Source organism: Octopus sinensis, linkage group LG5, assembly GCF_006345805.1.
Source record: "Octopus sinensis linkage group LG5, ASM634580v1, whole genome shotgun sequence".
NCBI classification, from domain to species: Eukaryota; Metazoa; Mollusca; class Cephalopoda; order Octopoda; family Octopodidae; genus Octopus; species Octopus sinensis.
The window spans coordinates 10,123,586-10,195,674 of record NC_043001.1 but is presented as its reverse complement, the minus strand read 5'-3'; positions in this window follow the sequence as shown (position 1 = coordinate 10,195,674).

Genomic DNA, 72,089 nt, shown 5'->3' with positions numbered 1-72,089 from the left:
TGCCCATAGGAGCTTCTTTATGACTTATAACTGAATCTGTAATAAAATTAGAGAAGAAATTTCAAGCGGAAACAAAACCTGAATCATTCAAGAGGCTTCAAAGTGAATTTAGTGAAGACTAAATTTATTAAAAAGTGAGAAACATTAAGCCCTGCTCCATCCAGGGAAATGCCATTGCTCAATATAGCAAGTTTAAATGGTAGATGCAGATTAAATGGGATCACACTCCAAGGAGGCTGGCATCCAAGCAGAGACATGTTTTCTATATTGCAATAAGTGAAAACATCTATTATAAAAATAATGCCTTAAAATTCTTGCAGAAAGCGAAGTAAAAGAAAAAATAAGTAATAACATTCCTGGGCGTAAAAAAAAAACAAACCGCAAGTAAACAATGAAAACACAAGGAGTTCTGTAATGTTTCTATTGCAAATGGTAAATGCCATAGGTCCTATATTTAGAAAGATAAAATGCTAGTGACTATTCACTCTTCTCAGTCACAGATAAAATGTGTACCCACTAATATTCAATTAAAAAAAAAATTATACTAATTTTCAGGAACCAGTTGAACTAACAGAAATAAATGTTCTCTATAAAAGAGATTGGAGCAGACAGATCTGAATTATTTTTCTCCAAGTAAAATCAAAATACATGTTCATTAAAGAGATACTTGATAAATGTATGATTTGCCTCTCAGACACACACCCACACACACGAAAAACAAAAACAAACAAAAAAGTTTCAGCTTTTATTACTTTACACTTCGTACATTTCTTGAGGTTGTTAACATATAATATATGGCAGTCAATTATATTTGATCAGCCATGTGTGATATTTTATTTAATCTTCAGGGGAAAAAAAATATAACTTATAAGGAGGTACAGATATATCTGTAAAGGCCTTTGTTTTGTTTACAAAGGATAACAAAAAAATTTCTCAAAACTAATTTTTATAAAATAATTACTGCCATTGCAATATTAATAGTTAGCTATTCAAAAAAATTTAATCTGGTTTTATTTTTGGTGACCTTTGATGAAATACTTTATTCTATATGTAATGAATTATATTATATATTAACATACATACGTATATGTATGTACAACTGCAATACAGATTCAATTAAAATGGAATACTCTAAAACTTGCTCAAATATACTGGTCAGTTAAAAGTCACAAGAGACAGAAAAGGGGAATAACTTCTTGATGAGGTATTCATCAATACTAAAACAAGTTAACCCTTTCATTACTGTATTTATTTTGAGATGGTCTGTGTTTCTTTCAATTACTTTTAAATATAGCAAAGAATTTAGCAAAATAACTTAGTTATCACTAAGCTAGTGTTAGGAACATAAATTGTGACTAAGGTTTGGTGGAAGATTTTAATTCAAAACTTATGTAAACAAGACATTTGTACTAAAGAGCCAGAGCCGGTTTCAGCCGGGTTGGTAACGAAAGGGTTAAATTGTTCCCCGAGTGAGCAAATCATGGAAACCCTTTGCAGGTGCCCAATGAGCTAGAAAGAGCAGTAGCCCTCAAAATACACTTGACTACAGAACACATTTAATGATATGTAAAAAGACAAGGCAATCATGTCTAGAATACCTTTCAACACAGGTTTGAGATCCTGACCATAGGCAATACAAACATTATCAACATAATCTTATAGGTTTGATCTTGTCACACATTCCACCCTATAACTATTCATCTCCATATGAAATGTTCTTTATTTCTCGAAAATTCACTTTTGATGAAACACAATAATGCTCACTTTATTCTGAATGAAGAGAAGAATAGAACACTAAGACACCTGACAATTTTTGCATCACCTAAAGAAACATGCTTTCTGTATTTTTTAGAGAGAGAGAGAGAAGGTAGAAAATCATTTCTGTTATACTTTTATCCACTGAAGGAGTACAATTTTAGCAAAGAGATAAGAATTCACAATCTTTAAACTTGGCTAATAAGAAGACTTGTTTTGTTCTTTTATTGCTGTGCTTTGTCATATATTTCTTAATAACCACACCAGTTACATATTATATCCCAAAGCTAAAGAATTTTGAGCTTTATTGTACCATTTTGAAATATTTTACATATTTTCAGAAATCCCAATGAGGATTCGTGTTGCAAGGAACAATATCTCAATATTAAGAATTAACAGGCATTTTTTCCCTCTCCTATTTCTGTCATCTATATAGCCATAGCTCTTTTCTCTGATCAATTGTTTTCTAAAAGTTTTATTAAGTTATATTACAAATCTATTGCTGTACTTTTATGTTTTCATGGTGTAAATAATTTCTACCATAAATGAAAAGAAACAATATTTAATATGACATGTTTGAACTGATAATTGATTTCCTGTCTGTATATGATAAATCGTCTAAATGTATTTCAAGATAGTAATGAAAAATGAGAGAGACAAAAAATTAAGAATGCTGGTAAGCTATTATGGAATAGGACTGTGTATTCATAATCTATTTTCTTGTTTACTAGATATCATTTATAAATATATAAACTTATTTTATACTTATATTTACATTTATAAAGTATTATTGCTTTCCTTATAACCGACAAGTCATTTTCGATATATACAAGTTTGATATATGTGATATGGGAATTCATTTACATGTCAGAATCTACTACTTCCAAGAATTAGATTTATGCAAGAAAAATCCACATTTACGAAATTTATTATGTGTGAAGGCAAAAGTTGTTATATGCGTCATGTATGGTAGTGATAATGGCAACGATAATTATTCCAGTTTAAGAGAATGCTAGACTGAGAAAGTATGTACAGCACATTGTTTATACCAAATTGCAGAAGGTCAATTGAAATCAAATATAATCCTGTTCTTGTACAAATGGAAGGTTTTTGATGATGATTTTGGTTGGGCAATTTATTTTGTAACTTAAATGTATTTTAATATCTGCCTAGAATGCATGAAATAAGTCATTATTTATTTCCCATTGTGCAAGTTTTTTTTTTTCCTGTTTTACATTCTCTTCAGTTCATTTTCTACTCTTCATGACTTAATTCAAAAAGTCTACCTTCATAAAAAAGAATTCCACTAAGAAACCAAATAAAAATAAGTCACAGCCTCGCCTGACCCCCATGCCGGTGGCACGTAAAAGCACCATCCGTTCATGGCCGTTTGCCAGCTCCGTCTGGCACCTGTGCAGGTGACACGTAAAAAGCACCCACTACACTCACGGAGTGGTTGGCGTTAGGAAGGGCATCCAGCCATAGAAACACTGCCAGATCAGACTGGGCCTGATGCAGCCTTCCGGCTTCACAGACCCCAGTTGAACCGTCCAACCCATGCTAGCATGGAAAGCGGACGCTAAATGATGATGATGATGATCTTAACCTTATTTTTTCATTTCTAAACAGTCTGGTCAGCTAAGGACAATGAGAGAAATTATCAGTCTAATATTTATTCTAAATATAAGAAATTGAAATATAATTGGAACTGAAATAAATAGACCAACATGGAATTACAAAGGGAAACTGAAGAAACACCTTATATTCAATTATATATTAACTAGGACTGTATTATTCCATAGAAAGATTCTGTCTTGTTAATTTTTATTCACCTTTCACTGCAAATTTCAATAGTTGTCCACAATAAATCTATTAACAGAATTATCTAACACTTCTTAGGATTACCAAAAAGTTAACCATTTATTGAAAAGTTAATTTTTTGGAGAAGTCTCTCAGGAAATGTTATCTAGTCACTTCCATTCTAACTTTATCAATTCTGTCTGCTGACCAATGTGTGATTGATAAATTTAAGAGATTGAAGCAGAGATTCCCCTGACTCGTGATAAACAGCTGCCTCTGTAAATTCTACCAACTTTGAAACTCTACAATATATTCCATTATCAATATGGTCAGCCAGTAATAAGTTTCACTTGTGATGTTCATGATTTTAAAGGAACCCTATATTGGTTCAAATTTTGTATCATAAATGAAAATGTGGCCTTATATATAAAATTAATTTTCAAAAAATATTTTTACCCCCAAGAGAAGAACACTTAAGATATTTTAAATACTTCTTGATGTATTTGCGTAATGCATATTTGTAACTCACAAATTCCAAATTTAATGGAATAGCATGCTTTACTGTTACCTAAAAAATATTTCACACCATTAGAATACATTATTGGGGAGGGAAATAATCAGATCAACTTGACCGATTGCCTTTATTTACAAATGAATTTATGCCATTGTAATTATCATTGCTATCTTGTCTCTTTAAAAACAAAAATAAACTACCTGAAATTCTTTCGTTCATAGACTTTTAACATTGGTGAAATTATGAATTCAGCTCTGAACAAGATTATTTCTTTAAGCCAATGCTTCAAAAACCGTAGGTTTACACACACAGACACATACATGTCTACATAAACAGTAGGTTTACACACACAGAGACACACACACGTCAGAATAATACTTCACACTAGTGCAGTGGATGACTTTAATACATGAATGGAAATACCCAAAAATTTTCAGCAACTCTTAAATTATACTTTTGTTTACAATTTATGTGCATAGATATTATTATTTACTTACATTTCAAAGTCTATTTTAATAACAGTTGTTCTTATTGCTATCGACAGTGTCTTTGTGATTGAAGTTAACAAAACAGATCGTCATAATTCTTACATTTAATTATTTTTTTAAAGTTTATACTTAACTTGGAAACAGTAACTACAAAGCTGTACATAAGCATGTCACTCCCTACTCTGGAGCCCCTTTCTTTCCAGTACCCATACAAAATTTTCCATTACTCTCCAGTTAGCGGTACTACTTGCTTTGAGAAGTAAAGGGTTTAATCCTTTGGCATTTAAACTAGCCACATCTGGCCCAAATATTCCACCTGTTTTATGCTTAAACTGGCCAGCTCTGGCCTCTCACATCTATCCTACAATGTCATTCTCAAAATATACAATCCTATCACTGAAATCTCAAAGCAACAAGATAATGCATAATTAATTCAAAACAATGTGGATGAATAAGTATTACATTTGACACAGTAGTCCAAATGCTAAGGGGTTAAGTGGAGAAACTACAGAGATATTCATCACAGCAATTGAGTATGCTTCTCAGACTCTATATATCAATGTCAAATTGTGAGGAGAGGATTTCTTTGCAATCACATAAGTTTTATGTTTGTTTCTATAGCTTATACAAAGCAAAGTGATTATAGTAATTTGAAAAGAAATGCATCATAGTCAACCATGCGTTGTTATGATATAAATTTATGGAAACAAATATTTTGCTTACTTGAAGCAGATAAACAATAGCAAAGAGTCAACACCTCTGCATGTATGAGTCAGACAAATTCATATTCCATGTAGTAGTTTCATTTATGGTACTACTCAGAAAAGTTTCAATATTAGGTAGTGTTCTTGCTTAAGTTTACTGTAATATTCTAATATAATATTTCCATGCCGGTGGCACATAAAAAGCACCAACCGATCGTGACCGTTGCCAGCCTCACCTGGCACATAAAAAGCACCCACTACACTCATAGAGTGATTGGCATTAGGAAGGGCATTCAGCTGTAGAAACATCGCCAGATTGGACAGGAGCCTGGTGTAGCCTCCTGGCTTCCCAGACCCCGGTCGAACCGTCCAACCCATGCTAGCATGGAAAACGGAGGTTAAACGATGATGATGATGACTGCCGACTTCTAGATGAAAACTCCTTCCTTCTATAGCATTTTCGAACATGTTACTGTGGCATATATTTCTCAAAAGGATTTTTTCATCACACAATCGGCAGAGCATTTCAGTCTAGTGCCACAACAGAGATTATGCTTTCTTCACATATTACGTACATTTTGTTGCTTGTGGAGGCGCAATGGCCCAGTGGTTAGGGCAGTGGACTCGCGGTCATAGGATCACGGTTTCGATTCCCAGACCGGGCGTTGCGAGTGTTTATTGAGCGAAAACACCTAAAGCTCCACGAGGCTCCGGCAGGGGGTGGTGGTGATCCCTGCTGTACTCTTTCACCACAACTTTCTCTCACTCTTACTTCCTGTTTCTGTTGTGCCTGTATTTCAAGGGGCCGGCCTTGTCACTCTCTGTGTCATGCTGAATATCCCCGAGAACTACGTTAAGGGTACATGTGTCTGTGGAGTGCTCAGCCACATACATGTTAATTTCACGAGCAGGCTGTTCCGTTGATTCGGATCAACCGGAACCCTTGTCGTCGTAACCGACAGAGTGCTTCCACATTTCGTTGCTATATTGCATAAACTATTGGGACATTCAATCAAGGACTGTTTTACATACGTGTGTGTCTCTCATTTATATACTATCAGTTATTGTTTGTAGCAAACATCTGAGTAAACCAGATTTGCTAGAGTTTAACAATTGAGACTCCCTAGTGCTGCATATAAGTATGTGTATTTGTGGTGAATGTTGATATCCCATAGTTTCACTCAAATGAAATGGTGAATGTTTACACTCCTTAGGACAGGGGGCTCTTTGCTTTCAAAGACCCATGGAACAAAAATTCTTTCACTTCAAAAACAGGTGAGGGATAGCAACAAGGAGAGCATCCAACTGTAAAATTCCTCCTCAAATATGCCCAATGTCCAACACCTGTTACCATGGGAAAGCAGATATTAACCCTTTCATTACTGTATTTATTCTGTGATGCTTTGTGTCTCTTTCAATTTACTTTAAATATAACAAAGAATTTAGTAAAATAACTTTGTTATCCTTAAGCTAGTGTTAGGAACATATAGTGTGACTAAGGTTTGTTGGAAGATTTTAATTCAGAACTTATGGAAACAAGACATTTGTACTACAGGGCCAGAGGCGGTTTCAGCTGGGTTGGTAACAAAAGGGTTAAGAATTGTTACTCAATTATATATTTTAACCCTTTTATCACCATATTTCTGTTGAGATGTTCTATGTTTCTTTGAATTAATTTTAGATACAACAAAGAATTTAGTAAAATAATTTAGTTGTCATTAAGCTGGTATTAGTAACATAAATAGTGACTAAGGTTTGGTGGAACTTTTGAAAACAAGACATTTGTACTACAGAGCCGGATTGGTATCGAAAGGGTAAAAAAAAAAAACGAACTTACATGAACTTTTTAGAGTTCCACAGCTATTCAGTTAATTGGAAGAAACCCTTTCAAAATATCAAGTATTTTGCAACATAAATTGGTGTACTTACAGATAAATAATTCCTGCACATTAGGGACAAGAGTGAATTGATTTGGAAGAAACTTTGTTCAGTAATTTTCTGTTTTAAATTATTTTTGCAACACAATTTAGTAAAACATAGCAAAACATGATTGAAAATAATTTGAAAGCTATATCAATAGCTGAATGACTTTAATAAGGGAGTAATATTTTATATTATTATTATAGACATTCTGTCATTTATAAATGTGAATGTACTTAAAATGTGTAAAATCACATGTATTTCCTTCTTTTTGTAAATAAAACAATTATTAAACATTCACTCATTTTTATTTAATATACATCATATTAATATAATTGCTCTGAAAACAATACAAACTCAATACAAGATTTAAGGCATCTATCTCATCAATCTTGTATTATCCCTGTTCAAATTTGTTGGGTTTGAGATTTAAAATGTGACATTTCTGTTTGCATTTTATGACATATTTCCCTGATGGATAGTTATCAAGGAAGTATTATAAAAGAGTTTAAACTCTACTTAAAAATTGGAGAAAGAAACAAATTAAATTAAACCTTTGGTTTTTGCCTACCAACACCACATTGTACTTTTGTATTATGACAAAATGAAAATATAATCATTTGAAACAGTGTTAACTCGAATTATAAATTTCATAAATATATGGCATCTAGATTTATATTCTATCTTTTAAGATTCTATTCAAAATGAGCTGATAAAACACAGAAGATAAAAGTTCTGTTTCCTTAAAACAAGGAGAAATTCTATTACTACTACTACTACTAAAGTCGATTTATTCAAGCTTGTTTAATCAATAATTCCTTGAATGATGATGAAACATCAAAGTTTGCCTAGTTTGCATTACTATTGGTATTGAACCATAGAAGTTGCCATCCAAAACTCAAATTGCTACCCTAAAAAAAAATCATTATTAATCTGTCAAATACCGGAGATCAAATATTTTTCTAAGCTGACATGTGTTGCTATGGTAAAATGGGTGAAATCCTTTCAGATCAAGATTGGGAAATCTCAAAGAAAACATATAAGATTTTTTTTCCCTCTAATTACATAGGAAGATCTTTGATTACTGTAAGTCATTTGTGTAGTTTTTATCAGTAATTAATTTTAATCAGTTATTTGTTACATGCCAAAATAATATTCACATTCCAAGTCCTTTTTTCATCTATCTGAGTTCCATCCTAAAACAAAGATGTGAAGATTGAAGAAAAAGGAAAAAAAAAAGCTTCAGCGCACGAGAGAGGTAAAAAAACCAGGCAAAAGGATTAATTGAGATATTGCATTATCAGAATGGGTCATATCAGTTCTCTACAGATTGTACTAAAGAAGGGGTCTATGGACACTACTAGCTAAAGAGGGTGATAATTAGGCGCATCGAAGATAGTTGTGACCTATGAACCAGTAGAAGTTCTTAAAAACAATCTAAAAATGTACATGCGTAAAGTAGTTAGAATATATAGAATACAAGGCCTGGAAATGTGATATTGATAGATAACAGAAAAGCAGAGATGTGTAAGAAGCAATTTATCAAAATTCAGTGTTGATACAAAACTGAGAGTGACAAGAAGACATGGAAAATAGAATATATAGGATGGAACACATATAAACTGAAAAATGATTAAACGTAGATCAATACTGAAGTAGCAGAAAGATATATGGCAGAGATATATACTCTCAATGTAGATCCATATTACCAAACAGCATTGATTTTACTGCCTAGAAGGGCAACCGACCAGTAGAATGGAAGAGAAAAACAGCAAAAGAATTGTTGCAAGTGGTTCTTAAAAGCAAGATTAAAGTATAATGACAACCACCGCAAGCTTTTACTCTCACACAAGCACACCCATTCTTCACACACTCAGGCCATATTTTGTGAAGGGTGTGTGATTAAGAATGAAAGTATGGTTGAACACAGAAATGCATTTACTTGCAGGAATATATACAAATACATGTAATATATATCCGCACAGAAATACGTGGATTAAAAATACAGACATTTCAAAATTAGTAGTCTCAACACACAGTCTTATATACTAATTACTCACTTCCTGTTTGCATTTCTCTAAATTTCTTGTAATGTAATAGCTACCATAGAATTTAGGGAGACGTAATTTCAAGTTGATATATACAAAAGATGCATGGTAAGATGGAGCAATTAGTGAAAATAATCAAAGTAGACTTCATATTATTGTCAGAGCTCTGAAAAAAAAATAAAGGGTTTAGCCTTTGGCATTTCAGTTCTATTGACATGAGGCTTTTGGAAAAAGACTGCAACGTAGATAAAGAAAAACAGAGAGAAACTAAAATGCAACAGACTGATATGATGTACAAAGTGGTATCAAAGAGTTCCTGGAATAGTTCCATAGTGCACCAACATATGGCAGCACAAGGTTGTGTGTGCAGTGGCAGCTCACACTGGCCTTCATTTTATAAGGGTGAAGTTACCCAAGAACATGTACAGAGAGAATGTGAAAGCAATTTCGATCGACAAAGAAGAATATAGCAGGTTGAAAGAAAAATGGAATTTTGAACTGCCAGGATTCGTGGTGTAGTTCAATGAACTGCCACCAGTAATTGAACTAAGCGAAATACAGCCATATATAAGGTATTAAAAAAAAAAGAGGAAATTGTGGTTTAAGAAAGCAAGGAATAAAAGGAAAAAAGAAGAGTAAAACAAAACGATGCTAATAGGAAAAAAACACTGAAAATGATTATAAACGAGAAGTAAGAACGTTCAAATGGTACTGCATGTGTGTGGGGTACATGCAGCCATTTCATCACCATCAACTTCATTGTACATTTCAACATTTTTCATTCATTTTATGTTTTTGTCCCCACTGAGATGTTCTGTCTGTCTTTGTGTTGTCCCCTCTGTGTTATGGCTGTAGTGCCAAATAAAGAGATTACAGTGACCTTCATGAGTCAGTGTGTTGAGCGACATCAGAGTGTTTACTTCACAAGTTGTGAAATTTGTGTTTTTGTGATCACGTGTATGCTGTAGTCTGTGATTGTCATGCACAGGAAGTTGCAACAAAGAACCAATGTGAAATTTTGCATTAAACTTGGGAAGTCTGCTACAGAGACATTTTGAACATGCTTCAGCAAGCTTACAGCACCAAGGCAATGGATTGTACATAGTGACACAGGTGCTTGAAAAGAGAAGGAACATCCCTGGAAGATGATGAGCAATCTGGAAGACCTGCTACAAGCATCATCCCCAGAAATGTGATATTGTGCATCTGGAATTCGTCCCCCAGGACCAGACCATCAATCAAAAGTTCTATGGTGACATTTTGAAGTGTTTGAGGTAGGATGTTCAGTGAAAGCAACCGGATCTGTGTAGAATGAAGAACTGGATTCTTCACTGAGCTCTCGTCACTCATGAGCTACTTGCCGAAAACAACATGATAACCCTTCCGTACCCACCCTATTCCCCAGATTCCTGCAGACTTCCATCTCTTCTCCAAGATGAAAATGCAGCTCAAACGTGGCTGTTTTAACACCACTGTTGAGATCCAGAGCAAATTGCAAAAGCTCTTCACCTCACGGAAAACAACCTCCAGGCCAGGGTCTGAAAGTGGCAGGAATACTGGGACCAGTGTATTGCTGTGCAAGGTAATTACTTCGAAGGAGATGATGTTAAAATTTAGGTAAATAAGTTATTTTTTATTAAACGTAACAAGCCCAAGAATCTTTTGACACTACCTTGTACAGTGTATAACAGTAAAAAGAAAAAGTGAGAGATGCAGCAAATTAATCTAGAATGTTCAGTACCTGTGAAAGATTACAAATTTTGAAGCCATAGCTAAACCTCAAAATGAAATCCAATATATTAAAGTAGATATATTCTTATCAAGGTAAAATGAAAGTTCAGAACTGACACCTGAAGCTGCGATGCTGGCAACAGAATTTGAAAGTGCAAGATTCCATTTCTTTTGCAAATGAAAAGTGAGGTCAAATAAGTTTATTATAAGCTTCCATGTGACTGAAAGCTTCCATGTGACTGAAAGCTTCCATGTGACTGAAAGCAGACAAGGTTATCAAATGAATCTATTAAACTGAGAAGAAAAGAATAAGGTCCATAAAATAATTAGTAAGATATTTAAAGAATTAACATATCCTAATTAGTAACAATAAGAAATGGAGCTACTTGAAAAATATAGAACAAGAGGAAGCAAAAAGCTCACTGAGGGAATAGAATTCTTTTTATCCATTCAAAATTATAGAACAGAAATATTCCTCTCTCTTTACTTGTTTCAGTCATTTGACTGCGGCCATGCTGGAGCACCACCTTTAGTCGAGCAAATCGACCCCGGGACTTATTCTTTGTAAGCCCAGTACTTATTCTATCGGTCTCTTTTGCCGAACCACTAAGTGACGGGGATGTAAACACACCAGCATCGGTTGTCAAGCAATGCTAGGGGGACAAACACAGACACACAAACACATATATATATATATACATATATACGACAGGCTTCTTTCAGTTTCCGTCTACCAAATCCACTCACAAGGCATTGGTAGGCCCGGGGCTATAGCAAAAGACACTTGCCCAAGATGCCATGCAGTGGGACTGAACCCGGAACCATGTGGTTGGTTAGCAAGCTACTTACCACACAGCCACTCCTGCGCCTGTATTCGAAACAAAACAAAAGCTGAAGCACTAAGGAAACTCCTATTCCAAAATGAAATAATGATGTTCCGATTATTGTTGCAATCAAACTCTGGGCTCTGAGACTTCCATCCACACTGGCATCACTCTATGTATGATGTACACATTTCCGCACACCAATCTGTACTAGATTACATGCTCAATTAAACTGATATGATAAAACAGATCAATTCAATTTTATGAAACAGACAATGAAACCTGTTCTGGTTCCTGGTCCTAACCAGCTCCTATCACACTGTCAGACCCATGCCAGCAAGGAAAATGGATATTAAATGTTAATGATCATGATAATGATTTCATATTTCCTTTCATACTTCAATTACATGCAATAGTATTTTTCAAATCAAAAATGTAAAGATAATATGTTTTGGCAAAATGAAAATAAGAGATATAATACAATAACAGGAAAATGTTGTTATGATATTAAACAGAAATTATTACTAATTACAATAGTTTAATTAAGTGTTTTATAAAAATGTTCCCAAATTAATTAACACTGTAAAAATGTAAACAAGGAAATTGCTATGAAGACGAATGCACCATCAAGAAAAACTAACATGAAGGAGTGGATTAAGCAAGGCTGATCCTTAGAATTGAATCAAATATTAGAAAATAAAGCTAAAAAAAATATCATGATTTTATCTTTTATCTTATACTCGTTTCAATCATGAGACTGAATGGTCATGCTGGAGCACTGCTTTGAAAGGTGTAGTCAAACAAATGAATTCTGATTCATTTTTTTACCTTTTGAAGTCTTGTACGTTATCTATCTCTTTTGCCAGACTGTTTGTTACGTTACATACAAGGAGATGAAGCGGAGATGAAGGAAACATAAACACACACACACATCCTTGGCCTCCATACAGTTTCCTATTTCTTTATTACCCACAAGGGGCTAAACACAGACAGGAGAAACAAGGACAGACAAAGGGATTAAGACCATTAGATTGACCCCTGTGCATAACTGGTACTTAATTTATCGACCCTGAAAGGATGAAAGGCAAAGTCGACCTTGGCAGAATTTGAACTCAGAACGTAACGACAGACAAAATACCACTAAGCATTTCGCCCGGCGTGCTAATGTTTCTGCCAGCTCGCCACCTCCATACAGTTCCCATGTACCAAATTCACTGACAAGGCATTGGTTGGCTAGGAGATGTAGTACAAGACACTTTCCCAAGGTGCATCGTAGTGGAACTGAACCTTAAACCACATGATACCAAAGTGGGTTCCTTAACCACACAGGCATTCCTGAATATACTAAAAGATAGAAATGCCAAAACTGAACTAGAAGCACATGAGTCTGTTGTTGCAATTAAACATTTGAGAATTGTGCAAAACAATGGGATTGCTAACCGAATCAAAGAAGACATGCCTTAACATAGGAATAAAAGAGGTGTGAAAATGGTGCATCTGTTCAACATAATACACATCTCTGTGGTCAGAGAACCTGGTTCAAGGAAATATAAATTGAGGGAAAATTTAATGAATTTAAAGAAGGAATTCATCTTTATACTCTTCAAACAGTAAAAGATTGCAAGCAAAAATACAGAGGTGTAAAGAAACATGTTGTATGTATATATATATATATATATATATATATATATATATATATATAATCATCATCATTATCATCATTTAACGTCCGTTTTCCATGCTAGCATGGGTTGGACGGTTCAACTGGGGTCTGGGAAGCCATGGAGGCTGCACCAGGCCCAGTCTGATCTGGCAGTGTTTCTACAGCTGGATGCCCTTCCTGACGCCAACCACTCCGAGAGTGTAGTGGGTGCTTTTTATGTGCCACCTGCACAGGTGCCAGACAAGGCTGGCAAACGACCACGATCGGATGGTGCTTTTTACGTGCCACCGGCATGGGCGTGCCACCGATATGTATATATATATATATATATATAATATATATATGTATGTATAAATAAATACAGTGGTGTAAAGAAACATGTTGTATGTGTATATATATATATATTTATTTCCTAGCTGACACTAATAGAAAATTGTATCTTGTCCAAGTGGTAAAAATATCAGGGACAATAACATTTATTCTAAGAGATGTTACTTCTAACCTGGTATATCACGTACTTGTGAAAAAACATATGTGCAAAAGCTTGTGAATAACATGTTTTTCTAAACTTGCTATTCTTTTAGTATGAATGTTTCGATACATTTTTATACACACACACACACATGCTCACACAGGCTCACATATATTGTGGGTATCTGGAAAATATATGCATGTATGATATATAAATTGCTTTATGTATGTATGCATGTGACTTTATGCAATCTTAAAGTAGGATTGTTAAATTCACAAATGTATGGTGTTGCAGGTCAACTAAAAAAAGTGTCACCTACAAAGACTAGCTGCAGATGGCAGAATATTCTGTTTCCAGATAGAAATGTGTAAAACAGTTTCTTTGAGTAGCAATATTTATAAAAGAAAATATTATTTAGACATCGGTATAAGAAAGTAGAGTATTATGTTCTTCTAACAGCAATGCCTACAGATTAAAAGTTGGTTAGCATATGAGTGTGTGTAAGATCAGCTGTTCATTGGGCACCAGCTTAAGTGGAAAGGATTTGTAACAGGATGAGAGGTCCCCGCACTGGATGGGTGCAGCTCGCATCCTTTACATCAAAAATATTAATCAAAGGAAAGAGTCAAGACTTCCGATCATCTTCAACAGTATAAATATTTTATTTTTTGATTCGCAATATATATACATTCTTCCTTCAGGGCGAATCGGCAGCCTAGGAGCATATCGCAGTAGTCAAGTGGAGTGAACCACATCCTGTCCATTCAAGCATAGCGGAGATATGCCACGAAGTAGCAGCTTGAGAGAGATGATAAAACATGACTGTCCTGTTCAGCTGCCAGCGTTTGATAGAACGATACGAGGGAATTTCGCTGATGCTAGTTTTCTGTGCATGCGCATGAGGGAACTTATGGCAGGCCTCCTGGAAGAATCCAACTCAGCGCATGCATGCTGGAGAATTCCAAGATGGTGTCACTACAGATTTTTACTTATTAGGAATGCATAAATATAGAACACTAATTGTTGATTGGTTGCTAAAAATTAATTCAATGGATTTATTTGTTAAATCCAGCTCAGTGCCTGAGATTGTGTTGTAGCCAAGTTATTATCTGATAAAAGTCATTACATCTGAATATAAAATAGGATTTCAAAAAAGATATGTCAACGTATCAGAACAGTTCGAGAATGGGCAACACGAAAGCTTAAAATTAGAAATCCTGACAGTTGAAGATAATAAAGCCCCCACTATAGGGTCTATTAGAATAGATATCTACCTATTTCTTTACTACCCACATGGGGGCTAAACACGGAGGGGACAAACAAGGACAGACAAATGGATTAAGTCGATTATATCAACCCCAGTGCATAACTGGTACTTATTTGATCGACCCCGAAAGGATGAAAGGCAAAGTCGACCTCAGCGGAATCTGAACTCAGAACGTAATGGCAGACAAAATACCTATTTCTTTACTACCCACAAGGGGTAAACACAGAGAGGACAAACAAGGACAGACAAACGGATTAAGTCGATTATATCAACCCCAGTGCATAACTGGTACTTATTTGATCGACCCCGAAAGGATGAAAGGCAAAGTCGACCTCAGCGGAATCTGAACTCAGAACGTAATGGCAGACGAAATACCTATTTCTTTACTACCTACAATGGGCTAAACACAGAAGGGACAAACAAGGACAGACAGATGGATTAAGTTGATTATATCGACCCCAGTGCATAACTGGTACTTGATTATATCGACCCCGAAAGGAGGAAAGGCAAAGTCGACCTCGGCGGAATTTGAAATCAGAATGTAACGGCAGACGAAATACCGCTAAGCATTTCGCCCGCCATGCTAACGTTTCTGCCAGCTCGCCACCTTAAGAATAGATATCCACCATCAAGGAAAGTAAGCTAATGTTATCTTACAAATGTATAATTATAATTAGTATTGTATTGTTTCTAACACAAATACAGTATTTCCCTCCTTGTCCTGCCTTCTATAAATACGCCGAACAAGAAGACACTTTCATGATACAGCTCGTCCATATCTTCTCTAGGTAAAAGTTCTATATTAGCAACAGTATTAGCAAAAGATAAAATGGTGCTGCTGTTCTTCACACCGTTTCTTTTGTTCCCTGCCATTCAAATTTAGATTTCCAACATTTTCTTGCTTGTGTTTATCTATTGTTCAAATATAAGTGTTGTACTTGAAAATGTCTGTGTTTAATTGTATGTTGTATATTTTTTTTAAATTTCTTCTTTTTTTTTTTTACTTTTGCAATCGATTTCAAAGTCTGTTTTCATTTTTGAAAATATTGGAGGAGTTGTTGTTTATGCTGCCGAGGCTACTGCTGCAACTTTTGATTTAATCCCCCCCCCCTGCAACTTTTGAGATTACTTTAAATCATGGAAAACAATACTAGTGGCTGCCATAGAAAAAGTTTTACATGGTTCAAAATAATGCTTCAACAAATTTTCTATTTCTTCAGCCCTGGGGTAATGGGATGGACAGCCAAATGTCCCAAAAAACAAAGTAAGAAGTCCTTCCTCATAAATCATGCACTTTAGGGAAAAAAATTTCTAAATTGCATTCTAAACAAGTCTCTCCAAGGCAAATTGCACATAATAATAATAATAATAATAATAATGATGATGATGATGATAATAATATGAGCTTCTCTGTCCTAGGTGTACGGAAAACACTCGGCAAGAAACGGAAGAAAATTTGAAGAAAGAAGGAAAAATAATAATAGTAATAATAATAATAATGATAGTAATAATGATAATAATCATCATCATCATCATCATCGTTTAGCGTCCGTTTTCCATGCTAGCATGGGTTGGACGGTTCTACTGGAGTCTGTGAAGCCAGAAGGCTTCATCAGGCCCAGTCAAATCTGGCAGTGTTTCTACGGCTGGATGCCCTTCCTAACGCCAACCACTCCGTGAGTGTAGTGGGTGCTTTTTACGTGCCACCCGCACGTAATGATAATAATAATGTAAGACATAACAAAAACTGATTTCAATTGCCAGAGGAGAGAAGAAAGAAGTTGTGGTGACTGTATTGGAACAGGAGAAAAGGAGAAAACAGGAGCAAGAAAGAAACATTTGGGGAAAAGGGCTGTATGGCCAGCTTCACAGACAAATGCAGGATGTCACAGCACAGATGGGTCCTGATTGTGGCTGAAGAATAGGGACTCTTAATGGGTGCTCTAACTAGTCATTGCTGACAAATGTCATTAAGAGAAAAACAGGTACAACTGCAAAGTGCTGAGTGAATAATGAGAAGGAATATAAAGGCAGGCATGAATCTATAGTCAAGGGATATATTACTGGGATATATTACAGAAAAGAGCATTTGAAGTAAGAAGAAAGTGGTACCAACATCAACCAGAGAGTGTGAGAGAGAATGATCAGTTTAAGGTCTGATGGGATTTTAGTACACAGACTGATCACAAACTTAAGCAAGGTGACCAGGTATTATCATTCTGGTCAAGGAGAAAAAGATGAGTGCCTCATCATAGATGAGACTATATCAGTGGATATTAATGTGAAGACAATGGAAAGTTTCAATAAAGTAATCCCAGTGTTATAGGTGCCCTAGTACCATCACCAACTGACCTGGCAGTTTCCTTACTGAGATTGGTGTAACCATAAGAATTGCAAGCTGGCAGAATTATTGGTATGCTGGATGAAATTCTTAGTGGTATTTCACTTGTCACTCCAATCTGAGCTCAAATTCCACTGAGTTTGACTTTGCCTTTCATCCTTTCGGGGTCGATAAAATAAGTACCAGTTTAACATTGGGGTTGATGTAATCAACTCATCCCCACCACTAAAATGGCTGCCCTTGTTGCAAAATTTGAAACCATTATTAATCTGCTGTGGTGGGAACAGCAAGGATTGTAAGAAAGCTCTTTAACATCTAAGGAAACTAGTTGTGACTTAGTATCAAGGACATTGATTTTGAATGCAATACATGCATACCATGAATAATATTGGTTTTTAGTTTAGAGACAAGGTCAACAAGTGTGAGTAGTGAGCATTAGTCGATACCATCACCCAGTACTTGGATTTTTAATTTATATTATCCGTTCTGAAAGAAAGGAAAGAAGAATCGGTCTTGGCAAGATTTAAACTCAGACTATAGAGAACAGAGAAGAAATGCTACAAAGCATTCTTTTTTTTTTCCAGCCTGTGGATCACCTTTCATATTTCTGATTTAAGCAAAAGGGAAACGAGTCCATCACTTGACTGGTGTTTCATTTTACTGACCTTAAAAGGATGAAAGACAAGTTTGACTTTTGGACGACTACAAACCACAGTGTCACCGAGTAAACTAGTCTGTCCAATGCAAATGGTAAAATAATAACCATTTCTGACATAAACACAAAGAAAGAAACTTGTGGAAAGAGATTAATAGACAACATCGACCTTACTTCTAGACTAGTAGACATTATCTTCTCAACTTTGTCGATGGAAAGAAGATGACCCGGGTGAGATTTAATCAGAGAATGCAAAGTGAAATACTGTAAGGTATTTTCTCCATAACTTTACTGATCTTCCTACTCACAACTAATAACACAAACGACAACCATAGATCAAAATACTAATCGAATGAAGAATTATAATCTATCATTACTTATTAGCATTTTTGATGGGATATACTTTTCAATATTGACATAAAAGATTTCATACTTGAATATCTACTAAAATATCAATCCACCCACCTCACACACACACTTCTTCAATCAACTTATAACTTTCTGCTATATTTAAGTTAAAGAGCAAGGCTGTGCTATTCTGTAGACTTTCCAATATCAGCATAAATTTATATTCATTTTCTTTTTTCCACACAGCCATAGTTTGTCACACATCGCCCTCTGCATTGTTCACACACATAAACAACAAAGAAAAATCAAGCAGTTTTGTAAATGTGTGAATTTACTGTATATTGTGTCACTGGTTCTAAAAATAAGTTGCCCCATGCAATTTCTAATTCAAAGTTAACACTCTGCTAGACAAGTACTGTGCAATGAAGCTGACAGTTTACATTTCTCTCATACATTTCATGTTTGGACATGGCTTCAGTGTCTAAGTGACTTTCACTTTACACTTCATGTGATCGATGCCAGGCCCACCTGACTGGCTCTTGTGTTGGTGGCACGTAAAAAGCCCCTACTACACTCTTGGAGTGGCTGGTGTTAGGAAGGGCATCCAGCTGTAGAAACATTGCCAGATCAGATTGGAGCCTGGTGCAGCCACTGCCCCTCTAGACCTCAGTCAAACCATCGAACCCATGCCAGAATGGAAAACGGATGCTAAAAAACGATGATCATCATCATGACGGTATACTGGCTGCATTTTACCAACTGACAATAGAGAGGTTGTGATATACAGCAAGGACTACAAGGTGCCCTCTATCCACTGTTAAAATTTAAAGTTACCACTCCCTTAAACAAATGGCTTGCAATGTCTTGGTCATACAGTTCATTTTTTGTGTGGTTTATATAGCTAGATGTCCTTCCTATCACAAATTACTTAACATAATATACTGGCACCATGTAAAAAATATTCAGTTCATTCTGTAAGGTGGTTCCTGTTAGAAAGGGGCATCCAGCCGTAAAATAAACTCTGCCAAAATAGTCTTCTGCCTAGCCAGCCTGTCAGACCATCCACCCCATGCCAGCATGGAAAATGGATGTTAAATGATGATGATATCTTTTATACAATTAAGGTGTATACAATTAAGGACCCCAGCTATGAAATAGATGGAATTCTAGTGAATGCCCTTCAGATGTTACCCTAAAATAATGTTATATTATGGATCCTACAAAGAGGAATATTTCAATATTTTTATATACATTTCTTTATTAATTCTTCAAGTTTATGATTTAAAGTAAATGGAACAAGTAAAAATGCAAATTATAAGAAATTATAAAAAATCTTAAATCATATCTAAAAACATAAAGGTGGCTATTAAAACTATAGTTATTCATAATGTTATATGAGGAAAAATGAGGTAGCAAATTAGCTGGGGTAATGCATTGGATAGAGGAGACGCTGCATCCCGCTGTGTGTCAGGAGATAACAGGAGATATAATGCAGCGAATCTACTTTGTAAGTGAAGGTCGCTTAATCACCAAAACTATGTCCAAACTTGGAATGTACAAGTGAAATGTAGACTGTCAACTTCATTGCACAGTACTTGTCTAGCAGAGTATATTGCTTTTCATAAAGTACCAATCCTCTATTGAGATTGATTCTTCCTTTGTTTCTCTGTCACCCATTCTGGAAGAAATTGACTATGGTCAGGTATGGAGGGGGATGGGCACCACCAGGTCTATAAATGGAAAATATATGCTACAATGAATCCCCTACAGCTACATTTGAGGCTCAGTGGACAAGACAGTAGGAAAACATGTAGTTTGGCTGCTAGAAAATATTTTGTTCCAGTTCACATTTAACCATTTTGTCAACACACTACAACAGAAACACACACTATGTTTTGCTTATGCATACGTGTTTTTCTTAACCCTTTCATTACTGTATTTATTTTGAGATACTCTGTGTTTCTTTCAATTATTTTAGATTATGAAAATAACTTAGTTATCATTCAGCTAGTGTTAGGAACATAAATTGTGACTAAGGTTTGGTGGAAGATTTTAATTCAAACCTTATGAAAACAAGACATTTGTACTCAGATCCAGAGCTGGTTTCAGCCAGGTTGGTAACGAAAGGGTCAAGTTTGAAAATAATCAAGAATTTAGAAGGATAAGCTGGTATGTTAAACCAAACCAGAAATTATTATATCAAACTATGGATGGAAGGCTTGAATTGAAATATGAGCATATTGTATCATAGAACCAGATTATATGAGCAGGTTGATATCGAAAACATATAATCAATAATTATATAATTAAGATCCTATCAATTATAGAAGTCATAGAATCCCAGTAATACAGGTCCTGCAAACGATTTTGTCCCTGTTGTAACAGCTTATAAATATTCTTTTACAAATAATTCTGGTAAAGATTTAACTCCCAACAAAAGATAATAAATATGAAAGGTATTGAACACACATTACATTCATCACAAGAATATACTGTGTTGCTTTTCCAGTTGCAATGTGGGAATTATAGAACAAAAACAATTATTTCCTTTCGACGATTTCTATGAAAATGAAATTGCAAATGAAAAGAGTTAGGATATTTCAATAAAACAAATTCTAAACAAAAGGAAGTGGATTTATTTTCATAATAATATCATATAAAATCAGTAATGAGCAGGGTCAACCATTATTCTCTTTCATTTTTCTTTTCTCGTATTTCAATCATCAGCCTGTGACCAGGCTGAGGCACTGCATTGAAGACGTTAGTTGAAAGAATTTGACCACAGACCAGTACTTATTTTATTCAGTTATGTTTGGCAAAACTGTTAAGTTATAGGAACGTAAACAAACCAGTACTGGTTATCAAACAGTGGGAGATAAACACAAAAGATAAACACACAAACAGCATAAACAACCAACATGTACACAATTTCTGCCAAACAAATCCACCACAGGGCATTGTTTAGTCCGGGGTTACTGTAGAAGACACTTGTCTATGCAGAGGGGCTGTACCCACAAATCAAGTGATTGTGAAACAAACTTACTAACCAATTAGCAATACTTCACATTATAAACTTTCAAGTTTAAAACTAAGTTGTTTCTCTTTAGGCCAAAAGCACTGTCCATTTCCAAGACTGTAAGAAAATCTATGAATTTCAAGCAGATAGACGGAGGTATTTCCATATTAATAGCTACGCAATACCTACAAAATCAAATGCAAAGTTGATACAATACAGCTTAGAATTTCAGATTCTAGTTTGCATGTTATCTTTTGAGACAAAGGAATTAATTAATGTTAATATCCTTTGTAGAAGTAAACAAACTTCTCTAAATTGTAATCAAAAGCTGGGAAGAGATGTGCTCATTAAATTTAAACGTAAATTCTTAAATTCTGTTTATGAGTATATGGGGAAATCCTTTCAGAGATTATATCTACAATATTTATGATACATACACATGATACTCTTGAGAGTTTTAAAGTATATTATCTTACCAACCTAATTTATATAAAGCAATAGAAAAAATGTGAACAGTATTCCTTTGAAAGGAAATGGAGTAGACAAATTTGATTCAGCGGCAGGATGTTAACAGCTATAGAGAAATAAGGGATTCTACTCATGGTTAATGGTGAAACCTTGAAATATTCATAAGAGATACATTTTTAAAAATCTAATTTCTCTTTTTCTTCCTCTATTGAAATGTGTGTGTTTATGCATATGTATGAGTGTACAGAGGGAATAGATGTATTATTTAGTCCACAACCTAGGTAATAAATAACAATTACTTGATCTTTCATAATCAAACATATTTATCAATGCCTACTTTCTCGTATCTATTCCAGACAGTTAGGTTAAACAGAATAACATAGCAGTGTTGTGACTAGAACCACAATGAAACACCAGTGATGAACTGTAATTTATTACAGAAATTGATAATTAAATGCACTAATATTCAATCTCTGTATGTATATATAAGCAGAAAATCATACTTGATAGCTGAGAGGAAGCACAAATTTGACATTTTTAACCTGAAAAGGAAAACATGCAAATCCCATCCACAATATTCCTTCAACTTGAGTAAACGAAAGATAACCACAATGTAGTAAGTAATTCTGTTAGAAATTCAAAAATTACCTCAAATCACACACCCTACTAGTTTCAATGAGGATATATTAGATAACATACTCCTAAATACCACAAAGTAGATGTAATAGTCAAAATCATTAACAATAGGCGTAGGAGTGGCTGTGTGGTAAGTAGCTTGCTTATGAACCACATGGTTCCGGGTTCAGTCCCACCGCATGGTACCTTGAGCAAGTGTCTTCTACTATAGCCTTGTGCTATAGTAGAGGATTTGGTGAGAGGATTTGGTAGATGGAAACTGAAAGAAGCCCGTTGTATATATGTATGTGTGTGTATATGTTTGTGTCTGTGTTTGTTACCCCAACATTGCTTGACAACCGATGCTGCTGTGTTTCCATCCCCATAACTTAGCAAAAGGGACTGATAGAATAAGTACTAGGCTTACAAAGAATAAGTCCCGGGGTCGATTTGCTTGACTAAAGATGGTGCTCCACCATGGCCACAGTTAAATGACTGAAACAAGTAAAAGAATAAAAGAATGGTTTGATTATGTTTTTGATCATAGGGCTGCTTGATCAGAATTCAGCCAGAATCAAACATCAGTCGTGTTTGAATGTCCAATACATTCCATAAAATGTTTACTAGAATTTGGGGTCAAGAACAGGAATTCATAAGTTATATACTACAAGGTGAATGTCTACATTTGTTATATGCATGCATCAGCTCTGCCAACCTGTACTGTTACACCCTGATGGTTACCTGTTGCTCTTGTAGGTTGGAAAAAGGGTTTGTTAAATTATTGTGACCTTGTCTCACACAGGCACAAAACACTAAAGATTACAAGAGATATTTTCAGTTGAAATGTCTCAAGAATTATAAAACTGTTTGAAAACATCTCAGAAGAATTAAAAAAAAAAATTTTTTTATCGTTACAAAATATGTCACCATACTAAATTTATTTTAATTAACAAAGCAAAAATATTTGTAGTTCTGTAGTTCTGTTTAACTGTTCTGCATGCATTACAATATTAGTTACTTTTTGTTGACTAAAATTAGGTTGTCCTCAGCACCAGCTAATCTACGATATTTTGGAATGATTTAAGCCATAGCAAGAGAGAAAATGTAAACAGTGATACCAAATGTAAAAGCGTATATATGCACACACATATATGCACAGAGTAAAGTAAACTGGTACATCAGACAATACAGAATTAATGTTTTGTGTGTGTGTGTGTATAGATATATGTTTCCTTATTAGCCACACAGGGCTGCATGCCATGAGGGAGATAAATTGAATATTAATTTAATTAATATCAATTTAAAACCAGTAGCACAGCATATTAAAAATCTGAAAAATCAGAAAAAATTTCAATACGTGTATATATTTAGAGCTAAAACCACAAAGTGGATAACCATATTCTTGATTTTTATATAATTTTCATCTGTCTTGCCTGCCTATGTTTTGGTGTTCGATAAATTTTCTCTGGAGAACATTCTTTCTTTGTTGTAAGATCATATGTGATCTTCTTCTAGCATATGGTTATCCACCTAGTTGTTTTAGCCCTAAATACACACACACACACACACACACATATATATATATATACATATATATATATATATATATATATATATATATATACACAAAGAGAATATACATATATATACATATATATATATATACACATACAGAATATATATATATATACAGACAGAGTCCAGACATGCATCAAATGTCTTTATATATTTGATTGTGTAACGTAACACAACAAAAATGTATTTGAATATGAATGAGACTAGAGATGCATTAGCAATACAGTATACATTGATAGGCTAATTAACTTTTAAAATAGTATTATATCTTAGATATAAAAATCAATAGTTATTTTAACTATAAGTCAATTGTGAAACAAGTATAGGTTGAAAATTCTAAACTGATTTCAATGTTATCTAGCTAAGAGAGAATGTTTTAAACAGAGAATATTGAACTACATATTGTACATCGGCAATCAATAAAAGCAAACAAAAGAAAACTAGACAATATATGTGATAATTCTTGTTTTCATAATTTAGATGGAAAACAGAAGTATTTTTGGCCAAAAATGCAGTGTAAAACATTAAATGCTTGATAATTTCAAAGAAGAATAGAATAAAAATTCTTTCTTTAATGAAAGGTATATGGGAATTTGTTATATCTGAACTAATGGTACTTAATATGATTTTCAATATATCCAAAGTGTTTCATTGCCTTGCCGAATATAACTACAAGTTTGAAGAATCAATACAATATTTCAGCATTGCACAAGTTGGTTAAAAATGTCTTGTGGTGGGCATAATACTTTCTACATTATTTAGATTAGTAAATGTAAATGAAATCTGCTTTCTTGAGGAATTTTTTTCTCTCTCTTTCTCTTATTTAATCAGGGCAGTGTGCAAACATTCTGAGTAATTTGAAAATTTAACAATCACTATGCCAGTGTTAGAATCTTTTAAAAATATTACCAGCTCTTTCAAATAAAATATTAGCATATATATGTATATATATATATATTTTTTTTCATTCCTCATTTTATTTCTCTTTAATCTTTATATTCCATGCACAAGCTGGAGATGCATTATAAATAATATTGCATAGACATAAATTATGTTAAAAGGTTTTATTGCTGAATAACCTTGAGGAATCATTTACCAGCTTTGCCTGCAAAAAAAAAAAAAAAAAGAAAAAGAAAAAGAAGAAAAAAAGCTGAATATATTACAAATCTTTAATCTTATATCTGAGAAATCAACCTGCAGATGGGGGAAGTTAATGTCACTAAGTCAAAATACACTAAATAAACAAAAATAATGATTAATATAATTTCATAACTTACATATGAATTTATACAAAACCATCAAATTTACTTCTAATATGACACAGGTGGAGGATCACTCAAACTATAACTCTACGCTATATACTAATTGGTTTAACACAAACTTATTGAAAATTGATGCAGTCGTTTGTGATAATACAAGAAAACATGTCACCTTTAATGTAGCACTACTTTAGTATTTGCAATCAAGTTAGAGAGCAAATTTTATTTCTATAAACTGCATGATGATAATGATGATATTTTCAATAAATAGATTCATAATCTTTCAATAATCCAAAGAACATATGCAAATCCAAGTCTTAGTTTCAAATTACAATCTTTTAGCAGCGTAGAAAGCATTAATGCTGATTAAAAACTATCTAACAAGCTGATTATATGTACTTGCAAATATTATTTGCATCTAAAAAGCAGGCATATGATCATGCTTCTCAACCAGAACTGCTGAGCAAAAAAACAAGTTCAGGTTTTTTTTTCACTTGTATAGTTTATATAAAACATATATAATCCATATTCCAGATAAATTTGCCTTGAGTGCATTCTTGCCTATCTGACTGTAGACATATCATCCACAAACAGCTTCAACACTTTGTAGTTAGATAGGCTAATTTCCTATATAAAGTGACCTTGCAAGCATCCTGTAATGGGAGATGCAGAAATCTACTAACGTGATATAACATTTGCACAGATGCACAGATGCGGAGTCGGTTAATAAAAGAAATGTTTACATCAAAACGAAAATATATCAAAACATCACACTTTCGTTGCTCATGAAAAACATAAATTACATAATTATCTACAATACTCCACACCTATCTCTCATGATCCAGTCTATGATGTCAAATTTGCTTACATCAAGAAAAAGGAAGAACAATCTTAAAAGCAACCAAAAGGGTTGTTGCTTCCAACATCATTTGATTAAATACGATATGCCAGATTAATCTACACTACAATACTATTCATGTAATACAAATCTCCTACAACACACAAGCTCGTTTTCAGGACCTTGCCACCCATCAACTTCTCCCACCTGTTAGAAACACAATTACTCACTCAGATTATTTGCTCCATCACTAAGCTATAAACCCTGGCAGAAACGGTGAGCTGGCAGAAATGTTAGCGCGCAGGGCGAAACGCTTAGCGGTATTTCGTCTGTCGTTACGTTCTGAGTTCATATTCCGCCGAGGTCGACTTTGCCTTTCATCTTTCGGGGTCGATAAATAAAGTACCTGTTGCGTACTGGGGTCGATGTAATCGACTTAATCCCTTTGTCTGTCCTTGTTTGTTCCCTCTATGTTTAGCCCCTTGTGGGTAGTAAAGAAATATATATCCCCCATCTCTTCTGCTATGGCAATCTTCTCTGTTCACACGAACTTAAAATTGTATTTGTCCCATCCATCTCTTCTTTTGTCATCCATACTTAAAAACTTTAAACAATACATTTCTCTTTTTGCTAGATTCTAGCAAAAACTGTCCGATGAACGGCAACGGGAAACTCAGAGTAACAGGTTTTGTTGAATTTTCTGCTGCTTTAAATAAAGCATATTACTCTACCACTGGTATTTGAGTACTCTTTTTTCCACCTTGTTTCACATTTATGTGTTTACTCCGGTATATATATATATATATATATATATATATATATATGTACATGGTCTAATCGATAAGTATCTGGACTGTTGCCATAGTAACAACTCTAAAGCTTGCAGGGTGAAGCCAGTTGGCAAAAATTGACCTTGAACTCAGCTGTGCATGCGCACTAAGTTTTAACATTCTAACTCATTTCCACTGTTTACAGCAATGCTCGGAAGGAAGGTGTGTAGCATGTGATTGTTGCATTGACCATGACAGAGAAATTTGTCATGCTCAGAGGCCTACACAAAGCTACAGAGGAGTGTATGAGCGGTTCTGATGTTTCCAAGATGCCCCAAAAAATGTTGATATTGACGAACATTCTGGGAGACCCGCAACCAGCAGAACTGAGAAAAACATCGCAGATGTACATGCAGCTGTGAGGGGGAATTGCTGAATCACCATCCATGAGTTATCACAGGAGGATATGTCCCCGTCACTTAGCAGTTCGGCAAAAAGAGACCGATAGAATAAGTACTGGGCTTACAAATAAAATAAGTCCTGGGGTCGAGTTGCTCGACTAAAGGCAGTGCTCCAGCATGGCCGCAGTCAAATGACTGAAACAAGTAAAAGAGTATTAGCTAATATGTATTTTTTACATTCCTTATTTTACTTCTGTTTAACTTTTCTGTCCATGCAAAAACCAGAAATCAATTATGAAGAAAATTAATTCGCATAAATTATGTTAAGAGGGTTTTATCGGTATAATCTTGAGGATTTATTTCACTGCTTCACTGAATATTGCTAAGGGATGTAAATTTTGAAGAGAATCTGCTGCATTTCAAAGTCAGTCAAGCTACAAATCATAGACTGTCATTAGTTGTGTCATGAACTGGTGTTGACCCATCATCATCATCATCATTTAGCGTCCGCTTTCCATGCTAGCATGGGTTGGACGGGTCAACTGGGGTCTGTGAAGCTGGAAGGCTTCGTCAGGCCCAGTCAGATCTGGCAGTGTTTCTACATCTGGATGCCCTTCCTAACGCCAACCACTCCGCGAGTGTAGTGGGTGTTTTTTACGTGCCACCTGCACAGGTGCCAGACAGAGCTGGCAAACGGCCACGAATGGATGGTGCTTTTACGTGTCACCGGCACGGGGCCAGGCGATGCTGGCAACGGACACGAACGGATGGTGCTTTTACGTGCCACCGACACGGGGCCAGACAGAGCTGGCAAACGGACACGAACCCAGCTGTTCAAAAAAGTGCAATGATGCTTCATTTTATAAAAGAAACTGTGATATATAAACAAATTTATTAATACAAGCCAAAAAGTATACTATAGGTGCAGGAATGGCTGTGTGGTAAGTAGCTTGTTTACAAACTGCATGGTTCTGGGTTCAGTCCCACTGTGTGGTACCTTTGGCAAGTGTCTTCTACTATAGCCTCGGGCCACCCAAAGTGAGTGGATTTGGTACATGGAAACTGAAAGAAGCATGATGTGTGTGTATCTACCCCCCCCCCATCGTTTGACAACCAATGCTGGTGTGATTATGTTCCCGTAACTTAGTGGTTCGGCAAAAGAGACCGATACAATAAGTACTAGGCTTACAAAGTATAAGTCCTGGGGTCGATTTGTTTCACTAAAGGCACTGCTCCAGCATGGTCACAGTCAAATGACTGAAACAAATAAAAGAGTAAAAGAATATTGGTAAATTATCATCATTGTTTAACAACCATCTTCCATGCATGACTGGGTAGAACGGTTCAAAGGAGCTGACCAGGTAGAAGAACTACCCAATGCTAAGGTAATGATTCCAATAAATGTAGCAAATATTAGTATAATTGCAACAATCCATGGTGCATTTTGCTATTTCCGCTCCTCAAACATAAGCTTTATAGTGTTTAATTTCATAAATCTTGTTTAAAAAGTCATTCCAGAAATTCTAATCTTCATATAATGAAAAATATAATCATTAACATTCCATTATTATTCAACTTTTCAGTTAAATATTATCATCATCATCATCGTTTAACGTCCGTTTTCTGCGCTAGCATGGGTTGGACGGTTCGACCGGAGTCTGGGAAGCCAGGGCTGCACCAGGCTCCAGTCTGATCTGGCAGTGTTTCTACAGCTGGATGCCCTTCCTAATGCCAACCACTCCGCGAGTGTAGTGGGTGCTTTTTACGTGCCACCTGCACAGGTGCCAGGGAGGGTCTGGCATTGGCCACGATCGGCTGGTGCTTTTAACGTGCCACCGGCACGGAAGCCAGCCAAGGTGGCGCTGGCATTGGCCACGTTCGGATGGTGCTTTTTATGTGCCACCGACACAGGTATCACGACTACTATTTTCATTGATATTTGTTTCGATGTTCGTGTACATGCACTTGACTCAACAGGTCTCCTATTTCAATAAATAATTTATCAATATACTGCATATCTATTTATTCTTTTATTTCAGTAATTTCACTGTGGCTATGCTGGAGCACTGCCTTTACACAAGCAAACTAACCCCAGGACTTATGCTTTGTAAGCCTAGTACTTATTCTATCGGTCTCTCTTCCCAAATCGCTAAGTGACGGGGACATAAACACATAGCTGTCAAGTGATGTTGGGGAGACAAACACAGACACACAATCATACACACACATACATATATATATATATATATATATATATATATATATATATATGATAGGCTTCTTTCAGTTTCCATCTACCAAATCCATTCACAAGGCTTTGGTCGACCTGATGCTATAGTACAAGACACTTGTTCAAGGTGCCATGCAGTGGGACTGAACATGGAACCATGTGACTGGTAAACAAGCTACTGCACCTATCTGAACTAAATATTTTAATTCAAGAAATACAGAGGTGAATTCAGTAAAAGGTCAAATGCATAATTTTGCTACAAGATCAGCTCCGTGTGTGTGTGTGTGTGTGTGTGTGCATGTGTGTGTTGTGCGCATAAACGATGCTATATTAAAATAACAAAATATCCACTGCAGCTACATCACCAGCTATTTAAAACAAGTTGCCTGAATTATATAAGCAAGCATTTAAGAAAGATTCACATAAATCTCTAGGGTACAATATCAGCAACAAAACCTCTGATAAATTGATATCAGTAATATGAAAAGTGGCAAGAAAATATGTGAACTGGGAATAAAAATGAAGTAAAATTTCTTATACGTGGTGAAAATCTCTAAGTGTGGGTATGCTGAAAAGAGATTGCTATGAACTACAAAATGGTAGGAATATGAAGAGTACATAAATTATTAATTTGTTTCATTTCTTAGTTGTAATCTTGAATAAAATTTAAATAAATCTCCAGAAGCAAATTACTTCAGTAAAAATTTGTAGTCAGGTAAATACTTATCACTAAAAGTAACATTAAAAACTGTATTGACAAGTTCAAGTATATCTCCATAGGTCAGAAAAAAAAAAAAAAAATAAAAATAAAAAAAAAAAACTGATGAAGTATGAATAAAAATATAACAGTAAAAAGAAACTCCAACAATAATATTAAACAAAATACATAAAGGATAAAGTATTTCCAATAAGGATATCATTATATACACACACACACGTGCATGTGTGTGTGTGCGTGAGAAAGATTGATGTGGTTGGTTATTTTAAAAATACAACTGTCTTTTTAAATGAAAGAACCAACGTAAGTTTACATTTTTTTCAAAAAGAACTTAAAATTTGTTCATACCTTGTTTTTATTTTGAAAATATTAAAAATAAAGCTTATTTAAATTTATGAAATTAACATATAAAGCATAATGCATTATTTGAAATAAAACTATAGGTGCAGGAGTGGCTGTGTAGTAAGTAGCTTGCTAACCAACCACATGGTTCCGCGTTCAGTCCCACTGCGTGGCATCTAGGGCAAGTGTCTTCTGCTATAGCCCCGGGCTGACCAGAGCCTTGTGAATGGATTTGGTACACGGAAACTGGAAGAAGCCCATTGTATATATGTATATATATGTATATATGTGTGTGTGCGTGTATGTTTGTCCCCCCTAGCATTGCTTGACAACCAATGCTGGTGTATTTATGTCCCTGTCACTTAGCGGTTCGGCAAAAAGAGACCGATAGAATAAGTACTGGGCTTACAAAGAATAAGTCCCGGGGTCGAGTTGCTCGATTAAAGGCAGTGCTCCAGCATGGCCGCAGTCAAATGACTGAAACAAGTAAAAGAGTATAATTAATCTTATGAGGAGGTGGCTCAGCAGGCTGCAATGAAAAATACCTTTCTACAAGAGTAGCAATCAAAATCGCATCCTTTAAAAACTCCATGCTTCTTGAAATTTGCCAACACTACACCTGATATCACCACCTCCGTATCCACGCACACATGTCTATCGTGACTCATACACTGTTCACTTTCCTGACTTTTGTACATAATTCTATATACTGTACATGCACCTTTGATGAGTTGTAGTACACCTGAGCACTCATCATCATCATCATTGTTTGGACAATTTGACTGAGGACTGGCGAACCAGATGGCTGCACCAGGCTCCAATCTGATTTGGCAGAGTTTCTACAGCTGAATGCCCTTCCTAATGCCAACTACTCTGAGAGTGTAGTGGGTGCCTTTATGTGCCACTGGCACGAGGGCCAGTCAAGCGGGACTGGCAATGGCCACACTCAAATGGTGTTTTTTACATGCCACTTGCACAGTAGCCAGTCCAGAGGCACTGGCAATGACCTCGCTCAAATGTTTTTCATGTGTTACTGGCACAAGTGCCAGTAAGGCGAAGCTGGTAATGATCGTGCTCAAATGGTGCCTTTTATGTGCCACCAGCACAGAAGCCAGTCAGCTGCTCTGGCAGCGATCACATTCAATAATTTCATTATTATTATTTTAAAATGGTTAACAACAAATAAAACCTTTATTCTTGCAAAAGACAGAGTGCACAGTCTGAAAAAATTACAATTTGTCTACTGTATTAGCTGATTATCAGGAAGGACATTGCATGTAAAAATTCAACTAATTAACCAAATATGCAGTTTAGCACAATGACAACTTTGAGTATAAAACATAAAATAAACAAAAAAAACTATCAGACGACCTTATCATAATAGCGCTGAAATGTGTATTACAACGTATTGTCCAGATAGATACATTTACAAACTGCTCCAAACAAAAGATAACTTCAGACTGAAATTAAGTAACTTCATGATATCAAATTGTATTCACAAAAAACAATTTGTATGTAATGAATTTCATAATGTATTCTATGATATATGGTGGTAAAAACAATTGCTTCTGATGTCACTGTCATTTCTGTAAGTACTTCCATAAAATATTACATCCTTGAAATCTACAGGAAAAAATTCCAAACCTACATTTTTTTCTTATTTTCCTTATTTCTCTACACTTTGAAAGGACATTAGCAGAATTCCAATAATAAACAAAAAAAAAAACAGTATTTAAATTGTGCTGATAGCAGTCCTTGGCAATCATAAGCTAATTTATAAGCTGACCATGTCTTTAGCAGCCAATGATATTTTTCTCAATCATGACAATAAAGATACAATCAATGAGGTCTGACTCCTCTTTTGTATTCAGTAGTGTATTAAGTATAAACAACCTCAATGGTGTCACGCAATAACCTAATGAAGCCTTCTCATAGTTCGCACCACACTAAATTAACCAAACAAATGACATTAGGATACTACTGTGATCATACACCAAAGATATCTGAACAGAATATATTTCTTGTACATTTAGCACAACATTTACTCTTACATATAGAAACTAGAGATTTATTCCAATTTCTGAAAAATTTGGAACTTGTGGAGTTAATATCTTGGGAATAAGTGTGAGTGTATATACATAAGCATGCATACGTTATGAGTATATTTACATAACTGTTTCTAATTTAGGCAGAAGGTCAGTAAATTTGAGAGGAGTGGTTTAGATGCCATTGTTTGAAAAGTTCTTGTATCGAATCCAAGCAAGTTTGGGAAAGAAAACAGAAAAATGATGATATAAGTTAAGTTAAGTTACGTTAATTTTTTGGTTCAAAAAGCAAAAGCAAGGCCATGTAGGAGGACATGGAGTTATGTACAGGGAGGGTGTTCATGCATATATTTGGTCATCCTATAAATAATACTTCCTTTATTCTTCAGGATTAAGATAAACATTTTCTTTCATATAAAATAAACTCCTTCATTTTCTACAATGCGTATATATGTGTGTATGTGTATTTGTATGTCTGTGTTTGTCCCCCCAACATCACTTGAAAACCGATGCTGGTGTGTTTACGTCCCCGTAACTTAGCAGTTCAGCAAAAGAGACTGATAGAATAAGTACTAGGCTTACAAAGATTAAGTCCTGGGGGCGATTTGCTCGACAAAAGGTGGCGCTCCAGCATGGCTACAGTCAAATGACTGAAACAAGTAAAAGAGTATGTGAATGTGGAAAGAGTACAAAATTTGTGGTTCAATATTTGAAGTAGGTGAGGCTTGTAGTATATTATGTGCCCATTATGGCTTGTAGAAGATTATGTGCCCATTATGGCTTGTAGTAGATTATGTGCCCATGAAGTCACCTGTTGTAGTGTTTTCAGTAACCTGAGTGAGCAACTACACAGATTATGAATCTGTGTATTTCTGTATACACAAGTACAGATGTATTTTATTTTAAATTATCTGCAAATTGTTTTACCCTCATCAATTTCACATTCATAAACTGATCCTGATATACACAACCTATGTATCATCATCATCATCATCATCATCGTTTAACGTCCGTTTTCTGTGCTAGCACGGGTTGGACGGTTCGACCGGGGTCTGGGAAGCCAGGGGCTGCACCAGGCTCCAGTCTGATCTGGCAGTGTTTCTACAGCTGGATGCCCGTCCTAACGCCAACCACTCCGCGAGTGTAGTGGGTGCTTTTTACGTGCCACTGCACAGGTGCCAGTGGGGTCTGGCATCGGCCATGATCGGTTGGTGCTTTTAACGTGCCACTGGCATGGAAGCCAGCCAAGGTGGCGCTGGCATCTGCCATATATATATATATTCATTATCATCATCATCGTTTAATATCCACCTTCCACGCTAGCATGAAGCTGGCCTCAAGTAATTTTATTCAAATGTTTTTGAGAATAAAATACCAACTATATCATCCAGTCTGAGAACAAATGTATTCTCAGAGACAATATTATCAGCAACAAAAACTTCATAGAGTTTTACCATAGAGCTCTCTTTTAACTCTGGCTGAGAATGAGAGCCCTATAAAGAATAACTGAAATCAATTAAATCTGCTAATCTGCAATTCTCTTCAAATAGGAATGTGATAATATGTGTGAGTACATTTGGAAACATATGTTTAAATTTAGGGTAGATTATCCTACTTGAGCAAAACTTTGTCTTAGTGATGTTTCAATTTTCCAAGAAATTTCAAACATGATAATCTCCTAGCTATGGATCAAATGAGGAGCATCAATAATAGTCATTGAGAATAGCATGATCTGAAGATCTTTACTAACGTACCATTGATTTATTACAACAATATTCGATTCATATTCGAATGGACGTCATAAATATTAACCCATCTAAAAATAACTGCACACTGCTTTAGATTGTTTAACTGTAATGATCTGACATATAATTGAAGACTGCAGCAGCATGTATTAGACACTAAATCAAATACAGTGGCACATTTCTCTAATTATTTTCATAAGTGTCTACAGATTTTCAAAAAGGAGGAAAAACAAAGTAAACGATTCAAACAAGCAAAGTGACACTAAACAAACCCCATACACTATATAGAAGAAACACTAAAACAAAATTTAAAAAATAAGAATAAATTCTACAGCAAGGGATAACTGATATGTAGTGTATACACAGAATTCTCCTTCCTGGTGCTAAGAGCACCATACGAGCATGATCGTTGCCACAGCGGCTAACTGGCTTCTGTGCCGGTGGCATGTAAAAGGCACCATTTGAGCGTGATCGTTACCAGCATCGCCCGACTAGCACCTGTGCTGGTGGCATGTGTAAAAAGATTTGAGCGAGGTCATGCCAGTACCACCTGACTGGACCCGTGCCGGTGGCATGTAAAAAGTACCAACTACACTCTCGGAGTGGTTAGCGTTAGGAAGGGCATCCAGCTGTAGAAACTCTGCCAGATCAAGATTGGAGCCTGGTGCAGCCATCTGGTTCGCCAGCCCTCAGTCAAACCGTCCAACCTATGCTAGCATGGAAAGCAGACGTTAAACGATGATGATGATGATGAATTCACACAACAGACATACAAATACAATCATAATAAAATAACAACCTACACAACACAACCAACATTCAAGAATAGAACATAACAGCACTTGTGAAGCACAATAAAATAAAACCATATTACATATGAAGGAGTTCCATAACACCCAAAACAAAAGCAAACGTATCGAGTAGAAACTAACTCAATTCTACACCCACGAAAGGCAGCGCTGCATTCACTGCTGGAACATGAAAGTTCACCTGGTAATGCAGCAGAAACTTGCAACTACATCTTTATAAAATAAATAAGCTGCCAGACTTTTGCCTGCTTCTACATTCTCACATGCTCTTATTTATTTTACATTGTATTTACGTCCATGTATATAATTTAATAATATTTCAAAGACTGATTTCTTAGAATTTATATTAAATTTTTTGAATGTCTTCAAGGAAGAAAAATTACTTTATGAATAAGAAAATTAGTAAAACAAATATCTATCCATATATTTCTATTGATAGATATTTTTCAACAATCATGTTTTCTTACACCAAAATACAAACAATTTTTATTTTTCTTACTCAACAAAGTATGCGTTAAAAATGCTACACAGTCAAAAAACTAGCAACAGTTTCACTTTGAACATGAAAATATACATCCAGTAGTGTAAGTTTTGAAAGCAATCTTCAAAATATAATACAGGGTTATCACAAAGAATGTTATCTGCAAAGCATTTGAAGTAGGTTGTGGACAAATTAAGTAGATAGCTGAACTATAATTTCAATTTATTCTGGTTAGAACTATTGTTGAGGTGTTCTAACTAAACCTAACACTAACAATCTCTCGCTCTCAAACAAGACCCACAGACACAAGGAAAATTGTTCTATCTTTGACCTGAAAAGCTCTTCTGTTTTCCTCTCCCTCCACCTCACCATTCTTCCAATGTTTTTTTCCTTTAACTCCCTCAGTCAAGATGGATCAAGTTATATCATCATCATCATAATCATCATTTAACGTCCATTTTCCATGCTTCATGGGTTGGACGGTTCAACTAGGCCCCAATCTGATTGGCAGTGTTTCTACAGTTGGATGCCCTTCCTAATAATGCCAGCCACCCCAAGAGTGTAGTGGGGGCTTTTTACGTACCACATTCACAGGGGCCAGAGGAGCTGGCATCGACCACGACCGGATGATGCTTTTTACATGCCACCAGCACAGAAGCCAGTCAAAGTGGCACTGGCATCGGCCACGTTTGGATTGTGCTTTTTACGTGCTACTGGCACGGGGTCACAACTACAATTTCCACTTGATTTGATTATGATATTGAGGTACTTGACTCAATAGGTCTCCTCAATCCAAGGTACTTTTGAGTGGGCTGGATATATGAACGACAAAATATTCTGTCCTTCAAGATAAAAGGGATCATAAATCTACAGAACTATCATTTAAAACAGACTCAAATCGTTGCTTCATGAGGCAACGCATAGATGTTTTTGAAAAGCTATCCACTTAGCTAAATGTCTAAATAGCTGAGAAGAGGCACTATTATATCATAAATTGTTATGTTAAGACAAAGAAAACAAGTGATCACGTACTCAGGGTTGATGATTGTAAGACTGCAGATTTCATTTCTGGACAAAGAAGCAAGTTGTGTCTTGAGTGAAGCATTTTATGCTACTGCAGTCTAGTCACCTGAAAATTAGTATCAGCCAACTGCTGATGCAATTCTCCCACCCTCCAACTATCATTTCCTTGACTCTCTACTGGCCCAAGAGGATGGCCATGCCTGCTAGTAACCAAAGAGACTCCTAAAACAACAAGCAACAACATAATGAAAACTCCCAGATCCTATGCACTTCTACATCTAAGCACACTTCAGCTATGGTATCATTATTGCTAAACTCATAACATTTGCTAAACAATCCTGCCTTCTTCAAGGTACCTCTTGTAACTAGTAATATTACTGAAATTTGGAATCAAACCCATTTGGAATCTACAAAGATTGATGGTTTCCATTTCATTGTCCATCCAGGGATATTTATATTATGCATCCTACTACTTGTGAGGCATCTAGTTTGCTACACTTCAACTAGTACAGTTCTGTATTTAAGAGATGGGGAATTATGTACATTATTTACCTTATTTACATTTGACAGATATTTGTCCTCATCTTCGAAATTTGCCCAAAACACCTGATGAAGGCTGGAGGGTATATCAGCCAAAAGGTTGTGTTAACAACAAACAAGATGGGGACAAATATCCGTCAAATGTAAATAAGGTAAATGATGTACTTCAAATAGTATTTATAACTTGACTGATGCAGGGATTGACCTCATACCTACTAGCTAACGAAATTACTACAATATTCGTCACTTCCCCATTGTCTAGAATAACTGAAGCTTACATTTACTATTCCCATTGCATGGTGTAGAGAATATAAAGGTGTTTTGTTAAGTATAATAGATTAGTTAGCTAGTGGGTATGATGTGAATCGGTGAGTCAGCCAAGCCAGATACACACTGGTTGGAGAGCAAAGCAAACTAGTCACATCACACATGTTGTAGAATAAGGAGAATATCCTTGGAATGGACAACGAAATGAGAACAATTTATTCCAAAGAATTAAATAAACAGCTTGGTTCTAAATTCCAAGAACATTACTGCATTTGGCCACAAGACAGTAGCTATAACAACCAAGATAAGGATACTAGTTCAAATACGTCCATAATAAGATAATTGTATCGTATGATGCTACCCACAAACTTCAGTCTCAATTATGTCATCTAGGTGAATATAAATCAATTGACAGACCAGACAGACTCTCATGTCACCACAAATCTTCAAAGTGATCGCATTATTTCCTTTCTGTGTTGTATCCATGTTAGCTTTGTGCTGCATTTAGTTGTGCTATAGAAACACCATTGCTAGTTACAGTTAAATGCTCAACTAAGAGAAGATCAATTGGAGAAAGACTTTAATCTAATTGAAAAGACATCCGGTAAGAAAAAAACCAAAAAAAAACAGAATATCACTCAATACATATATATACATCTAGAATATTCTGCAATTTTGAAGGGATCGTTAAAAATTGGACGATGGAGGTCTGTTTACTGATGGAAGATTCATTAAACAATTTGCATATAATGCAACTTTCTCCCACCAAACTGAAGCTCCAATCAATACTGTACACTTGCAAGAGTTAAGCAACACCCATTCATTTAACTGTGAGAAGTGGATTATTTCAGGAAAGAGAAGTGGCTGTATTTTGATGCTTTAGAGTATGATCATAAGTTCAAGAATCTACCTGGATATCCTGAAGTAATCTACACACATGGTTTCACTCTTTTCCTAAAGAATAGTGCACCATGCAATTCTACAAAATGCTCCCAGAGGCTAAGAGCTAGTGGTTTTAATTTAGTGGTTAAAAGGCAACAATCATCTCCTGAGCTGAACCCTATGGAAAATGGCATCATACGAAAAAGATTATAGCTTATATAAGGCTTTTATTACTTTTGGATTTAAAAGAGAAGGTATTAAGTCTGGGCATAGAAAATAAGACTTTTGCAAGCATTTAACTGGAGACAGACGAAATACCTATTTCTTTACTACCCACAAGGGGCTAAACACAGAGGGGACAAGCAAGGACAGACAAACAGATTAATTTGATTATATCAACCCCAGTGCATAACTGGTACTTATTTAATCAACCCCGAAAGGATGAAAGGCAAAGTCGACCTTGGCAGAATTTGAACTCAGAATATAATGGCAGACGAAATATGGCTATGCATTTCCCCCGGCGTGCTAACGTGTCTGCCAGCTCTCCGCCTTAGACAAAAGAATACCATATCAAGTATTGAGAAGTATAACATTGAATCTACATTATCAAATGCATCATTAAAACCTTACTTTTACTAGTGAATAAGACTTGACTGAGACTGTATTTTGTATTCTTAAGCTTGTTTTTATGAATGCGAGTGTGTATATGCACACACTGACACACATAAATGCTTGTCTGTCAAGGAAGCTATATGTAATACATGTGCTCCATACTACTAAACCATATTCAACCATTTTTACTATAGAATTGTCTTTAGGAATTCTTCTTTCTGATGTAGCTTTGCACCACATTTCCCACTTTCTGAAAACCCCTTTTTCAGCATTTTCTCCTTGTCCTCCATCTTCATTTGCAAGTTTGTGACCAAAGTGCCCAAACACTTCTTTACTCTCAAACAACAAGGGTCTTCAATGTAAGATTCTACACTCCCCACTCATAAAACTAATAAATTTTTTCTACAAACTGCCCCTCTGATAATTTGTTATTGATGAAGATCCTTACAAGTTACCTCAAATTCTAAATTTTACTCTAAACTAACCAAGGGATACCAGTTATTACCTTGTGCTATAGACTAATCTGATTCACCATCGATGGCAGCACAATAACCACATGAACCAATAAAACAAACCACATTATGGTCACTCATCTTGCTACAATAGCAGTTATGTTGCCCTCAAATCACAATGCATAATCTTAGGGAAAGGTCAATTTAGATTATCTACTTCTACTAAAAGCTGGGAAGTCACAGCTTCAATGTCTTACAATATAATTAAATAGGGCTGTCCTGAAGCTAAACTACAATACCAAACAAGTTTTTTTTTTGGTTTGTTTTTTTTAACCTATGAAAATTAAACTGGTTTGTGGATCAGCAGGTAAAAAATATGCCATTCTCATATCTGATGAAGAATAACATGTAATCTTTAAGTCCTTAGAAATTATTTTTTAGTTAATGAACTAAGGTTTTTTTTTTTTCACTTCATACCAGCTTAGCTGTAATGTACAATGCTACTCTTCCAATAACACAATGAGAATTGACTATGTTGTTCACATATGTTTAGAGTCAAATCAGTTATATCTTTGTTAGGTTTATATATAAGATGGAACCAAACATTAACACAACTGCAATGGTGAGACAGAATTTGATAATAGGTTTATAACTAAACTAAACAAGCAAAGTTTTGGCTTCACCCATTAGTATTCTACGGAAGAGAGTGGAACACAGCTGTTTAATACTCCTGTATTGAATAACAAGTTACTTTCTTTATTGAGTTATCTTGACAATTTCAACTCATGAAGCCTCAAATTATCATGCATAATCAATCTAACGATGAACTCTTCAAGCTTCAAGTCTGTCATATAATTAAAAGTACCCGAAAACGATTAATTTCAATTAACCCAAGGATTTGAAGCAATCCTTGATGTGATTCCAATGGTGTATTCCAATTAACATGTCCTTGTACACTGAAGGAGTTTCGTTTACAAAACAATGATCTAAGTTTTGAAATTATGTCATTCATTTACTCTTCATTTCTTGTTTATGTGCAGCAAAATGCTTCTGGACTAAATAACAGGACTTGTAAATTATACTCTATAAACAGAGCTCTTTACAGGTACAAATATCTCCATACCATCACCATTTAACATCCGTTTTCCATGCTGGCATGGGTTGGAGAGTTTCACAGGAGCTTTGGGATGGTTTCTCTGGTAGAATGACCTTAACACCAACCACTTTACAGTGAATTAGGTGTTTTTTTTTTACCCTGCACCAGCACCAGTGAGGTCACCATGAAACTTGCAACTGAGAGTGGGGAGGCATACTATTGAGGGAGGTGGCTTTGTGCCAGGAGATGAGAGGTCGTCTCTTTAGTTCTATATTCAAGAGATGAGGAGTCATGTACATTATTTACATTTAACAGATATTTGTCCTCATCTTGTTTGTTGTTAACACAATGTTGTGACTGATTTACTTTCCAGCCTTCATCAGGTGTTTTGGGAAATTTTGAACTTGGGTTCTCATTCCTAAGGTATTTTTTGATATTGTTATTGCCCACAGGTATATGGTGTAGTGGTTACGAGTGCAGGCTACTAACCAAGATTCCAAGTTTGATTCCAGGCAGTGACCTGAATAATAGTAATAACATCGAAAAATACCTTAGGAATGAGAACCCAGGTTTGAAATTTCACCAAGACACCTGATGAAGGCTAGAGGGTATATCAGCTGAAACATTGTGTTAACAACAAACAAGATGAGGACAAATATCCATCGAATGTAAATAAAATTTTCTCTTGTAGTAGAAGTGATACATGGCCACCTCAGCTGGAAAAGGAGGGAAGGAGAGAAAATGGTGAAAACAATTGACAGTGAAGAGCAACATCATGAATTTCTCTGCTGCCATAATATGAAGATGAACAAGGAATAAGGTAGAGAGACAAATCCTGACTAATTTCCATGAAGGTTTTTGGGTAATATGAACAGGATGTTCTGAAGAATTCACTGTGTTTCTTTGTTAGATACACAATAAACAAAGAGAATCCAGATTGCTTAAGACATGGTAAAAGCAGAACTAGTGTTACATGAGAGCAGAAAATAAATTTTCAAAAATAAAAAAATAATAATAAATAAGATACAAATGACTTCTAACAAGTTAGTAAAATTTAATATATTCACTCAATTACATCACTATGCATTTTCAGTTCTTCATTTGTATGCAATTAGCTTAAACTACCAGCAATTTTAATTCAAATTCTGGTATAATTAATGTACCCTTTTCTTCTAAAGTTATAATAATGTTGATAAGACTAATGATATCACTGTCTAACACGTGATGTTTAAGTCATCAGAACTTAAATTTTTCTTGCAGGTTGCATTGAGATTGCAATGTGAACTTTGATGTGTTGCAATGCTCTTATGTTTATACCCTAGTTTGTATTGTAGCAATTTCAATAACAAGGATAAAAAATGATGTTACACATATAAAGGACACCAAATAAGTCCTACAAAATACTTCTTGGAGGTTACTCGAAAAGAAAACAGGCTCGGCACACAGATAAAGCTAAATTAAACTTCTTAAAATTGAGAAAACTTATGTAATGTATGTTTTGAGGAATTATGGTCATACATATCATTTTTAACAAGACACTGAAATAAGTTCATCCGTCGATATGTTATAGATTAAAGGACAAATACATACTCCCATCAAGAACAACACTGTTGAAGGAGCAGATAATGAAGAGGAAAATACACCAGAAATATATAGAAAAGCTGATGCTAACATACATTGAACTCAGAACAGGAAAACACCCAAACGGTTTTACTGCCTATGCTACTGTTCTACTGCCCTTACCATCTTAGCCATTATATATGGAAAACTTTTAGAAGAATAGCAAGGAAATTACAACTGAATGTCTTTCACAGGACATTCTGATATCTAAATATCTGAAAAGGATTTTCTGGTGAGTTATATTGCAAATTTTTAAATGTGAAATTCAATCAAGACTTTATATTGAATTCCAGCTCCTGTTTTCCTGCATCCAAAATGGATATTGTCATTGTTTTCTTCCATTGAATAATAATGCTGAAATATAATATTGGTAATACCTTAATGCCTAACAACAGTTTGAATTCAAACAATTTGACAAATGCCAGCTTATATCTTAGTTTGTAGTCTACACTTTAATAAAAGAAGAATGTACAGACAATATTAAGGCTACACTTGATATTCAGTTGTTTAAATTATATAAAAAAATGCACAAATCACATGAGTATCTTACGTTATACAGAAGGGCAAAACTTTGCAAGAACTAAGTAATATACATAGAACTATAAAATAATTCTAAAAGCAGGATAAATATTAAATTGTGAATTTTAAAACAATAAGTAACTAAATCAATATGAAAATAAATAAATGAATGCATAAAATAAATATATAAAGTTATGTCAGGAGCTAAATTACATTTCAGATATTTCTGAGGGTAAAATTACATTTGGAAATGCCTTGGTTAGCTAATCAATTGTTATTGGATAGCATTTTTGCTAAGTAAAACAAATCTGAATATACTAGTTTGGACAGATTCCAAAGGAAATACCAAATGTAGACTACCATTCAGGGTAAATTTCAATAACTTCTGAAAGACATCTTAAATAGCAACAGTGAAGCAGCATTTAACCTCATACAGACGAGAGATAAAAATTAAATGTGTCAAATTCAAGTAGTTGAGATTAATTTGCTATTCTTTTCAATCTCATCTTCTAAATTATCAACCACTTCTAAATGAAATATATATCAACAGAAAAACATGAACTACAAGATTATATCATAAGATGGATGGCATATTTGATTATCTATTTTTCTAAGAATCCCATACTGCTGCACATAATGTTTATATCCCCAACAAAGAAAAAAAAAGTATTGGTTTATAAAATTGTTGATGAAAATTTATCATCATCATCATCATTTAATGTCCGCTTTCCATGCTAGCATGGGTTGGACGAATGACTAAGGGCTGGCAAACCAGATGATGTCTGCACCGGGCTTCAATCTTGATCTGGCAGAGTTTCTACAGTTGGATGCCTTTCCTAACGCCAACCACTCCGAGAGTATAGCGGGTGCTTTTTACATGCCACTGGCACGGGGCCAGTCAGGCGGTACAGGCATAGGTGCCAGTAAGGTGATATGCGGGAAAAAAAAGGTGGCAGGGAGGTATTGTCGCCATGTTTATTTTAAAACATAAATGTGACTGGCATTACAAAGTTGCAATGGAAAGAAGAATGGTGAATATTTTGATGAAAGAATTACATGTATAAAGAGAAGATGGCAAGTGTTGAAGATACACTTAAAAAAGTAACAAAAAACAAAGTGGAACTGGACAAAACAATTTTGATAGAACAAAGGACAACAAATGGGTAAAGAAGAGCTATGGTGGATGTGACACAAAAGGAGAAAGAAGGACAACACAGAAAAATACAACAAGGCAATTAAGAGAGGTACAAGAATGGCAACAGACAGGAAGAAACATGAAGAACGTTGTCCAACAATGAACTGTTGTATCCTATGAGATGGAAAGCAAATTGGTAAAAGCTAAAAAAATTAATCAAAGTCTTATTAATAACAATAAAGTATATTTCACATTCTATAATATATATGTTAATGAATATTATCCTGTTTAATTTCGGAAAATTAAAAACAAATGTCTAATCATTGTGAATGACTTTATATATCAAACAAGTAAGTAATCTAAATTTCGCTTTCATAAGGAATTAATAAAAAGAAAAAATCTGATTGATGCTTTGGAATTAATCAGTAAACTTTCTCTCTTGGTTCATCTTACCAGTCCAATTCATGCTCAAAACAAATCAGAGTACAGATAATTCACCATTTGATAAGGTAGAGAAACTTTCTATTAAATTTTAGTATTGATCTCCTATAAAATCACATAAGCTATCGAAGCACATATGGTTCTATGCTAAATTTAGACATTAAACCTAGCTAGCTGTCCACTAACAATGACAGGCTTCCCAGAGTTGAAGTTCCATACAATGACTTATTTACATTGCATTAGTTATTCAAACCTAAATAGCAACTAATGCTTTTAAACCTTCAATTTCCAAATGAAAATGCCAAATTTTCAGAAACAGAATTCAAAGTAATAGAACATTTAATTGACAATTATGATAGAAGAAGCTGAAGATTTTATAATTACAATACTCCAATCTAAATAATAAATTAATATCCTTCTACAGCTATAAATTTAAATATCATTTACTACTAAACTGGTTGCGTCCCTGAGCACTGGTGGTGCTTTCATTAGGATTCATTCAGTGATTATGTTTCAGAGTCCTTTCTAAATGCAAATTTATAATAAGTGCTTAAAGTACAACACAACAACCTCAAAAAAATGTCTTGCTTTTATAACTAAGAAAGTAGCAGAGAAATGGCATAATTAACTTATTAACTTAAACAATCTAAGATAAATTATCAAGCAAATCACTAAAGAATATGAAATCTGTAAGAACACCAGATTCAAATGAAATACAAGATGTGTAAATTACCGTTCCCTGATAGCCTTCACTACCAACAAGAGCCGGTCACACACACATAAATATACATATCTTTCTTTTACTTGTTTCAGCCATTTCACTACAGCCATGCTAGAGCAACACCTTTAGCCAAGCAAATGGACTCCAGGACTTATTCTTTTGTAAGCCTAGTACTTATTCTATTGGTTCCTTTTGCCGAACTGCTAAGTTATGGGGATGTAAACACACCAGCATCGGTTGTCAAGCAATGTTAGGGGGACAAACACATACACGCACACACACACACACATCATATAGAGGGCATTACTATACATAAATGCCACACTCTAAGAGGGACTCTTAAAGTCAAAACTACCAAAATAAATAAACACATCGTACCGAATGCAAGGGAATGCAACTCTCGAAGCAAGCCATTTAAAAACAGAATTACAATTTTTTCTCTTATGAGACTTTTTCACGCTAACTATTTGATAAATTCTTATAAAGATTTTATCCTATTTTTAAATTATATATATATATACACATAAATATGATGGGCTTCTTTCAGTTTCCATCTACCAAATCCACTCACAAGGCTTTGGTTGGCCCAAGGCTATAATAGAAGATACCTGGGACCATGTAGTTGGTAAGAAATCTACTTACCACATAGCCACCCCATAACTCATCATTCTATTGTTGTGCCAAACTGCAGGTACAAGAAAGCCACCATTCATCAATCCAATTACAATTAATTTTACTGTTTTAACACCTGGCTTTATTTAAATGGAGGTCTTCTTTTCCAAGTTTTATTGATTAGATTCTTTAGGGGTTTTTCTTTTTTTTTTCCGGCTACTTAGGTAAGAATTGGAAGTAACTAAGTATTTTTTTTTCAGAAAACTTTACTATTATTTAAATATCTAAATTACTGAGATGGTTAGATTCATTTTAACATGATGTAAAAAAAAAATGTCAAAATAAAATTTGCTTTAAACATAAAATTTTACTAAATATTATAAATGAAAAATTACTTTACTAAATGTTAATAAATAATAATGTTAACTTTTTTTAAAGAAAACTATTCTTAAATATTTGCATCTTTAAAAATATGTAGCTGTGTGGTAAGTAACTTGCTTACAAACCACATGGTTCCGGGTTAAGTCCCACTGTATGGCACCTTTGGCAAGTGTCTTTCACAATAGCCTCGGGCCGACCAAAGCATTGTGAGTGGATTTGGTAGATGGAAACTGAAAGAAGCCCATCGTGTATATATATATGTATGTGTGTGTGTGTGTATATGTTTGTCTGTCTGTGTTTGTCCCCACCACTAGCATCGCTTGACAACTGATGTTGATGTGTTTATGTCCCCGTAACTTAGCGGTTCGGCAAAAGAAACCGATAGAATAAGTACTAGGCTTACAAAAAATAAGTCCTGGGGTTGATTTGCTTGACTAAAGGCGGTGCTCTAGCATGGCCACAGTCAAATGACTGAAACAAGTAAAAGAGTAAAAGACCGAGATACATTTCCAAACTATCAGGAGACATACAAATAAAAAAATATTTCTATGTAAGAAAAATAATAACACCTCTTTCCCTCTGGTGATTCTCTCACTTAAAAAAAGATATCAACAGAAAAATTATGAGAATGTACAATGAAGTTGAGTGAAAAATAGGTTTGAGATTGGTCACCAAAAATAGTCAATTAGTTATATTTCAGACGATTATAGATAATTATCTTACTAATATCAAATCTGAAATGTGTGGAGGCACAAGATAATTGCCTATTCTTATAAGGGAGTACTTTTCCACCAAAAACAGTGAAGCTATGAGTCATGTTTCACTATCACCCCTCCCTCCGTACCTATATTCTATATTAATTAAACAACAAAACGAAATTATGTTACTGAAAGCAAAACATACATACACACAAACACAATATGAGAATACAGCTCTACAAAGACAACTAAATGTTCTCTCCATTTTAGCAGCACTCTCTCCACACCAAGTAGCATATAATGCAACTGGTCAAGTGCTCCCCACATAAATACATAGCAACTGGGCATGTTTTCTAAAGGGACAATCACACTTATATAAACCCAAGACCCGGCAAGCCAAATGAGACCATAACCTCATGGCCTATGCCAGGAGCATAACCAGCCTGCTTATGCGTACCTTTTCCTTCTTAGGTCACTAAACTCTGCTTGCGAAGACCTGTTAAGGCAAGTGAAATCAAAATTAAATTCGATGACTGGCATCTGTGCTAGTGGGGTGCAAAAAGCACCATACAAGTGTGATCATTTGACAGAGCGGCTAACCGGCTTCTGTGCCAGTGGAACATAAAAGGGCGCCATTCGAGTGTGATCGTTACCAGCATCGCTTTACTGGCACCTGAGCTAGTGGCATGTGTAAAAAGATTTGAGCAAAGTCATTTCCAGTGCTGCCCGACTGGCCCTCGTGCCGGTGGCATGTAAGAAGCACCCACTACACACTTGGAGTGGTTGGCGTTAGGAAGGGCATCCAGCTGTAGAAACTCTGCCAGATCAAGATTGGAACCTGGAGCAGCCATCTGGTTCGCCAGCCCTCAGTCAAAATCGTCCAACCCATGCTAGCATGGAAAGCGGACGTCAAACAATGATGATGACAACCTGAGAGGACAATGGGAAAACAAAGCAACTGGGGTAGCAATATGTGAGAAGAGGGAGCAACACTGTACGTTTGTATGTAGGTGTAACAGTTAGTCTCATTTGATCCAAGCTAACTTTGGGAAAAAGTGGATGTTTAGCATATACACACAAAAGCAAAACAGTTGACTTATAATGCAAACACATTTATTACTACATAACTTCATCTAACTGTCTAAGCACAGATCAAAGAATTTCGTCCAAAATCTTTCCTCGCCTACCTTTGCTCCAGGTATTCTACATCAGTACATCACCAGATAGTAATAAACCTGACAGTTGTTGCAATCTCATTTTACCTTATCACAGCAATCAAGTGTTTTTAAATACTTTTGAACGACTCTGACTGGAAGCCATTTAAAATAACCAGTAGTTCCCAACTTTTAATTTTCTTTCACATATTTTAGCAGCTTATTTCCATTCCACTAATGTCCTCAGTTCTATGAGCATACGGAGTCGAGCTGAAATATTTCTGTTGTGCATTATATTTTCTGTTTTCTAAATGATACTTACACATAGCGACCATTTCAACAAGTTCTGATATCTGTATCTCTTGGATATGGCCTCCGTGCCAGTGGCATGTAAAAAGTACCAACCGATCGTGGCTGTTGCCAGCCTCACCTGGCACCTGTGCTGGTAGCACGTAAAAAAGCACCCACTACACTCATGGAGTGGTTGGCATTAGGAAGGGCATCCAGCTGTAGAAACACTGCCAGATCAGACTGGGCCTGGTGCAGCCTCCTGGCTTCCCAGACCCCAGTTGAACCGTCCAACCCATGCTAGCATGGAAAGCGGACGTTAAACAATAATGATGATGATGAGTACCTCTCCAGTAGTCAAACATTTTGATATTATACTCCTCATTCATATTTCATGTGGCAACATGTATATACTTTGTATAAAGCAATTAAATTCACCTCATGTTCTACTCAAGTATTCTTTATTGTCTACAGTTTACTAATATTACAAAATACTGTGATATCATCAATGGAAGCTTTAACTGTTTACTGTTACCAAAATTAATTCTGTTATCTTTGTAAGAAAGCTAAAGTGTGTTTAGAAAACCTTTAGCAAATATATTCCACATCAAATCAAAACAAATCAAAATAGATGAACATCAATGGAATTTGTATCTTTGTGGTACCAGTGCCGGTGGCACACAAGAGAAAACCATCCGAAAGTGGCCGTAGCCAGTACCGCATCGACTGGCCTCCGTGCTGTGGGCACATGACAAACACCATCCGATCGTGGCCGTTCGCCAGCCTCATCTAGCACCTGTGTCGGTGGCACATAAAAACACCATCCGAAGACCCGGCAAGACTAGTCAGGCCATAACCCATGGCCCCTACCTGGGACGTAGTCAGTCCACCTGTGCATACCTTCCTTCTTGTGACACTTGTGAAGACCTGTTGAGGCAAGTGAAAATCAAATCAAAACAAATCAAAATAGATGAACATCAATGGAATCTGTATCTTTGTGGTACCAGTGCCGGTGGCACACACTTTGTGGTACCAGTGCCGGTGGCACACAAGAGAACCATCCGAACGTGGCCGTAGCCAGTTCCGCATCGACCGGCCTCCGTGCTGTGGGCACGTAACAAACACCATCCGATCATGGCCGTTCGCCAGCCTCATCTGGCACCTGTGTCGGTGGCACATAAAAACACCTTCCGAAGACCCGGCAAGACTAGTCAGTCCACCTGTGCATACCTTCCTTCTTGTGACACTTGTGAAGACCGGTTGAGGCAAGTGAAAATCAAATCAAATCAAAATAGACAAAATAGTTGAACATCAATGGAATTTGTACCTTGTGGTACCAGTGCCTGTGGCACACAAGAAATCCATCAGTGCCGTAGTCAGTGCGGTGGGCACATGACAAACACCATCCGATCGTGGCCGTTCGCCAGCCTCATCTAGCACCTGTGTCGGTGGCACATAAAAACACCATCCGAAGACCCGGCAAGACTAGTCAGGCCATAACCCATGGCCCCTACCTGGGACGTAGTCAGTCCACCTGTGCATACCTTCCTTCTTGTGACACTTGTGAAGACCTGTTGAGGCAAGTGAAAATCAAAAAAATCAAAAAAATCAAAATAGATGAACATCAATGGAATTTGTATCTTTGTGGTACCAGTGCCGGTGGCACGTGGCACATGAGAAAACCATCCGAACGTGGCCGTAGCCAGTACCGCATCGACTGGCCTCCGTGCTGTGGGCACGTAACAAGCACCATCCGATCGTGGCCGTTTGCCAGCCTCATCTGGCACCTGTGTCGGTGGCACATAAAAACACCATCCGAGCGTGGCCGTCTGCCAGCCTCGTCTGGCACCTGTGTCGGTGGCACATAAAAAACACCATCCGAGCGTGGCCGTTTGCCAGCCTCGTCTGGCACCTGTGTCGGTGGCACATAAAATCACCCACTACACTCTCGGAGTGGTTGGCGTTAGGAAGGGCATCCAGCTGTAGAAACACTGCCAGATCTGACTGGACTGGTGCAGCTTTCGGGCTCCCCAGACCCCAGTTGAACCGTCCAACCCATGCTAGCATGGAAAGCGGACGTTAAATGATGATGATGATGATGATGATGATGATCAACAATGGTCTTTCTGTGACCAATTTGGCTATATATATCCCAAGAATTAACCTTTTAATATTAGTACTGGTAATTTCGACTTTTCACTATCTCTCACACTGACTCATTAATTAAAACTAGGATGTGTGAGATAAAAATATGGATATTCATATATATGTAAACATTATCAGATAGTATAAGGGGGTAGGATAAACGAACCAGGTAGGTAAGTTAGTAATTAGATTCATTACTGAATGTGTTAATAATCTTGGCTTTCTTGTTCTAACAATACAATTACATCAAATACGTTAACGCCCACTTTTAAGGCAAGTTGTATTATGTTTCCTCTCATGAAATATGACTCAAAAGTTCGTTTTGTAATACTTTCAAATTTAATTCTTACAAAAGAACACTTTGTGAAATTGTCTTTTACTTTGAAGTGAGAGAGTTTCTATGTTTACTGCTTTTAAAATGATGTTAAATTAAATCCACCTCTAACGAACATTCTTTGCCACTTGATGAGCAGAGATCGTTATACTGTTATATTTATTCATGTATAATATACACTCCCAGCCATTCATATGTCCTCAAACAAATGAGTGTGCATTAAACACGAGAACTTGAGGTTACCCACTTTTCTAGATATCATTATGTGGCCATTCCGAAAAGGTGTAAGTGACAGATTTTATAATAGTCAACTAATGTGTAATGAAGAATTTGAATCATTAAGATGTTACATTTCCAATGGTAGTGATAATACATTAAATGTTTATTATATTTTCTATGCACAAATATAAAAATCCTAACTGTGCTCATAGCATTGTATTGCTCAAGGTTGTTTACTATTTTACCAGCACTGAAATGATTTAAAAGTGAATTGTAAAACTAAAACAGAAACAGCAAAATTAGGAAAGCTATTTATATATAATAACTATATTTATATACAGTTTCAGTTTATACAATGCACCTCAATTTATGCTACATACACTGCCGCAAGAAAATTTTATCAGGTTTCAATAACCCCAGCATAATAGGGAATAACAGGGAAAGGTTAAGTTTGATAACATAAAGGACATCCACTCACAGAAAATCTGCCTCAGCCTATTCCATCTGACCCATGCGAGCATGGGAAAGTGGACGTTAAAACAATGATATTGATGTTTAGGCCTCATAAAGGAAATAAACACAGAAGTTTATTCCTATATTCTTTTTTTCCACTTAGTATATAGGATCCAGTTTTTTTCTACCATAAAAAAATTAAAATCACAATTTGTTTTCTGCTATTTACATATAATTACAGGTTTTCTTTATAATGCAATGAACAAAAATTAAAACTGTTTAATTCAATTTGTTACTTACAAAACACTAATCCAGTTAATTTGGCTATATTAGAAGAAAATATTACAAATATACTGCATTAGAATGAAATACATTGCAGAGATTTGAATCTTCAGAATAATGAATTCTTTCTTCATTGAATACAATAAAGCTTCTATAATTAATATTATTATATATGGCAGCATCCATTAGTTTTGTGAGACTAAGAATCTGCAACTAGAAAGTCTTGTTCCAATCTTGTAGCAGAACAGTGCATCAGTGCATACTGTAACAGATTGCCATGTGAGGAACAATTCTGGCTGCAGTGACTGCACTTGAAGGCAGCCTGCCAGTCTTGCTCGGGTGCCATTCCTCTGTTGATTTTGCTTTGCTTGATAACCAAACCACAAATTTTCTTCTCGTCTTTTCAACTCTTTAGCATTCAAGTTAATCTGTCAAATGCAATTTATTCGTGTTTGTTTTGAATTATTCATACAATATTTAGTACCTTCAAGATTTCAATGATGTGACTCTAGTTTTAGTATGGCATTGTAGGGTAAGGTCAGTGAGGCCAGATCTGGCCGGTTTGAGCATAAAACAGGTAGAATATTTGGGCCAGGTCTGGCTGGTTTAAGTGTAAAATGTTTAAACCCATGTCAAGTTTTAATCTACGGCAGCTGCAATCATCAGAAACAACCTCCTGCTTTCCAACATCCATGTAAAGAAACTTTTCATTTTTTAAATGACAGTGTTGTTCTTGTGTTCACTTTCCAGAGGTGTCATGTAGCAAGATTTTGGGATTCTCCCACCTGACAAGTGATGTACATGACCTAGCCAGTGGAGGCAACATTTGTGCAGTAGGGTGAGGAGGCTGGATTATGCAGATGTAAGGCAGGAGCTCACTGTTGGTGACTAAGTCAGTCCACTTGATGTTCATGATCCATTCTGGGCTGCATAGGTGAAAAGCATTGAAGGACAAATTGCATTTATCCAGAATAGATGTTCCAAGTCTTACTCTCATAGAGCAGTGTACTGAGAATACAAGTTATGTAGACTGCAACCATGGTATGCAGTATTAACTTACTGTTCTCCCAAATTCTTGTCAGCCTTAGCCAGTGTTGAAGCTGCATTTCCAATATGTCATGTCAGACTCCAAAGAGAAATTGCTCTGATGGTGGAACTGGAAATTCATTAACTGCCTATATTTCATAGATGTTGATGGTAATGATGGGGGACGCTCAACATCTTGCCCCAGCAACACTTTAGTCTTCTTCAGACAGATGGTAATGCTGAAATCTCAACAGTCTCTTTGAGAATGTCCATGAAGCTTTGCAGTTGCTCTTCCAAGAATACCACATCATCTACAAAGGCCATGTCCCCAATGATTATTTTGCATATTTCGGGTTTTGCCCTTAAGAGATACAAACTGAACAATTTACTTATTTGATTGTATGTGAAGATAAACACCATCAATTGATGCTGCAAAGGTGTGCTTCAGCATGACAGCAAAGATGATGTCAAACAGAGTTGGGGTAGGCACAGTCCACTTTCACTCAACTGCAAATCATGAAGGGGTTAAAGTAGGGGCCATCAAACTGAGTGACACTTTTCATGTCTATGGGGAATGACTGCACCATCTTACATAACCTCAAAGAATATTCTATCTTGTCAAGGATTTTGAACAGGCCATCGTTAGACATAGCATCAAAGGCCTTCTTCATAAGTTAGTGGAAAAGATGTAGAGTGTTTGCTATTGACCTCTTCAGTTTTGTTTGTTGTCAAAGACAGAAAATCATGTTAATATAGTAGTGCATTAAAATGTCACAGGATCTGAGTCTTCTGTATAATGAATACTTTTTCACTGAATATAAAATTTCTCCAGCTATAAATCCTATTATAATTAGTATCATCATAAGGTCTAAAACTGGCTAGAGAATACAAGCCACCAAGAAGTTGTGAGCATTTTACAAGTAGGTTGAGCTTAATCAATATCTGCAATGTTTCTAAGTATTAGCTTATACACTTCTTCCACAAGTCTTTTTTTTTTTCGCATAATTATCTTAATGATTTTTCTTCCAACATAAATATTCAAATATGACAATTGGAACAATCTCACGATCCATTCTTCCTTTCACATATCACAAAGGCCAGTTATTGGTACTTTTTCAGCTCCTAAAGCTGTTATTTCACATTGGCATTTCTCTAAGAAGAATAGGCATTACTTATAATCTATATTCATTTACAAGAAATATTTTCCAAACACAAATATTAGATATCATCTTTATTATGAGATTCAGAGTCATCTACACTCTTATCTATGGTAGAAACAAAGATAGATTGGAATAAATCTTTACTGGAATTTTCTCTTTTCTGAGTCACAACTTAGATACGCCTTGCATCATAAAATGATGATCAGATAAGTACTGAATGTACCACGGGCATATGGTGTAGTGGTTAAGTGTGCGGGCTACTAACCTCAAGATTCCGAGTTTGATTCCAAGCAGTGACCTGAATAACGATGATAATAATAATAACAATAATAATAAGTACTGAATCAATTTGGTCAACTGTGCCAAGTCCCCTACAGCATTTCTGGCCCAGGAAAATTTGTAAATTATCTGTTACAATATTCTTATTATTTCGTTTACAGTAGTGATTTCCATCAATCATTAATTTGCAATAATTGAGCTGACATAATAACCATTGATTAAACTAAATCCTCTTTGTATCCAGAATAGCAAACTTATATGTAATTTGTTCATATTGTTCACAAATAAAATAAAAAAAAAAAGAAAATTGCTTAAGTTGACAGAATATGAAATTCAGGTAAACATTTACTTAGAATTCATCTTCAAACTAGGTACTGCTGTACGTTATTTACATTCGACGGTTATTTCTCCTCATTTTTGTTGTTAACACAATGTTTCAGCTGATATACCCTCCAGCCTTTATCAGGTGTCTTGGGGAAATTTCAAACCTGGGTTCTCATTCCTAAGGTATTTTTCAATGTTGTCGTTATTATTATTATTATTATTATTATAATTATGCCCATGGGCATATGGCATCGTGGTTAAAAGTGCGGGATACTAACCCCAAGATTCTGAGTTCGATTCCAAGCAGTGACCTGAATAATAATCATAATAACATTGAAAAATACCTTAGGGATGAGAAACCAGGTTCAAAATTTCCCCAAGACACCTGATGAAGGCTGGAGGGTATATCAGCTGAAACGTTGTGTTAACAACAAACAAGAGGAGGAGAAATATCTGGCAAATGTAAATAATGTACATAATTCCTCATCTCTTAAATATAGAACTGTATTAGGTATTGCTGTTTTAGGTACCCTATCTTTTGATAGGTGGATAGAAATTACAAAACTCCAAATTCAGTAGCTACTGTTTAATGATCGATGGTTTTCATTTTCTATGTTCAGGAAGCAGATAAAACAAACTGAGTAACTATCTTATTTTTACTCACACAATAATAGATATAAAGGTAAATTTTCTACTTACACCAATTAAAAGAAATGCCAAATTGCAGGGAGATATTTCTCACAGATAATACCGATTCTCAGTCTTGCAATTATATTGCTTCTGACCAGAAGAAATTTCACCAATAGAAGTATGTTGGCTTCCTTTTAACCAATTGGTTATATGATGAGTAGTTTATGGGTACAAAGTTAAAATTAAGTGTTTCTAAACTTTTCTAATCAGCAAACAATTGAATGTGTTTAAATTTAACTACCCACAAAGAATATGACTTCAGGAAAATGTACCCTAGACAGTACCCTAGACAGCAAATATATGCTTTGCTACTATTGTTACTACTTGTAAGAATAAGAAAAGGGTACCATTTTAATAAGGAGAGTAGGTGATTTTATTAACCCATTATTCTGTCATAATTAAATCTTTTTCATCCACATTGTTTTGAACTAATCATGCATTATCTTGTAGCTATGAGATTTTGAAGAGGTAGCTGTTAATTTTTAAAACGATATTGTAGGGTTGGTGTGAGAGACCAGATCTGGCCAGTTTGAACATAAAACAGGCAGAATACTTTTGGGCGGATATGGCTGGCTTAAATGCTGAAGGGTTAAGCCAAATAATTGGATGACCCTAAGTTAACAACTGCAGAAGATTGCTCGACAAAGTCAATCCAGGTTGGATTTGAACATAGAATGCAAAAGGATTTAAATAAATCCTGCATGTTGTTCAATTCTATCAGCCACAGCCTAAGTAAGAATGAGAAATATCAATAAAACAGGATATCTTGACACAACCAATGAATATATAATGAATATACTAATCACATTTCTTATATTTTCGTCATATTGAGAAAAAAATTCATTTACATATCTTTCTGTAAGAGATCATACCTAATTCCATTTTACACTTGGGTATAATGGTGAAATATAGGCATTAAGCTGAAGCCATACATTGAGAAGAATTAAATTCAACACAGTAAGCTAACAAATACTTTATCAATTTTAGGGTGCTGCTTCTTATGGTTGTATATCAGAGTGACAAGAAACACTTTTTTACTGGAACTCATAAACAATAATTTGTGACACAAATTTTGTGACACTTGATAAGTAAGAGGCTTAAAGTGTATTAAGGAATTTGATTAACTCTACCAAATGCCAATGTTTTTCATCGATAAAGAGTTTTAAATGGTTTTGCTCAATGTCATGAAAGTTTCAGAATCAGTAAGGGGAAAAAAATATTAAGGATTTTTTGAAGGGTTTAGGGATAGCAAAAAAAAAAGGAAAAAAGAACATGCAAAAACACAGAAAAAAAAATATATATAAAAAAAGAAGAAATTATATTGGCTATCATTTCATGAACAAGCAGAATTTAATGTCAGAAAATAATCCATTAACACTGTCAAGTTTATCATTCCAGCAGAAAATTCAATATGATTCTGCCTTCAATTTCTGTAATACAGCCAAGAAATATATATCATCATAATCTACATCTGTTTTCCTATGCTGGAATAGATTGGATGAAACCTAAGTGAGACAAGTCTCAGTGGTTGGACGCACTTCCTGTGGCCAACCCTAATTTGTTTTCCAAGGTAACTCCACTGGTCATCTACTGGAAAAAGGAAACAATGTTACAGTCTTTCACTTAGTGCTAACATCTATGTATACACACATGCACACACACACACACACTCGCATCACAGGCTTCCTTGCAGTTTTCATCTACTTATTTTATTAACAAGTGATGGTAGACCTTAGATATAGTTGACAGCACATGCCCATGTCTGTATTCCCTTTTGAGTATTGTATATTTATGACTACATTCATGTAGGATTATTTTAAGGTAACCAATGTGATTTGAGAAAGATTTTGTTATTTTTTCATGCAGATCAAACAAACATATTGATGATAACTCTCATTGCTACAAGAGTCTTGCTTATTTATTTGCTCCATAGCTCGAGGATTTGTTTTCTATTGAATAATAGTAATGAAAGATTATTAAATTGCAAAGAAAAATAGTAGAGAAGCCATGTTGTTATTAAGACATATTTCTATTAAAGTTACACTTATGCAAGGTTGTTAACCATCTTGTCTTAGTGAACTTGGTAACCCATTCAGCTGTGACCTAATTCAAATGTTCCATGAGATTTGGATACAAAAAAACAGTCAAATGAATGTGAAAGTGAAAATAGAAGGATGTCTCTTCTGCAGGTAATTACATACATGTCTGAAATATTCAGGTAAATAGATGCAACCAATCAAAAACCAAGATTCACTACAAACCATTCAAAGTGAAATGGTTCTATTAGATGATAGCGCTATCAATCAAAAATCAGTAAACAAAGTCGCTTGTAACCTCATCAGAAATATAACATTTGCCATATTGCTGAGAGCAAAACAATTGAAATTTATACAGCTACATACATATACAAACATACATGTACCTCAAAAGCTGAACGCAGCTGTCTTCTATATATTGGCAGCTAACATATGTACAAAGAGAATATGAAATCCATTCTCCCTCCACACCGTACTCCAAGACTGATTCAACCAACATTTCACAATAAACTGAAATGCAGAGCAATCAGTCATATTTTTACAATGCTGTAAGATGTATGCTTTTAAAGTGATCATGCCATTTAGTATTTTGACTTGCTTTAAGATTACTGAACAAAATCTGTAACAAAGTGAATTTAAAAGAATCAAACATAAATAGAAATGGCAAGACATGTATTTTTACTATTAAGAATAAATACTTCACCAAGCTAGGTTCATGGTTCATGATAATCTAGCAAAATAAGAACATCTAGGAAAGATTTATTCTGACAAAATTAAGTGAGCTACTTAGTATAGCTTTCGAATATTTCCAGAGATCTGTCTAAATTCTCCCCCCACTTCCTTCTAATTATTTTCTATTGAAAAAAATAAATCAAGAATTACTATAAAAAAAACAAAAAAACGAAAATTGTGAAAGAAGAAATTTAAATCCAGACAAAATATATCTACAATGAAAAAATAAAAAAACGAACTTTAATATCAAAGCAAGTGAAGATTATGGTACGTTGTCTTAACATAAAACATAGAACAGGGTGGAGTAGAATGTGAGGGTCAATTAAGATAGGAAATAAACCAGTGGCATTGATCTATATTCAGTTGAGCAATCAAGTAAAGATATCAATTTAATTTAATTTTCAATATTACAATAATTGCTTGACTGTAGTCAGTTGCTGAACATTTTTGATTTTTTTTTATATATTATTGTTAGGCTGGTTTTTTTAAAATGAGACAACATCCAATGAAGGTTTTTGATCAATTAAAATACACACCTTGCATCTATGTATGTGTATATAAGAAGACAGAAACAGAAAGATGGGGGTGGTGGCAGACACACAGACAGAAAGATCATATTGAGAAGCTAACTTTAGTTTCACAAGTGAACAAGATGATGAAAGAGATTTCTAAATCAATATAACTTACAAGAACAACAAATATTATTAGACATTCAGCAACAAAAATTTATGATAATTTTGTTTTGCTATTTTACATATATACATACACACACAAACAAACATATGCATATGAGTCTCCATACATACATGCATGCACATCTTATATGAGAATATATTATATATATATATATATATATATATATATATATATATATATATATATATATATAGAATGTGAAATGTCCATAGGAGACACATTTATGATATTGCAGTAGCTTGATTGGTAGCAACAATAATGGAAAGCAAGTTTCAAACCAACGATTGCAGTTAGTGGTATCAGCGCAAAATTCAAAGCTATACACAGGCATTTAATTTGGAAAAATCAATATTCTATAGGTTCTTATTCTGAGACAATGTAATATTCTGTTAATTGCAATTTGTTCTATATTCAATAGTAAATAAAAACTATTTATGCTTAATAATATAAAATTTACTTAATAGTAAAACACAAGAAGGAAATTTCAGTTAAGTTGCATTTCATGTTATTTTTCTTGTTGAAGATATTTATTGTGAATGCACGTGTGTGTGTGTGCATGATAGATTGCATATGTATACATGTATGATTGCATAAATATACAGCATGTCCTATTTTCTGAATAGGTGCACCATGGCCTTCCATAATATAAGAGTTGACTAAAGCAGTTGTTGACAAGAACATTCCCCCCCCCCACAAAACACTATTCAGAAACACAGTCCAACACTTAATGAAAGAGCAGGCAAGATGTCCCTGGAGGAAGAAGAAGAAGAAGAAGCTGTGTAATGTCACCATCACTTTAAAGTTCAATTTTCCATGCTTTAATGTATTAGATCAGCGGTTCTCGACCAGGGTTCACATAAGATTTGTGGGTGGAGGCCATGCTGGGAAAATAGTAAATTGGGGAGCCACAGTATTATCTTAAGGAGCCTATGGAAAGTTTTGATTTAAATGTATAGTAAAAAACAGCTAGGTTTCTTTCTTTAACATTTTACATAGTTCAAACTACAGAAGCGAATGAATGAAGAACAAAATAGAATTTTGGAAGTATCTATAAAACTACATTTTAAAGAGGCTATGGGGGTCCACCAAACTAAAAATAGTGAACAAAGGAGGTGCATAGGTAAAACAAAATGGTTGAGAACCACTGTGTTGATGCTGATTTTTTATCATACGCTCATCCGATTGCCAACCTACACTGGTTTCTAAACAAGAGTGATGTCTTCCTGATTCCTTTAAACATTAACATTTCAATGGCCTGATATACTATCACTGCTAATTGTAAGCAAACATCACTGTCATACTGATCGTGATTGCTTACAATTAGCAAACAATGTCAAGGCAAGAGGACACATACACAAACATATATATATATATACATATGATATATATATATGTATATATATATACGTTTTATTTATTATTTTGCACATTACTTAATCATCGTTATATTTTTCATCTTATATTTAAATTTTCTATAATATGTAATTTTCTAGATGGTGCAATTTAATTTTCATTATCAAATTGATAAAAGGTGTTTTTTTCTAATTTATATATATTATATTTTGTGAAATTTGATTTAGTTTTTCTAAATTGAATTTTTCCCTGTAAGTTTGGAATAATATTCCCTCATATTATTATTACATATGTGTGTAGTATATATATATATATATATATATATATATATATATATATATATATATATATATATATATATGAGTGGGTGCTGATAGAGTCCTGGCTTTGGGTAAAAGAAAATACAGGAGAATTAGTTAATTATGATTTCATTCCACATATTCCCTTCTCAGATTCAGACACTTATTGCAGCAGCCCTTCAGTTTTTCTAAGCCCTCTAAAAAGAACTCGGATGGTTGGGCCTCCAGCCAAACCTTTTGTAATACCCTTAAAGCTAAGAACTTTTCAGCACCCCCTCATAGATGTATATAAATGTATACATAGACATATATATATATATATGTATATATATATATATATATTATACACACACATAGACCTTCATGGGTCTTTTTTTTAGTGTGTGCACACACATGGACTTTGATAGTTGCTTGCTGATTGTACGTAAAAACAGTGGTCTTATAAATGGTGCTATTTTGTTTTCAGTCCTCAATAGAACCATATCTGATCATTGATCTGATCATTGTTCAAAGAATGAGAAGAAAAATCAACTTGTTTATAAACACATGAAGGTTGGCAGGAAGAAGAGCATTCAGCCACTGAAAATAGTTTTGTCTGACTTATATAAACATGTTAAAGTCTATGTAAAATGATAATTGGCACACACAGATACATATCCATAGATTCTTGTGGCAAAGTAAAATATGTATATATATATATATATATATATATATATATATATAGCGAATGAAAATAAATGTAGAAAAGCTTGAAAATAAGTGCAAAGATGTAAATGAATAGTTAACAAACATATGTAATATGCAAGAGAATTTGTATAAAATATTTCATATCAAACAGGATCTAATTTTCTTCTGTATGTAGATCTATGTAATGTTTAAAAATATATAGTAAGATTGGTTTATATTGTAGCACAAACATCTGCATCACTTAATTAGTTTTATGAGATATTTCCTAAATCTATCGAGTTTGCAGTCATTCTTATTATATGACACTTAGCTAAGAAACCATCTTAATAAAGTCTTTTTATTTCTGCAGGAAATCTTTTAAGCAGAAAATAGCATACATATCCTAACAATTCTTTACTATTCAGTCCCATCACATGCTGCTATGAAGATGGGATAAAATTATTGTTATATTGCTCTAATTTAATTCTATGTCCTGACTAAGTATTGAACTAAATTTAGTGATTCTGCATTATTTCGTGCGTTCACCTAGTGTCCTTTTAAAGTGAACTTTCGACTGCTTTCTTAATTTGCATACTGGTTTATTTCATAAGCAGCGTGATACTTTTTGCACATGGATCTTTGGGTTCTGCTTTTTTGGTTTTTTTTTTAAATCAGTGTGCATTTTTGAGTATATATTGCATTGTATTTGCTCACATATTCTTTCCATTATTGGCTTCCATTAGAGTAATGTAATCTGAGTTAATAATTCTATATTAAAACCTAATTATTTTTATTCTACTTTAGGAGAATTATAAAAAAACAAAGGGATTTCCTTCCATGTATCAATACATACCCATTCTAATGGTGTAATGATACTTGCTGAAGCTAAGGGTTTCAGAAAGGGCTCAGTGATAGAAGGATAAAATTAAGTGTCAAGTAAGTAATCTGATAATGATATAAGTCATAGACTCCAACAAACCATTCTAGTAACAGACATATTGTTTCATAATGGGAGGGACACTGCCATTTTGCCTTGAAGTTAATTGCTTCTAAACTTTGATTAACAAGTATTCTTAACTCAAGTTTTGAAGAATTAATTAATCTACAACCTATATAGTACATATATAAACAGAGATAATTAAGCTGTTTCTCATTTTAATACCACAACACCTCTTCCTAAACCTCACCTCCCATCAAATGTTAAACAGTTTATTTGCATAAGAAATTGCAAATTTCCTGATATTCAAATATACTCTGTATGTTGCACTGGTTGCACTTGCGTATGTTGCATTAGTTGCAACACCAATGAAAATACAGTATCAGAATGTAATGAATTTAGCATCTCTCGATGAAATTTAATACATTATCTCTTACAATTGAAATCATTCATAAATATCTGATCACTTCTCATATGAATGCAGCCTCCTCACCCTTAAGAAGTCACAAATAAAACTGAGTGAGTCTTAGCATAATTAGTTGCTGATTAATCCCAGCTCAGATCTCCTTAAGCAATCTTATGATCAAAACATACTCTAAACTTGATCGCCTCATCTTTAGGGTCTGTGTTGGACTTCTTTATCCAGCAAGTCCTTTCATTTTTCAGGATGGCAGGATGTGGTTTTTATGAATAACTTGGCTTCTATTTCTAGTAGGTTAACCATTTCATTACCATATTTATTTTGAAATGCTCTGTTTTTCTTTCAATTATTTTAAATATAACAAAGAATTTAGTAAAATAACTTAGTTATCATTCAGCTAGTGTTAGGAACATAAATTGTGACTAAGGTTTGGTGGAAGATTTTAATTCAAAACTTATGAAAACAAGAAATTTGTATTATAGAACCAGAGCCGGTTTCAGCCGGGTTGGTAATGAAAGGGTTAAGCAAGCATGTAACAATCTCACCATTGAGATAAGTGATATGCACTGGTATTGTCTACAAACTGCAGTGTGGTTTCGGGACTTAATTTGCTACAAGTCTACTGTACTGCCACTGAATTACCAATTTATATTAACTAAGATCATTGATTATTTTGATAGAATATATTAAATATTTATCGTATAATAGAATATTAAAATCTTCACCATATTTATAATGTTACACTGTTGTCATCAACAAAATCTAATTTGAATTTTCAACTTGCATTTTTAAGCAATTAAATTCATATAATGACTGTTGTTGCAGAATATATGTGAAAAGAGCATAGTAATCTTGCCATACGCAATTGCTGTCTGCAAAATATTGTGTAATAAGCAAAAACATTAAAGGTTAAAGGAAAATTATCATATAAATCATTATTATGAATTATTGACACTTTCCTCATTTATATTCTTGATATTTTATAACATTTTCTCACAATTTACCAAATTAGTTTTTTTTACTTTTTTTTGTTTTTTTTTTTTCTTTATGAAGGAGTATCAACATAATTTTCCTACAAAAAAATAATTTTTTGACAAGTTTCTCCAAACAATAGTAATAGTCCATTCATGCCCGGATCAAGAGACCTGTTTAAAAAACAAAAAGAAACAAAACATTGTTTGTGTGTGTGTGTGTGTGTGTGATCTGACCCCCCTATTTTTTATTTTTTTATTTTGCATACTTGGTACAAAGACTCTTATGGAGAAAGGAGCAGGAAATCACTCCAGTATCTTCGGAAAATCTTTTCAGATCACTAGAAGTTCATCACTCAGTCCATAACAGACCAAAAAATTTATAAAATAATTATATAAATAAAATAAGAATAATAAACAAAAATGTTAATAATAGCATAATAACATATTATTGACTTGCTAATAATATACACTTCTGCCAAGTATGTAACAGATTAAATTTTCTCTACCATCAAAACCTACAGTACCATTTTAAATTTGTTCTGTTATTTTGTACATCACAAAGCTTTTCAAAACATTTGCCTTACTTCGTTTTGTTATTAAACATTAATAGCAAAACCCATTTTAGCTTAAAGGCCGTACATATGAATCAGAGTAACACTTTGAAAAATTTACCAAAGTAAGCTTTATGCACTTCTTGAAGCCATTAAAAATGATGATGTAACATTATTTCAAACTGAAGTTAGGAAACTAAAATGCCCCTAACAATACCAATGATCAGACCTGAGCACGTTTGCAGGGTCAGTTTAGAGAGGACATTAATGTCAACTTCAGCTAATCTTTTCATTGAACCCCTGGACATTTTCATAACTTGTTTTTAATGGTGAAGCTTGAAATAGATAAGGCTATAGATAATAGAGTGTATGTAGAATATTGGATATGGAAGAAAAAAAAAAAACGGAAGGCTGCCCAGGAGCATGAACCCATATCTTCAAACATTACAGACATTCCAACCATTATAGCAAAACAATCATTTTGAACCTTGCCCAGCCATTTTAGAAGCTTTGTTCTTACCAGCAGAAATTGTACATTGCTTACATCATAAGAATTTATAAACTCTAAGAGGTTTGAAATCAATAATTTTTAATGGTGGAATTCAAGAGTAGATGAAGTTATAAATTCTAGCATGTGAAGACTACTGGGTTTTCAAAACACTTGGATGAGGAGGACAAAATAAAACTAGAAAGAAAGGTTTCCTGTGGGCATTTATTCAAACTTTATTCTATCTTCTGCTATTAAGCTTTTCATTCTAGTCTAACATGACAATTTGCTGAAAATTTCATGAAGATCTACAAAACATAAGCAGGTTTATGGGCGTAGGAGTGGCTGTGTGGCAAGTAGCTTGTTAACCAACCACATGGTTCCGGGTTCAGTTCCACTGCGTGGCACCTTGGGCAAGTGTCTTCCACTATAGCTTCGGGCTGACCAAAGCCTTGTGAGTGGATTTGGTAGATGGAAACTGAAAGAAGCCCATCGTATATATGTATATATATATATATATATATATGTATGTGTGTGTGTGTGTATATATATATATATATATATATATATATGTATGTATGTATGTATGTGTGTGTGTTTTTATGTTTGTCCCGCCAGCATCGCTTGACAACTGATGCTGGTTTGTTTACATCCCCGTAACTTAGTGTTTCGGCAAAAGAGACCGATAGAATAAGTACTAGGCTTACAAAGAATAAGACCTGTGGTCGATTTGCTCGACTAAAGGTGGTGCTCCAGCATGGCCACAGTCACATGACTGAAACAAGTAAAAGAGTAAAAGTTGTTTAAATTTTTTTCCGAAAAAACAAAAATGAAATTTCACAAAAATCCTAAAAATGATTTCTAACAAAGTCAAGTTTTTCTTTTTCTTTTATTTGGTAGGGAAACACAGAGTTGTATTTGGTTATATAGACCCATTAATTTGACAGGTACTCATTTCATTACCACCTGCCAAAGGATGAAATCTAAAAGCACTAATTTCTCAATACTGAACATCAAGTGTAATCATAAATCTTTAAGACTGAGGTAGCCACAGCTTCTAGAGATCAAGGACACATTCAGGAAAAAACCAAAGCAACAAAAGAAAAAAAAATATGCTTGACATTTTTTCTTCCCCTGACAAAATGCAATTTACTTGTTATGCTAACATACATCAATAGGAAAGTAGAGTTTCTTTTATGGCTCAGATAATCAGCAGTTGCTGACAGTTCCTTGTATGGTAAATAGGACTAATGCAAGCTATGAGAAAATGCTTTTTATGCAAAATAAACTGCCAGACAGAAGAAAGAAACTCTAAAATTATAGGTAAGTCTGCACAAACATACTCTACGGTAAGTTGTCAATAACAATTTGAAAAACAATCTGAAAATTATAATTCTTATTATAGATTTCATTTATTGTTTCTTTAAAACAAAAAATGTTATACTCTTATATACATATATATATATATATATATATATACACATACATACATACATACATATATATATACACATACATACATACATACATACATACATATATATATATATATATATATATATATATACATACATACATACATACATACATATATATATATATATATGTATATATACATATATATATTACACATACTCTATCTCTCTCTCACACACAAACAGAGCATCAAATATTGCAATGTCTTACATAATCAATCTGAATACTGGAAACTGTTTCAAGGAAATGTATGAAAAGCAGTCATATCTATAATATAGAAACCAATATTATTTTCCACAGAAAATAATAGAATTTTTAAAAAATCAAAACTGACACTTAAAACTGTTATCCTGATTGAAGAATCAATATCTAATTTTCGCTTACATACACCGAGACTTGGAGAAATTTGAAGTTTACAGAGTTCACATTTTAATTCTTTTAGTAAATTACTTCTCATGGCTATATATTTTCAGTAAAAAAAAAAAAATGGGGGCTTTAAATGTTTCTAAATATTAAAAAAAAAAAAGATTTTAAGGCAAATACTTACATATGCAAGGATATTTGCAACAACATAATGCTAAGAATGTAATCCTTAAATGTGCACAAAATTTAAGGATGTGCACAAAATATTTTCCTTCTGTTTTCAAAAATTAGATTTCTGATGTTTCATTAACAGCCTTTCTTTATATATTTTATTTCATGCAAACAATCCTAATGTAAGTAGAAGAATATCTTAAAAGCCAGATTCAATGCAAGATGTGTTCCCAAGTCAAATTTTCATGCATTATGGATGTCAAACAGAAATGTTTCCAGAGGAAATGATGACTGACAGCACAAAAGGTGGTGAAATATTTATAGTTCATTTCTTATTTAATTACAGAAGCTGAATAGTGTCATAGCTAGAAGAATGACGGAGGGATGAATGATAAGAAGATGAGATGTGGAGAGAAGGCTAATCGGGAATGGATTGGGTGTGCAGTCCAGGTGAGTGTATAGGCATAAATTTAATGCTTTAAAACATCAAAACAATTGCCAGTCATCTCAGTACTTTGTCATCTTCATGAAGCTTAACATCCTGAGCTGTTGATCTTTACTACTTCATCCCATGTCATTCTGTGTCTTTTTCTCTACAGGTTCCAATCAAAATTAGCAATTAACATTTCTTAATGCAGCTGTCCTTAACCATGTCGCCCCCTGCTCATAACATTTGATTATTTGCAGTTGGTCACAAATAAACACTTGCATTTGCACATCCAATAAAGCATGTAAGCTTCACTTTTCAAGTCTTTGCTCATTCTCTGTATTCAGTTTTGCTCTTTTCACACAAGTATCATAGAATCTACCTTTCCCTCTGAGAAGTAACATATCTCTCTCTCTCTCTCTCATATATCAGACACACACACAAACACACAATTATATCTATGCATACATATACACACATATATACATAAATACAGTTAGAGGAAGAGATAGATGCATAGAAGTTCTAGGAAAAGAAAGCCAATGCCATGGATTTTAGATAGTTACAGAATGCAATAGAAATTTACATGTAGCATCTGACAGCCTGACATACATACATACATACACATATGTGTTTGTATTTATCTATACAAATGCAGGTGATTATCTGTATGAATTATCTGTAGGAATGTGTATGTCTGTCTGTACATACAGGTCTTTATAAACATTATCATTTCTCAGTTTTTTTCTTCATACATGAATTGGTTGGCCTATAATATATACACAGACAGACAGATGGGGTTGTATGTTTGAATGTTTAAAAAGTCCTTTTGCAACCAAGTGGTTGTGGGATCAGTCCCACAGCAGTGGTACCTTTGCCAGGTGTCTTCATCTATAGTAGTAGGTCAACTGAAGCTTTGGAAGCAAATTTAGTCCAAGAAACTGGAAAAATCTAGGCGGCAAGCTGGCAGAAACGTTAGCACACTGGGCAAAATGCTTAGCGGTATTTTGTCTGCTGTTATGTTCTGAGTTCAAATTCCGCCGTGATCAACTTTGCCTTTCCTCCTTTCGGGGTTGATACATTAAGTACCAGTTACACACTGGGGTCGATGTAATCGGCTTAATCCCTTTGTCCCCTTTGTGTTTAGCCCCTTGTGGGCAGCAAAGAAATAAGAAACTGGAAAAATCTTGCCATACACATATACACAACCAGGAGTGATGTGGCTAGATGCAGGTATCACTGCGTGGCACCTTGCATGTGTTTCCTACTGTAGGTCTGGACCAACTAAAGCCTTGGTTGGTCAATGGAAATTGAAAGGAGCCCCTCTCTGTACATGCATGCTTCTATCTTCTTTACATCACATGAAAACTATAGACAAATTTTATAGGCGTATTCGTGACCCAAGTGTAATCATTGCCAGAGCGGCTATCTGGCTTCCATGCCGGTGGCACGTAAAAAACACCATTAGAGCATGATCGTTACCAGCATCGCCTTCCTGGCACCTGTGCCAGTGGTATGTGTAAAAGTTTCAAGCGAGGTCGTTGCCAGTACCACCTGACTGGTCCCATGCCGGTGGCACATAAAAGCACCCACTACACTCTGGGAGTGGTTGGTGTTAGGAAGGGCATCCAGCTGTAGAAACTCTGCCAGATCAAATTGGAGCCTGGTGCAGCCATCTGGTTCGCCAGCCCTCAGTCAAAATCATCCAACCCATGCTAGCATGGAAAGCGGACGTTAAACGAAATGACGATGATACAAATGATGTTGTTCATTTGTGGCCTTCTGTGCAAACATGTTCAGATTGGGGGAAATTATTAGCTTTCTTCAGAATTGCTGAAAAAGCATAGAGCTGTAGAAAGATACTTGTTTATACAAATCTGGCCTGACCCATGCCAGCAAGAAGAAGTAGGCAATAAAGAGAAAGCAAATCGATAGATACATGTATGTATATATAATGGAACAAGAGATCAAAAATTTAAATATTAATTGCTTTTCCAATTCTTTATATACAAATACCTCCTTTACTGCCAGGCAAGAGAATCTCCTAATTCATGTTGAATAGTTTTGTTAAGATATTTCCATACATAATTCATCCATATATTTCCAGACAATGAATTCAAAAAGAAATTTCTTTTTTTATTTTAATTTCTATTCTGAACTGCTTCTCAAATCCACAAGTAAATTGGCTATTATAATCTTTAGATGTGTTAGAAATATATATTAACAAAAAAAAAAAAATTAAAAATTAAAAAAAAAAGAATGAATGAAAAACAGTAACCTTTTAATTTGTCAAATAATATTTCAGTAGAGATCGCAATATCTAAGTGCCATATTCATTTTCACGATGTGATTTGTATGCTCTGAGATGAAAGCTATCATATGAAATCTAAAGTAACAATTCCATACCCACTCCTTTCTCTTTTATTTCCTCGACACACCAGCTAGCTCACTCTTTAAGCTCTGGCTCAAAGACGTAGTTTTTGAAATTACAGAATTAGTGATTGAAGATTAATATCCAATAGTTATTAAATGTTAAACATTCTATGTTTTATTCTGTACCTGCCTCTAAGCTAAGTTTAAAGATGAAAATAAAATATTTTGAAAAAATCAATTTCCTTATCAACTCTTAAATTTCGCCAACAAAATATATAATCAAGCCAATTATTTCAGTAGAACAGCTGCAAAGATGTATGTGAGCGTATGATTTGCATGAGTACAGACATGCCTGTGTGGGGTTTAAAGTGTACTTCACAACTACATCGTTCCAAGTTTGATCCCATCAACCAAGTGTCTTATTCCTCCACAGCCTCTGTGCCTTCAATGTGAAACTTGACAAATGAAAACCAACATATTAAGCCATTGTATATATATATATAATAATAATAATATTAGGGAATAAATCCAAACTTACAAGGAAAAATTAGATTTAGGATTAAATCTAATTTTATAGTATAAATATATTATATTATATTATATTAAATTAGAGATAAAACCACTATTAGGCAAATCAAACAGTGAAAAACATAAGCCAATACATAAAATTAATTAAAAAATATAAAAGTTAAAAATTAAAAAATTATTTAAATAAATTAAACTTCACTAATTGATTTGCCTAATAGTGGTTTTATCTCTAATTTAATATAATATATATATATATATTATATATATATATATATATATATATAGGAGTGGCTGTGTGGAAACTAGCTTGCTTACAAACCACATGGTTCCGAGTTCAGTCCCACAGCGTGGCACTTTGGGCAAGTGTCTTCTAATATAGCCTTGGGCCGACCAAAGCCTCGTGAGTGAATTTGGTATACGGAAACTGAAAGAAGCCCGTTGTATATATGTGTGTGTGTGTATGTTTGTGTGTCTGTGTTTGTCCCCCCCCCCAGCATCACTTGACAATCAATGCTGGTGTGATTACGCTCCCCGTAACTTAGCGGTTCGGCAAAAGAGACCGATAGAATAAGTACTAGGCTTACAAAGAATAAGTCCTGGGGGCGATTTGCTCGACTAAAAAGGCAGTGCTCCATCATGGCCACAGTTAAATGACTGAAACAAGTAAAATAAAAAAAAAATATTTGTGCATGTATGTATATGTGTTAATGGAAAACTGGCACAGCAAACAAGTATATATATTGTGGTATTCAATAGGTCAAGTTGCCTCTTTATGTCTAAAAGTAAACTTCCCCATTAAATAAATAGAGAGCAATGAAAAAAAAATAATAGACCGAGTATTGAGGTCAGTATAACAGACTAAATTCTCTAAAGTGGTCTGCAGCATGGCCTTGGTGGAGTTTGTTAAATCCTCAAACATACTCACACGTATTACAGTGACACACACATTTTCCTGCCTATGTTTTGAATAGCTAAAACACTATAATATCTACTTTGTGATGTGCCTTTGCATCCAAGAAAACTTCAGAGCTGCAAAATGTGATATCACACCTATATGTATTCACTTATTCAATAACTTCAGCAGTGACTGTTCCTCATAAGTTGACATTGACTGTGCTGTTCAGTTAGAGGAAAAGGCCTTTGGACAGGGACTAAGGCACTTGGTATTGTTCCACCATCACCAGACTGCATCTGCAGTAGATGCTAAGGTTGCCTTGCAGCAGCAATTCACTCACTAGCTCACATTCAGCCATCGTCTCATTTTGCAGATTTTCTGCTTAACCACAAATAACCTTTAAGCAGTTGGTCTAGGACTCCTCTGCCTTGTTGATTATCCAACATACTACTGCAGACATGTCCATTGTATCCCTAATATGGGAGGCTAAGGGGATGCTAGCATTTGCCCAAGAGGTACCCCAGTCTATGGATGGAAGGTGTGATTCACTCTCCTCTATATAGTCTGCCACAGATGCACTTAAAACAATACGAATACATAGAACGTGTGTGTGTGTGTGAGAGAGAGAGAGAGAGAGAGAGGGAGAGAAAGAGACTGTGTGTGTGTACACATGTAAACTGCAGTGAAAAGCTTTTGCATGTTCAAGTATCCCTCAAATATGATTGAGTCTGATGAGTAGGCCATGAACTTTTAACAGGACCTCTGAGACGGATGAGGAAAAGAGAAGAAACTGGTGTCCTGCTCTGAATGCTTGTAAAAGTGGACTGTGGGAAAGGATTCGAAGTGGCATGCTTATAAACCAGCATCATCCCCATTTAACATCTGCTTTCAATGTCAAGTATGGGTAGGACAATTTAACAGGTGAGCTGCAAGGGCCACATCAAGCTCCAGCATCATTTTTGGGTTCTCCAGCAGTGCACTGACTCTGATTACCACAAGGGGTTCTACGAAGCCCTCAGAGCAGTTTACAATCGAACACATCAAGTTCACAGGTCAGATGGCCAAGCACGTGTCACAGACACAGCATCCATCTTCAACCGCTGGTCTGAATACTGTCAGACCCTCTTCAGTGCAAAACCGAGTTGTCCAAAAAAACGCAATCCCCTACATCCAGCAGTAACCAGTCAGAGTGGAACTAGAGTTTCCAGCCCTAGAAGAGTAGAAAGGCAGCAGGAATCGATGGTATACCAGCAGAGATATGGAAGCACGAGGGTCTTGTCATACATGCTAAACTCCTAGATGCTGTCATCATTACACTGTACAAAAACAAAGGGGAAAAAACTGTTCAAACTAGCGGAGGATAACCCTGCTTTCCACTGCAGGAAAAGTTCTAGCAAGATTACTCCTCAACAGACTTGTTCTGTCCATCAACAAAAACAATCTTCTAGTTACTACAGCATCAATAAAATAAAGATGCACTGGAGGATAGTGACTAAAGATATATACAAA